Source organism: Brachyistius frenatus, unplaced genomic scaffold (assembly GCF_029030835.1).
Source record: "Brachyistius frenatus isolate BFR_SWC_R1_liver_20210118 unplaced genomic scaffold, ASM2903083v1 Contig_23, whole genome shotgun sequence".
Taxonomy (NCBI): Eukaryota; Metazoa; Chordata; class Actinopteri; family Embiotocidae; genus Brachyistius; species Brachyistius frenatus.
Window position 1 is genome coordinate 32,082 of NW_027210622.1, and position 69,617 is coordinate 101,698.

Below are 69,617 nucleotides of genomic sequence, written 5' to 3' on the forward strand. Positions count from 1 at the left end.
AGAGTTCAGATATGGCAAAGCTCCCATTCTTATTGCTACAGATGTGGCGTCCCGTGGCTTAGGTCAGTATGCCATTGATTAGAATAACTTTATTATCAGTGTTACACTTATTTTAAAGAAAGTGGTTTTGCTTTCTTTAACTTTTCTATGCATTTTCTGAGTTTTTCTCACCTTAAGGTGGAGTCTTTGTGGCAGGCGCTAGGCATGACAGTCCCAGGCCTCGAGAGGGAGAAGGATGACATATTGGAAGTGCTCAACTGGCTTGCCACCCAGTGGGCCTAGAGAGGTGAAAGCTCTTGTGTGCCAGTGATCTTCAAAAGGCTGTGTGGCTAAGCCTTTGTCTCTGATATGTTGGAGAAATACACACACATCTGTTCTCTGTCCATGGATTTCACCTGACAAATGCCATCCAGCTGTTTCCAACTCAAACGTAAAAAAGAAAAAGATATGCTTGATGCTGTGACTTTAGCCTTGCATGCTGTTGTGTTCGAGAGCGCTGTATTGCGAGTCACTTGTTTGAGATTTGGAACAATTGTTACCTTTCGGAGCTTGTATCACATAGCATGGGTGTGAGCTTGTCCAAGCTTTCAGTTGTTTTCTTTTCCCGTCAAAGTGCTGGATTTCTTGAAATGGAGAGAGCAGTTTGAAATCTCTTGTCTCTGAAAATTGATGAGACCTGGCACATGTGTTTTTAGGGGGTAGTGGGAACATCTAGTGAGAGGAGAAAGAGAGTGAGACAGCTCAAACCAAAGTTCCTCCCTCGCCTGCGTTTTATAGTCATGTCGAGACCTGCCAACGAGAGACATTTTCTCAAGTGAACACTGGCTTCTTGGAAGATCTTGCCTTGATGAGACTGATGAAGTGAGTGGGGGGAATTGTTCTGTGCTCGCTTAGGGGTCCCACAGGGTTCAATGCTTGGGCCTTTGTCATTTTTTTTTTTTTTTTGGACGGGGCCCCTGTTCAAATTAGCACTTGGTCTATTTTGTCTTGGCAAGACGTGCAGTGCGGCCTTTAATATCAAGCTTCTTTTGAGGGTGTACTGGGAAAAACATGGACCTGCAAAAATGTACCAGTCAATGGTCCTATATTGGCACGAGGAGGCCCCAGTGCATATCGTGGCCCAACTGCGTAGAAGCTCCTGGATGTCACTTGACAATTTGTGGGGGATTTCGCTGCATTGGGAAAGGACTAGTGAATGCATACTCCTTAATGGTAAGACCTAAATCCTTTTTTTTTTTTTTTTTTTTTTTTTTTTTTTTTGTCTCCCTTGGTAAAAAAAGGGAGAATGATGTCTTTCGGATCTTTTTGATTATGGTAAGCAATTGGAGTGTGCATCGTTTCTCTCTTCCCACAGTAGTATTCCCATGGAGTAGAAGTGTACACATTCTTATGTTTTAACGAGGTTCCTCCACAGCCTAATAACCACTCTTCCTCCCGCAGCAGCAGTCGCTAACTTTTCCCTTTGATCTGGCTGTTGTGGTGTGCAAAATCCTGTGTGGCACCATGTTTTGTTTTGCCACACTGCAACACTTTCACAGATGTGGAGGATGTCAAATTTGTCATCAATTATGACTACCCTAACTCCTCCGAGGATTATATCCACCGCATTGGACGCACTGCCCGAAGTCAAAAAACGGGCACAGCCTACACCTTCTTCACCCCCAACAACATGAAACAAGCCAGTGACCTGATCTCTGTGCTCCGTGAGGCCAACCAGGCCATTAACCCCAAGCTGATCCAGATGGCAGAGGACAGAGGAGGTATGATGCCATATCTCTTTTCATCAAGATTTCAAAATGTGATTTTCAGTGCTGATTAGATGGTATGTTTATTCGTTTCTCACGAGGAACTTATTTCCCATATGTTTGTGGCACACTGAAAGACTTAATCTTTGCCTTATTTAGCTGTGGGGCTTTAAACTGACCAAACACAGACCTCTCAGAAACTCTCGGCTGACTGTTGGCCTTATGTACTATTGACATGCTGTAATTAGAGATGTGATATATTGCTCGAGTCATGACAGAGTTATGAGGGGAAAAAGTAGACTTCAAAATTAGGCATTTGACTTGTTGAAACAGTCTGAACAACTCCACTCCCTCCTCACTGCTGTCTTTGTCTCCTGCAGGTCGTGGACGGGGGGGAAGAGGTGGCTACAAGGATGACCGCCGGGATAGGTATTCTGGGGGTGGGAGGAGTAACTTTGGTGGAAGTAGCTACAGGGACAGGGACAGTGATAGAGGGTTTGGCAGCGGGCCAAAGAGTACCTTTGGTGGCAACAAGGCCCAAAATGGTGGCGGCTATGGAGGTAACAGTGGTAACTCTAGTGGTAGCTATGGCAACAACAACTACAGCAACAGCAACGGACAGGGTAATTTTGGTGGTGCACCAGCGAACCAGGTGGGTGCCTTTGGTAACCAAAGTTTCCAGGGGCCCCCGCAGTTCGGGGCCATGCAGAGGGCCGCTCAGAATGGAATGAACCACCCGCCGTTCCCTTTCAGCTCTCAGCCACCACCACCACAGGTCCAACAGCCACCACCCCCACCACCGATGGTGCCCTACCCCATGCCACCACCCTTCCCACAGTAGATAAGATATACGCACAAAGTATGGAACCAACATGATTTTCATTGAGTCTTGAAATCTTACAGTATAATGATTATTATTATTATTATACCCTTTGTACTGTTTAACTTTGTTTTGCTTACAGCAGGGTTGGAATAATTCAGTAAACCCCCGAGCATTAAAGGGAGTCATAGAAGCGTCTCCTGTTGTGCAACCATGACTGCTGCACTTTTCCTTGATTGTGTTTTTGTTACATTCCTGGGTAATTTATTTTTACTAGGTAATACAGTGTTTTCAGTTTGTGGTATGTTTAAAGTGATGTTATGAAGATCATATTAAAAAAAAAAAGGGTGCTTGTGGCCCTTTGAAATAAAAATACGAAAATGGAAATCATGTCCTGTGCTTTTTGTCTGGGGAGTTTGGGTGTGAAGAAATATTACAACTGTGATTGTTTTGGTGCCTCTGAACCTGAATACAGAGTCAGGAGTAAATCATTGTAATATCAGGGGGCCTCTGTGCTGAACAAATTCTTTTAACATTAATTTAGAAGTTTCAAAGTGAGGCAGTAAGATGCCACAAAGCAACACAGTGGGGCATGCGGGTATTGCGCTAACTTGTAAGACACATTGCTGCAGAGAAATGAAAACAACACTGCACCATGGGTGTCTACACCTGTCATTTCTGAGCCACAACCTTATTCAGTTCAACTGGAAGTGCTTCATTCAGCAGCTAGGTAAAATATATTATCCTCAGGAATTTGTAGTGTTTTAACTATTCTTGCAATTAAAAAACAACCCCTATATGAATGTTTTTAGACTTATTGCAGTGTTTTTAGTCTTTTATTGACATGTAACTACCTTTATGAAAGAAATGACTAAATCCTAGCTGGCATTTTAAACCAGACAGTGGCCATAACACATCAGAAACATGTAGATTATCTTGTACTTCAAAAAAAATTCTAAAAATCATTATATATTAAAAGAAAAAAGAAAATTGCTCAATGGCACTATTTTGGTCAACTTTTTATATCAATGTGATAAGCATATCAAGTTTTTGTTTGTGTTGTTCATTAGCCAGATCCAAAATAATAAAATTGATAAATACAAGGGCACCAACATGAGTCCAAGTGAATTTAAAGACTGTAAAGCTGTCTTTTTAAACCTGGATTATTTAAGACAACGTGATGCTATGTGTAACCCGGATGTAAACGTTTTGTTTCCGGGTCGCGCGCCTCTTTTAATTCCACTACATCCGTGATGTGACCCATGTGAACTGTAAACGTTGTCCAGATGTTGTTATTGGACATAAATTTCTCTCTCTCTCTCTCTCTCTCTCTCTCTCTCTCTCTCTCTCTCTCTCTCTCTCTCTCTCTCTCTCTCTCTCTCTCTCTCTCTCTCTCTCTCTCTCTCTCTCTCTCTCTCTCTCTGTGACACTATGAGAAACTGTGAGGATCTTTAAACGCACCGACAGACACTGTATTTGTGGCGTGTCGCTGTTAGCGATAACGTGCTGCCAATGCCAGTTTTCGTGCACCGTTGAAGGAGTACCCTCAACTTTCTCTTTTTACGGGAGGTTATTTGGCAAATAAAGACTTTGCGTAAGTTTGTAGTTTAAATCTGTTCTTGCTGCAGCATTTAGTTTTTGTTTTTTGTTTTTAAAGGTACGGAAGGTGCAGCCAGATTTTCGGATGAAAATCTCAGGATTTCAATTCGCACTGACTGACATTGGACCTGTCTCTGACTTCTTCTCCTTTGGGGTTTTATGGCAGCTGTCATCCTTTAAGTTGCAGTACTATCTCTGACTTCTGTCAAGATCCTTATTATGTTAACTCACTGTGTCAGACACGTCCTATCAAGGCGTTTATCCTCTTTAAAAACCAAACACTGTTCCAGAAGACGCTGCAGCTCATCACTGACTGATGGTCTGGACCAGGTCAGGACTTTACTGCAGCTCTGCGTGGACAGACACTATATTTCCCCTGGTCAGACTAACGTGGAGCTGTTTCAGCGCGGGATGAGCTGCAGCTATGGACCTCTGGGCATGGAGCTGAGGAGAAACCTGCTGGACCAGTGGTGGCACTCGGTGACCCGGTCCAGATCTCAGGTGTTTGGGATCAACACTCTGAGCAACAGCGAGGACCAAGCAGCTGGTGGACAGGGGACACTGCGGATGGTTACATCTGAACATTTACAACAAGTACTTAATCAACAGGAGCTGAGCAAGGAGCAACTCATCCAGGAGGCAGACAAGCTCCTTCAGAGGTCCCCATCTCTGAGAACTAACTTACTTCAAGGTAAACTGTCAGCCAATGTGTCACAGAAGGTTTCTCTGTTTTCTGTGGGAATGATTTGACAATAAATGAACGGGTAGATATACTGGATAAAGATTATGACAGCATATGCTTTGGTCCAAGAAGCAAGGTGATGCCAAGCTGGCTCACCTATAAAATATGTTTAGGTTTAGGTTCTTAGGGGATAAAGATAGTATTTCAGTGGTCTAGAGGTGCACATTAAGAAGTCCTCACCATCAGATGACTGAAAAAATACAATAGAGTCAGATGACTCAGATGATGTCAGTATATTAACAATAAATTAGCACCAAGCATTGCACCAGGCAAAGACTGCAGAGAGATAAGCACAAGTGATGACTTGTCTCAATCACTAATTTTTTCACGGTTTGAACGATAAAACGTTGTTTTGATGGCCCTCGTGTGTTGTGGTTTGTTCTCAGGTGCTCTGGAGCAGTTTGTCCCCTCCTTGGAGCTGGTGAACAGGAAGTTACCGTTTGGCCTGGCTGAGACGGGTTTGTGTTTCCAGCCTCCAGGCAGCTCCGGTTGGTGAGGCTTCAAATACTCTCTGGAATCTGTGAATGTCTGTCTGTGTGTGGACAAATGTTTATGAAAGACAATATGTGGATTAAAATTATATTTATAACAGTTTCTTTAGATCAGATTTTGTTATACAAGGATAATCCTTCTTTACACTAGCTCCATAATCCTTATATATTGCTTGAGGAGTTCCTATTAAAGTCTCAACAAAGTCCAACACCACACCTTAGGGCTTTACCACCTGTTGTTCTGAATGAACCATTTCAGTTTTTCATGCAGCCCCTCCAGGATTTTTGCAAAATTGCAAGCTCCAGCAAATAACGCGGATATTGATTGAATATGCATTAATTATTGCAAAAGCAAGATCACATTTTCCAAGGCACTGCTTATAGTTTGTACTCAGAGACATTTTCTGCGGTCGCCAAACAATCCACCACTGATTGTGATTCATGTGATTTAAATGATTGGTTGCATTTATGATGATGTTCATTGCTCACTAACCAATTTAATAAAGCAAGTACTGCTTTGCCACGTGTAACAACATGCAGAAGCAGAATAATTACTATACAAAAACAGAAGCATTACTATATGGTGTGTAAGAAATGTACTATTAAAAAACAATTTATAGCTCATAAATATATGTAGTGCTGCTGTAATTTTGATATGCTGGTTGTAATTTTTCTGTCAGCCCAGCTGAGGCCACCCAGACATCTCTTGTGTGGTTCTGCTCTCCTCGAACCTCTTCACAGTGGCTGGATCACTGGACACGACAGAGGCTGAAGTGGTGGAGGAAGGTGAGTAATTTAAGGCTGAGTCTCCTCAAAATATGACAGTTGGATAAAAACACATTTAAAACAAATAAGACCCACATGAAGTATTTCCGGTGTACAATACAAAACATAGAACTGACATAAAAGTTTTTTTTTTTTTTTTTTTTTTTTTTTTTTATCATTTAAGGCCAAATTGGTTTTAACTTGAAAAGAACAAAAGGTGAAATAAGTATTGTTGTTGCAAGAACGAGGAAAAAGGCAAACTGAATATAATCTAGAGGAACATGCTTGTACATATTGCTGTTTTTTTTTTTTTTTACAAGGATATGTAAAAGATTATCGCACACTGGTACCATTTTCTGGAAGGACATGGCTCTAATATCTCTGCTGTTATGTGCCTCATTTCTTGACAATCGAGGTCAGAGGTCTAAAAATCCCATGCTGTGTTTTTCAGTAATCACTCTTTACCATCATATTTATTTGTGAATAAAGTAAAATAACTTTACCTAAACTTTAAATTCCCTCTCAGAAAACTGTTAATGATCATCAATACTGAGATCACAGAAGTTTTGAGGATGACATTGGTTCAAAAGTTGATGAGAACATTATTATTACTAATTCATATCAACTCACATCTTCCCTTTGTTTGCCTCTTGTCTTTCAATCTGTCCTTGTCCAGTTTGCCCTGTCCCCATCCAACTTCAGCAGCAGTGAGGTCCCACAGGAAGAACTCGAAGAGGTGGCATCTCGTGGCGTGAGGATCATCTACAATTTCCCTTGGGGACAGGAGTTGCTGGAGACACTGTGGAGCCGTGGAAACACAGAGCTGCTACACACACACAAGGGAGTTCGATCTAAACTGCAGGTCAGCCTGCTTCATTTTTGTACTGTTTTAGTGTGTGTGCTTTCTGTTATATGCCTGCATTCAGCCGCTACATTGAACATATTTAGTGTCGCAGTTGCAGGACTTCGGTAATGTCGATGATGTTTCTCTGGTATGGGATAATACTCGGTTAACTGAGTCAGCTTTACTATTTGTTTCAAATGTATTGCAACACCAAGTCAAAATGTCTGCAGTGAAAAAGGGCTGTATTCCTCATATAATCCCACTTGACTAAAATGTGTTTTATTTTGAGACATTTTGACTCAGTTGTTGTTACTTAAACATGATAATCAACTCTATGATCAGAGACACAAGCTGCTGTTCACCACTGTTGTTGCTTCTCTTCAGTGTATTCACATGCAGTGTTATGTAAATTTGCTTCAGTGTCGAGACGGACGAAAGTCGGTTCCTCATGTTGTCTCTGTGACCGGGAACGTGGACCGCGGGGTTATGGCTTTCCTGTCCAACTCCCTCAGGCAGCTAAAGAGAGAAGATGGGAAGCAGAAGCTGCAGCAGAGGAAGGTGAACAGCTCACTGCGCATGAAGAAAACAATGTCAGCAGGATACACATGGCTTGATTTATCTCTATTTCTTCTATTTTATTATGATTCTGAAGGTTCTGAAGTTGCATCCAGTTTTGGCTCCAGTCAAAGTGGCTCTAGACATCGGCAGGGGAGCCACTATGGAGCTGAGGCAGGCAAGAAAAACATGTAGACTTCAGTGATTCTTAGATTTTTTTTTTTCTTGTCTTTCAAGTTACTTTGATCTGTGTGCAGTGAGCTCGTATATTGTGTGGGTGTGTGTCAAAATTTATTGACGAGTATTTGAATATATTTTTAGATTTGTGAAGGCCTTCTGCTGGAGTTCCTGGAAGCTAAGATCTCTGCATGGCCTGGATATCTTGAAACGGTGCCAACATCAATGGAGCAGCTGAATGCCAAGTAAATATGTTGTGTTGATGCCACACTGTTACTCAGCTCTTAAACCCACCGTGCACACCATATTGCTCATTAGTAGCAATATAGACATCGTTCACTTGCTACGCACTCATGTATGTGTGTTTCTGTGTTGATGCATTGCAGGTATGATGAGATGGGAGTTCTTTTCACTGTGGTGATCGGTGAGAGCACGTTGGAGAGCGGCCTCCTTCAGGTCCGCAGAAGAGACACAACCATCAAGGAGACCATGCACATCTCAGAGATCAAGAACTTTCTATCCAGATACATTTCTGCTGCCGACAACATCTGAGGGTACTTTTTGTTTAGCAAACTAAAAAGACACTGAATATTGTGCTGCCTCAGATTTGAATCCCTTATGGTACATCGAAGAGTCTGGGGCTCGTTGCGTGGATTTCTTCCTCCGAACAGTGTTTATTTAAAATACTTAATGTGAGCCAGCTAAGGATTGTCGATGTTTTTTGTGATTCGGTTTATGTGGCTCATTGATAGCTGTTCTTTACCTTATCTGGAAGATAAAGAGACTATTTGGGAAGTCGATGTGCACACACCCAGTGTGTACGTACAGCCCACTTTTTATTTAACATAACTTTTATTAGACATCCTACAGCATCCTCTGAGTACAGTCAGGACAAAGAGGAGGATATGTCTTGATCAGGTCTGTCTGCACAGTTATGTTCACACTGAAGGTCATTTTTGGACTAATGTCTGGAGTTTATTTCTGTTTCACTTTCTATTAAAATATACAGACGTCTCTTTATTATGGATATTATTGTTGTGTGTATGTCATCGTGCTCTGGTGGTTGTAGATTAGTTCATTATCAGTGGTACTCTTGAGGTTAAAAGATCGTTGTTGATACTGGAAACCACAGTTAAGACCACATTACTAGATTTGTTTTAATGTTTATAATTTTCCTGGAGGCCAAACAATACATTCTTCCAAAGTAAGGTTCATCTTTCGTCAGTATTTTCAGTAATGAAAGTACTTACATCGGAAGAGATGACTTTCCTCTGAGAAACCTGCAGAGTGGACGTACCGCCAAATCTCGCGAGGATTGCCCTTTCGCCCCGCCCTTCGCCCCTCCCCCTCCTTCGCCCCGCCCCTCGCCGTCATTGGTCCCAGACTTCTCTTCCCACTGAGCATGTGTGTGTGTGTGCGCGCCGCTTAGCCGTTAGCATTTAGACATGGCCGCCGAAAAGCAAAACGAAGCTAAAGTTTTCCGCTTGGACGAAAACAAAGAAAATTTACAGGATGGAGGACTTGGACTGGAGAGTATCCTTCACCACAGGAGTTGCTAAGTGGTTGTTTTCAGCTTTCACTCAGCGAGTCTGTTTCAGATCAGAAGCTAATGTTAGCGTGCTAGCTAGCTCGGTCAGAGGATAACGTTAGCTGGCGTTATTAGGCTACGTGTCATAGTGAAGCAGGCTGTCAGCAGAAGGCAGGAAACACTGATTTATATGCATTTACACAGGTTTTTGTCCGAGGACATGATGTAAACCAAGCATGCTAGTTTCTGTATGGTACTAAAGACATGTTACTTTGTTCACTTAGCAGCTATATATCCGTTTATTAAACATATCACACAGTCTGGGTTCATACATTTACTGACACAGTCAACCATGAGTATGAATGCCAAATAGTTCTCCCGAGTCCCATGATGTGGTGGATAAGGTTGTCCCTTAACACCGAACCTCAGTCCTGCAGATCATCAAGGAGTCCCAGCAGCAGCATGGCCTCAGGCACGGAGACTACCAGAGATACAGGTGAGCTACTTCACATGATCCATACACCTGCACTGACTGGCCCAGAGCCGAGAGACAGAGATGAGTTCAAACTGTGTTTCCTCCATTTAAAGAAATACATACTGATATTCAGCTTCTGGCGGTGACTACTTTTTTTTTTCTCTCTCTAAATATCTGAAGATATTACAGAAGTTATTGTGGAGACCAAATGTACTTGGACTGTGACAAAAGACTGCATGGAAAGCCCTGCTGCCATGTGGTCCAGATTACACAGTGGTAGTGATCAAATAACGCTTTGATTATGCAGTTAGGCATTTAAGGGGAGGATACGTTTATGGCCTAAATGCAGTCTAAATATAACAGCTGTGTGTGTTCACCACATTTTCATATATGAGGGAGGTAGTACAACACCATCTCTTACTGCAGCCGCATATGTAAACTTATCATTGACTGAACTAGCACCTCTTGGGCAGTGTCATCAAAATCTGCATATGCATTGGGATGGTAGAATTTATGCTGAGTAGTTATATATACTTGGGTTTGATTGTACGGGTATACCTTCAAGAGTTTTGTCACTACTTTAGCTGTCTTAAAGTGGCTCAGATATTGGCAGGTGTTTATGAGACTATTTAGGATCACAGTCTTTCAAAGAAAATACCAGAATTATATTGGTAAAACTAATTTTTCTGGCTGGTTTTCCTGATATGAAAACATCAATGTCAGCATATTAATGTGCTGTAGTGTAACCATCTGTGTGTAAATATTTCCAGGGGCTACTGCTCTCGTCGCCTGCGACGCCTGCGCAAGACTCTTGGCTTCAAGATGGGCAACCGACACAAGTTCGTTGGGAAGAAAGTTACCGTTGAAATGCTTTCTGACAACAGGTGAGGAATGGACTGTCTGAATCAGACATTCATGTGCAGTTAAAGGGTTGATGTTATGGAAGAGCTCGCGTGTAGTGGATACCGATTACGTACACACACATATGTCAGACAGGCAATAATGCCGCAAGGTGTTGTGGCTTGTTGCTTTTACATAAAACACGAGTCTGGTTCGGCTTTGGTAGATATTGCTGATTAACCACAGAATTCAGTTTTTGAATGTGTTTACTAAAACATGCCACCAAACGACTGAAGCGTCTACCTCCCTTCTTCAGGTATCTTCTGCTGGTTTTGATGGAAGCAGAGCGTGCGTGGAGCTACGCCATGCAGCTGAAGCAGGAGGCCAACACAGAGCCGCGTAAGCGATTCCACCTGATGGCTCGACTACGCAAGGCTGCGAAGCACAGCGAGAAGCTGGAGAAGCTCTGTGAAAGCTCCCGTGTCGATGCTAAGACCAAACTGGAGGCACAGGTACACCTACAGAGATCAGCCCACGTTTAGAGACATGCAGATGTATAGCATAAAGGGTGGACTTGTGCAAAAGGATTCCAGCCTCAAAGGTCCAAAAGTTTTCTAAACTTTTTTCATATTGTCCTTCAGCCGTATTGTATGAAACGATATGTAACATATTGTTACACTTGATAAGCTGTGTCAGATTTGTCTTGTTCTCACAACAGCCTCTAATTATGTCTAATGTTTTTGTTGCAGGCCTACACAGCGTACCTGACTGGCATGGTGGAGTTTGAGCTGCAGGAGTGGAAGCTCGCCATGGAGGCCTTCAACAAGTGCAAGTGAGTTTTAACATCTCTTCAGTGTTCCAAGTACTGTGGCAGAATAGGTGAATGTATGTTCAGTCACCACTTTGTCCTGCTCAGAAAACCCTCCATTTTTGACTTGCCCTGTCTTCTTAGGACCATCTACGAGAAACTGGCCAGTGCGTTCACTGAGGAGCTGGCAGTTCTATATCGTCAGCGTGTTGACGAGATATCTCCCAACATCCGCTACTGTGCTTACAACATCGGTGAGCACCACCTTAGTGGCTCTTCTCAATATCATTTAGAGCCATCCTGAGATTTTGTTGACACACCGCACATGTCCCAGAGCCCCACTCATCCTCCACACTCACACTAACTGTCTGATTGCAGGTGACCAGAATGCCATCAATGATTTGATGCAGATGAGGCTGACTGGAGGAGTAGGAGGCATGATGGCTGAGAAACTTGAGGTGAACATAAAGCAGTCATTAGTCTGCTTGTATTAGTTGATGATACCTAATATTACCAAAGCGCACACACACACACACACTCCACAAAGAACACTACTTACTGCTAATACAAAAACAGGCAAAATTGTGTAATCATGGGTGAACTCCTAAGATGTCGTTTTATACTTAACAAAATGTAATTAAAAAAAATAAATGTATATTTTTTATTTCTCAGACCTTGATCACTCAGGCAAGAACCAAGAAGGCGGCCACCATGAGTGAGGTGGAGTGGCGAGGACGGACGGTGCCCGTGAAGATCGACAAGGCCCGCATCTTCCTGTTGGGTCTGGCAGACAATGAGGCCGCCATCGCTCAGGTCAGTTTCTCATCTATTTCTGCTTTTTAGAGCACATACAACTAATGTTGCGTTCGATATGAAGCCTTGTTGTTAGACGCTCTTTATATCCTATATTACGTGCCAGCACCTGATAAAAAAAAAAAAAAAAAAAAAAACGTTCCCCTAACCGTTGTCAAGTAGAGCATACCGAATAAACAAACGTGTGAACAAGTCAGCTTATGCAGACATCCACTGTCGTATAAACAGAACCACATACACTGCTCTAAGTATAGACACACACGTGTAATCACACTGTTGTTGCATGTGAATCCCCCTCAGTCTCTCCGTTTCATTCTGTCTCTTCCCTCAAAAATATCATAAAAAGGTAACAGTTAACAGAGTTAAACAGTTTATATTCTTTTACTAAGTTAGTCATCAAAGTCATTAGTTCATGCTGCATCAAAGGGCAGACCAGTGTTAATGGTCCCACCACTCATTACTTAACACTGTAGATCTTTGTGCTCAAATGCCCCTTTTGGACTAAATGTTCATTACTGCTTTGTTTGTCCGTGATAGTAAAGAGAATTGAACCCTTGTTCCCCACAGTCGCATGTCTTCAACTACGCTCAGTGAGCATTAACACATCAACTCCTCTGCAAGTGTGACAAAGCTTCAAATAACAAAAATATACCTCAGCTGAACACCCTTTTTTATTTTTTTTTAATTTATTTTTTACAACAGTCATTGTAATTCCTACATTTTTCAGTAGGTGGCACACTCCTCTATACACTGTCACACGTCCCCTCCCTGCCACCACCATTCATTCCTCCCGTTTTCTTGTGTCTGAAGGCAGCCTCCCGCAGACACACCTAATCACACCCACTGCCACTCAGGTCTCTGGCATGCAGCCTCTCTCATTACACATGCATTCTGTGCATTTCAGCCCACACATCAATTCAGGACAACACCCAGCAGGTTTCTGTGGACAGCTTAGTATTATCATCTCTAAACACCGTTCATTTTCAAATGGACCCTTTTGGGACCCGACTGTAGCGTCACAAGTCTTTGTTAAGCTAATGAAGGCTGTGATTGAATGTTTAGCACTTTGAAGCTGCCCATTGTTATTACCGTTTCCTTTTATTTTCTTGGTGTTGAACACGACAATGTGATGTCCTAGATGATTAAACAGAGTCAGAGTATGTCACACCAGCACCTTAAATGTCCCTGCCTGCTACATCTGATCTTCAGCTGTTGGCCTCTGGGGACAGAAAAGAGTATGTTGGGCCAAACTTCAATCCTCGTTGAAGCGCCTCCTTCTTGTAATCTGTTTATCCATCTCAGCCTTCACAGCAAAGGATGCTCAACGGGTTGAGCTGGTTATACCAGACCTTACCAGGGTGGCACAAGTGTATAGCCCTTAGTAAAGTCATCCCTGTGGGTTGGTTAGAACAGCTTTAAGAGCCATCGATTATCACTACAAGGAATTTTCTTGTAACGTCGATCGATATTTCTTCCGTTGTTAATTTTCTCTTTTACGGTAACCCCACAAAGCTTCTTTTCAACATGACCATACAGTGATACATCCTGCAGATTTCTGAAAATATCTCAGGGTAACACAGGCTTGTTGTGTCAGTGTGTCGATGAAAGAAAGGTTTGGTGAAGAAGAATCCTGTCATTTACAAAGATCTGAACCCTGAAACTCCACAGTGTCTAATTGGTGATGAGTTATGATGCAGGAATGTATCCGCAGCCTGCCGGGCCACATACCTGCGTCTCTCCCCCCGTTTGCCAAACTCGTATTCCTGGTGTAACTGTTGCACTTTGTATCACTTTGTATGAATACCTGAAACATTTTTTTTATTAGCCTTATAATCTGGAAATGGAAGCATGGGGGAACAGATTCGATTAGGGCAGCTGCACTGTCGTTTTCATTTAACCAAGTTTTAGTTAACAACATAAATCCAAGGGTTTTCTTAATAATATAATCATTAGCTATTGATTACCTGCCAGCCAGAGACCTGATATTTAATATAGCTTCTAAATACATTTTCAGATACAATCTGTAGAGTGAAATTAGATAAAGGAGTTGTGCTCTTTAAGTACACTCTGTTCATCCTGCTACGATGTGTTTGACCACCAGCTTCTTAAGATCACCGGTATGTTTAAGAAAGCAGCACGGGGACCGTGCCCTCTCTTGTAGACGCCTCAATGAGGATGTCGTTGGTTGTTGCTGTTTAATAGCTCATCAGTTTGACTGAGCTGCAGTGTGGCAGCTTTAATTAACTCCTTGTTGGTGACTGTAGGGCTGGGTGCCAAAAATATTCGATACCAATACCTTGGACTTTGATACCGGTTCCTGAACAACACTTTTTGCTGTACCAATTTTATATAATTTATTTTAACAAAACAAAAACATTACATTACACATTATGGAACAAATCTTCAGTTTTCATGCATTTTAGAGGGGAAGAGTGAAACAAATGTTATTTTCTGTAGCTACAATTTACAGATCACATGCTCCCAATAGTTTTCTGACCTTTGAACTTATCCAAACATTTTTGTTTGCATATGGCATCCCAAGTAGTCTGTATCCATTGACGTTTGAATGAAACCCATTAGCGATTTTTACAGTTCCAAAAGATAATGAATTTCTCAACAATGTCTAATCTGTGGGTAGGGCACTTTGATGTCAGACATGTATTCAGGCCAAAGGAGTCTGCTAAAATATACAGGTTTTCCAGGTCTGTGATGAGATGCTCTACATTTGAAATAGTCCAGTGTATAGAAATCTGTATAAAAGTCATGTAAAGCTGTGTCTAATACGTAAATCTACTTGCAATATTAATACAGTAGTTGAGGTTGAAATGATCTGTCATTATGAGGGTGATGCATTTTTAACAACACAATTCCATAAACCTCAGACAGTATAATACAAATTTTACCAGCCTACAAAGGATTGTGCTTGAACAACTAGCCTGGCTGCGCCGACTATGACTCACGCTGTGAAGCAGCCACTCTGAAGGGCAGACCAGTCAGCAAACAGTGTCTGTGGTTAACCGAGTCTGTCCCACCCCTCCTTCACTGTGATTGGATGGCTGGTGACAGTGACAAGCACAGTGCTAATATTTTTCCAACTGTCATTGACTGGAAAAAGATCGCCACACATTAAACATTCAGTGCAGAATAAATGCCCAGCACTTCGTCAAGTTGCTGGTGTTTATTTAAACAATTAGAACAAATATGCGGTACTCTGGTTCGCACCAGGCTATCCACTTCCAGCCAGCACAGTGAAAGCTGCATGTCAACAGAGCAGCACAAGCAGCAGCCTTCTGACTGTGTCTACACAGGATGCGTTCAGGCACAGTATTGAGTGTACGTTTTGGTGGCGCTCAGAACCCAAGACTGTCTTGAAGGCTGCGTTTTGAAAACCAAAGAAAATGAACTTGAAGTGTAATAATGTGGTGCTGCAACACCAGCATGGACAGCTGAACTGATTTAAATAGAAGTTTAGCTGTTGTCCGATACATTTGAGATGGAAACACACAGATGAAACGCCTCTCATGCACACCAGACTTTTGGTGTAATGTTACCTTACACTCAGAAGATCTTTTTAATGTTGCAGTTAAAAATATGAACTAAAAGTCCTTTGTAGATCTGAATTAGTGTTTGTGTTGTGCAGGCAGCTAATGAGGAGACCAAAGAGCATCTGTATGAGACCCTGCTGGCCGAGTGCAGAGACACCATCCAAGCTGTGAGAGAGGAGCTCAAGAGTGAGGCGGTAAGATACACCAGGGTAGAAAGTTTGACAGCTGATATATTTACGTGGATGTTGTGATGACTTGAGTTTAAAATTTTTTTTTTTTTTAAATGACCTAGATGTCTGTTAACGATTCAGCCATCAGTTTGACGTACAGCCTGTGAGCGGTAAAGACGGCTAACATTAAAACAGGAATGTGAAACGGTTTGACCTATCTCTGTAGAAGCAGCGAGAGAGGGTCTCTGATAATGACAGTGGAAAGGTGTCCAACCTCCAGTTCCTGCACAGGTAAAAGAAATGAAATGCAACTTCATCTTAATGTCATATTTCAGTGTATTTGTGCTGGTAAACACCAGGATCAGACACATTTAGCTCCTTTGAGACGGTCTGTGTCTTAAATTAGACAACCATAATCCATGGCTGTGGCAAACGGCTCAAATAATTATTTTTCCAATTAAAGTTGAGTAATTTTTTTTTACATAATTTCCCTCCTTCCTGCTTCAGAGCCCAACTCCCAAAGATTTTCGTTTTACTCTCGTATAACTAATCCTGACTTTTGAGGGGCTGAAATCAGAATGTTTAAAACATTACTGAAAGGATTAGATATCTGCTGATCGACAAGCCTGTTATAATCTGTTGGGTTGGGTCATTATTGGGCTGAATGTTTTGTCTAATCCTGGCATAAAAAAACCTTAAAGAGAATGTGTCAGGCCTATAATTTGTTTGAATGTAGAGAAAAAAAACATGGACTGCATTATAATTTGATGACTCGGACCAAACTGTTTAATGACAGATTACAGAGAATGCAGACTGTGATAATGAAACATCCATTTCTGACTGAGACTTCTCTCTTCAATACGTGAATAACCGATGTGCTGCTGCTCTCCTCCCACAGTTACCTGACCTACATCAAGCTGTGTACGTTGGTGAAGAGGAATGAGAGCATGGCTCATACTCTGCAGGCTAAACTGAAGGAGCCCGAGGCTGACGAGAACAAGAGGGGGCCCCGTCCTCAGGATCTCATCCGCCTGTATGACATCATCCTGCAGGTAAATACCTGGAGGATGTCATGGATATCATGATCTTTTTTTTCATGATAATGTCCTGTCTGTTTGTAGAGTGGTTGCTCTGCCTTGTTTTCTCGCCATTGAACATAATTCCCTACTGTCAAGTTACCAGTTTGTCAGTCACACACAGTTTCTTTCAGCCGGATGATTTAATGTGTGATCTGTTCCCAACAGTGCATGAATGTGTACTTCGCTTTGTTTGCTCTTTTAATTGTCACCTTCTTTTTCTCCTCTTCATTTCTTCACACGTCTTTCTTTCCCACCACCTCCTCTGTTTGTCCGACTCTGCAGAGCCTGGCTGAGCTCTCCACCCTGCAGGGTCTGGAGGACGACCACACCTTCCAGAAGGAGGTGTCCCTCAAGACGCTCGTCTACAAGGCCTACAGGTCAGACACTGTCGTTTTTGAAGTGCTTTGTCTGCATCTTCTAATTAAAGACTATCATTAAAATTGAAAGTCTGTACTCTTATCTGAAAAACAGACATGCTTCTCACCTTCATTCATGTCTAATTTCAGATAATGAAACCCTCTGTAGTTTGTTTGATACGTACGTTTTCAATTAATTTCTCCCTTGCAGGTGTTTCTTTATAGCCCAGTCTTATGTGCTGGTGAAGAAGTGGAGTGAGGCACTGGTGCTGTACGAGAGGGTGTTGAAATATGCCAAGGAGGTCCAGTCCAAGGCCAAGAGCCTCAACAACATCCTCAAGGTTGGTACTAACACACGAGCACACAGTAGCACTATTACCTCTACTATTTATAAAAATGACCCAATGATCCTTATTGTCCATCATGAATTTCTGTAGGATCTCCCTGATGTCCAGGAGCTCATTGCTGAGGTCAATGCTGAAAAATACTCACTTCAAGCTGCTGCCATTCTGGGTGAGAGCACCTTCTCCACCAACAGTTTGCTCAGAGGCCTCTTTTTTATTTTTTTATTTTCTATTTTTAGATATTTCACCATACAAGAAACCATTAGCCTCATTCTTCTCTGTTGTGATTGGTCCTCTGTATAATATATAAATATGTTTGTGTTTCAGACACTGACGAGACTGCTGAAGTTCCTTCTCAACAGCAGGTGAAGGACAATACGGTAAGAGGACAAAACCAAAAGACACTTCGCACGGATAGGATAAATATTGTAACGACTAACTCCCAATAAAACCACCGGTCATTTTTTACAATCTATTTGTGTGTCAATGAAAGGAACTCTGTTCCAGTCAGCTTTGTATGAGATGACAAACCCAGATATCACGCCAGCCTGTAATACACTCTCAGTCCACTAGAGGATATAGTACTAGTGTCTCTTTTGCCTTGCTTGGGCTGGAAAAAACAAAGTTACATTTAGAAAACCAAAACTGCCCAGTAAAGGTTATTAAAACATGTCACTTTGTGTCCTGGGTGTTCTATCCATCCAAACACCCCCAACATACCTACGTAAATGGGCTTAAGCACTTTTTACTTCGTCGCACAACCTCCATCACAAAGACCTGTGACATGCAAGGCAAGGCCAACCATCACTCTGATGCAGTATCCTGTAGTTGGTGGATGTGTTGCATGCTTTAGTGTGATACTAGATGGGATATAACACTGATGTGAAAGTGGTTTTGATGTTCTCATTTAACTCTTTACAACAAAATAAATATACATAGTTCACAAAATGTTGAACGATTTCTTGAGAATTCAACACCAAATTACAGACCGAAGAACTTTGATAAAACAAGCTAACAACATCACTGTGCTTGCAAGTTAACGGGTAGCTCGCAAGCGACTGGTTGGGTGCGTGTTTTTATCATACATTTTTTTTATCGTTCACATAAAAAAGCTTCTTCAGCTGGTTTAGTGAAGCTCAGCTATGTGAATAAATGTTACAGAGCTACACGAGTAGCTCTCGGACACTTTCATTTTGTCAAAGTAGCTCTCTGAGGAAAAAAGTTTGGAGACCCCTTGTTTACATTAACTTTCAGTTCTTTCTGACTGGAATATGCTAACTTTCTCTCCACTCATTCATGCAGCCCCTCTGTGACCGCCTGGAAGTCTTCCGCCTTGACCCGGCTCTTGTGGGGAAGCAGCCCAATCTGGTCCAGTTCCCCCCTGATTTCCAGCCAATCCCGTGCAAGCCCCTATTCTTTGACCTTGCTCTCAACCACGTGGCCTTCCCACCGCTGGACGACAAGGTGGAGCAGAAGGGCAAAGGCGGCCTCACTGGCTACATCAAGGGCATCTTTGGCTTCGGCAGCTAAACCAAACCCCCAGCTTTAACCTCCACCTGAGAGTTTACCACAACCAACCAAACTTGGGTCAGTTGTTAATTAGCACCATTTCAGTTCCTTTTAATGTTTGAATTATTTTTTTTGTGCCTATGTGCAAAATGGGTGGAGTTTGCAGTCCTTTCGAAGGCAGAGTAATCTTCAATAAGATTATAGTAAAGTAATCACATCAATTTCAAGTAGCAATATGACCCAAGTCCACCTGCCACCTTTGATAATACGACCAGGCTGCATGGGTTCCTAAGCATAGAGACTCCCTCCTTAATTAGAGCAATGGAGGTGTCTGCAATTTTTCAATTTCGACCGGTTCCCAGTGCTTGTTATGGACAGTTACAGCCAAGTTGTCAATCTCAAAATATAGTCTGAGTAAACTATAAGCCATTTTGCTGTTGTTAGCTGTTTTTTTTTTTCCTCCAGTGTTATTGAAGCGCCTTTACGTAGTTTTCTCATTTTTCTCATTGTTTTTTTAAACCCCAAATTTACAAAGTGCAGTTTTACCTCAGCATCTACATGAAATATCAGACATCATCCTGTGACCTGCAGCTTGACAAACTCCAGCGGATGAATTGTATCAATCGTCAGACTTTCAAGACTTGAGCTGCGTCCTGTTTCTTCCCTTCATCTTTGCTCTCTCCTACTTTAGACTTGAATTCGATGCCAACATGTGATTCAAAACTTCTGTCAAATCACCATCTTCTCTTTCTCCACATTGATGTTCAACAAATGCTCCCATAACACCCTGTGGACAGCTGGTGGCTTCTGGTGTGCACGTCAGTCATTTTGCCGTCGCCTCTCTGGGCAGAAATGGTTGTTTGAAGAAATGTGACAAACGGGCATGAACAGAACAATGAATGACAAAGACATGAATCACTGGGTGAAATTTTTGTTCTACTTCAAAAAACTAAATCTGGATAGTCCCGTGTTTTTGATTTGGCTTCACTCAGTCGTCAGTCTTAATAGGTACACAGCTAAAATGAATGCAGTCCAATCCTAAAATACAGGGTTTAATGTTCATTAATATGTCATTTATAATGTTTATAAGTTTTATGTTTGAGAGAGTTGCTGATTTAACTGATAATTTTGGAGGATGTAGTTTGTCGTGCTGTTAAATTGAGGAGGTGTTTGTACATCATTGATCCTGGGGGTGGGGGGGTGTACAAAAAAAACCCACCTTTTACTTTTACAGAGTACAATTTCACTAGCGTTAAGTTAGGATATAGTTTCTGTCTGGACCATGTATGAAACATTAAAGGGCCTTTATTTTGAAACGCAAGGCGTTCATTTTATCAGGTTTGATTTTCCTCGCCTGTCATGGTAGAGCCACACGAACTCGCACAGTTCATTGATCCACCGCAGCGCAGAGACCAACCCTGTTAACCTCGCTGGAATAATTCATTAGACACAGCGTGAACCGATGTGATGGAGTCGAGCCCGACGGTCAAAATTAGGCTCGAGGGAGCAAAGATGAGTCATTTTGTTGAACACCTGTTGGATATAGAGCAGGGTACCGAGATCAGTTCTTAAATGGTCACTCGAGACGCTTGTGGAGGCGCTTTCTGTCGCTAGGTGTGAACAGACTTGCGTCCACCGGTCCACTTATGGTCAGATCACCTGTGTTAATGCCAGGTGTGACACAGCGGCAGACACTCGCATCTGAAGGTCTCGGTGAAGGTGAAGGTTGCAGTGCGACCAATTCATGAAAGTTGGATTTACTGCGGGACTGTTGTATCATACTACATTAGTTTTAACTAGGTGTCCGTAATAGACTGGTAGATGGTTGTTATGATGCGTGACAATTGCAATCAAACCTACGATCATGTCAAACAAGGGGCCAACTGCTTCGACTCATCGAGCACATCTGTGAACATCTGTCAACATCTTTATATTTTTAAGCCAGATGTTTTCTACAGAATACCTGTTGCTGCTGGATGATGTCAAGTGTCGCTCATCAGACTGTAATTAATATCTTCTTTTTTTTTTCCCATGGTTTTATGTAGATGTATTTTTTTATTTACAAAGGAGGGCAGTAGACATAAAGACCATTTTTAGCAGCCTCTCATTCATCACACCACCACGCCTGTCTGTCTGTCTTGGGTAGGACTGAAATCTTTTCATCACGGATGACGTGTCTGTGGATGTAGAATGTAATGCTAGAAAAATCTTTTGTTTTCTATTGTTTGCCAGTTATAATGCTGACTCATGTCTTCGTTCCACACCAAAGCCGCCTGTTTCCTCTGATCCTTAAGGGATCTGGTTTTCCTGTGATACCTGGTGACACACTAGGACTGTAGGAGTGTCACTCACACATTTAAAAGCCACTTTTATTTATATAGCACATTTTAAAACGACAGCAGTTGACTGCTTTGCTTTGCAGTGATGGCAGGTGGATTATCAATATTCACATACATGAGTAAAAGGAATAAGTTTGAGTTACAAGCAGGACTCATCATACACATCATACCCAAGGTGAAACCGAATAAATACACAAAAGACAAGACTACAGTGGAAAATTGGATGAAATGATAAAATCAGCTGTTCTGATTACTAATTTTTATTCTATGTTTTGAAGTTCTTCATTTTCTTTTCCTTCTTTTTTCTCAGTGTTTTATGTTAAAAGATTAAAAATGGATGTGCCGGAGCAGTTCCAGCACTTTACCTCGATTAGCCTGGAAAACAATTAGTCTCGATCAATGATTTTTGAAAAGAAACAGTAAAAGAAGAGAGAACTTTCACGATGGGAATGTATGATTTCATTCATTTTCCAGGCCTATAATTAAAATATATTTGCACCAAACACTGTTTTCTTGACATTCTTCATTGATTTCTTCTCTGGAAAATAATCTTCCCTTCATTTCTGCGAGGTCAAAGACTCAACATGATCGCGATGTGGCTTCTTCTCAGATTTCTTTTAGAGTTACTTTTAAAATTTCACGTATTATAAAGTACATTTCTGAAGAAAGACATGGAGGATGTGTGTGGCTGTTCAGTAGCACCTCTGTCAAGATGTAGGTGTGTAAGTGGGAGTGCGTAGGATGCCTGAGCAGGGTGTGAATGTGTTCAGGTTTACTTTTTGTGTGTGCATTTTTTATTAATATGAATAATTACATAGGTGTGTGTATTTGAGTCACTCTCAACATGCCATACAATTGCCACTTTGCATTTTGACGTCAACATCAAAGAAATGAGTAAGTAAATCACACACACACATACACACCATCCTCTATCTGATGTGTTATCTGCTGCCTGTTATCACTGTCCTACACACACACACACACACACACACACACACACACACACACACACACACACACACACACACACACACACAATGTGGATGGGAGACACAGTGCGGTCTTTATTTTGCTGCTATGGTGACGAGATGAAAGAGGTCAATTTCTTCACAGTTCCAACAAATTTAAAAGCAGGGTTGAGATGTGACACGTCTGACCTTTAACACCCATTAACATCTAAATGTACAGCTTTGGTGTCAACAACTAAAGGACGTGTTGCCATGACATTCTGTACAGACATTCACTACGCAGATGATGAACCCTGCTGACTGAAATAAGGTTTATATTTTTGGTGCAGACGTTCATGTCCCTACTCAGGACGGGTTGTAATAACTTGGGTGATCTCCTTTTTCCATCATCAGTTCACTTTTTGAACTTTTTTTTTTAATGCTTGAGACTCTTTGACTTTTGGTTTTCCCACCATTGTCCTTCAGGCTCTCAAACAGTGTCTTCAGAGACAGCTGGGGATTCAGTGCTTTGCTCAACAGCTTATTCTAACAATCATAAATGTAGGTGTTTGAAAGTACCCTCATTCCCTCTCCCTTCCACCATTACTACAGATTCAAATCTCCATTTTTCTGGGAAAGGGTTTCTCGCATATTTTATCATGAACAGGAAAATTAGCCTTCCTTCTATTCATCATTTTCAGCAGTGTTTTTTTTTTCTTTTCAATTTTGATATTTAAGGTTAAAATATTTCATCACTTGGGAGTACTCATATATATGTTAACACCAGATAGAGTATCTGTTTTTCCAGACAGGTGGCCGCACCCAGAGAAAGCGATTGGACCAATCAAAAATGTGTGCTTTCGCAACTCTGCTGCAAAGAAAGCTGTCCGGCTGCATTCCTCGCAATGACTTCCCATTGTTGACATGCTTCAGAGAGACGCCCTGATCCTAAATAAATTGCACGTCTGCAGATGCTGCACAGGAGACTTTTGCGACAGATGGAGACGTCTTTAATCACCAACACTGATATATGAAGGTATTATGTAACTCGTCGTTGACTAGACACTGTCTGTGTTTGGAGTTTATCTTAGCCCTGACTGAAGGTTAATACAGAGTTGAGTCAGGGTGACAATGAGCATGAATCAATTCCTAGTGTTACATTCAATGTTAAATACTAAAATTGGATGAAATCAGAGGGAAAATAGACAAAAGTTGAAAGAAAATAAAGTAAATATGGTTTTGTTCGATGTAATTTGTGAACTAAAGAGAGGCTACTATCACCTATGTAGTTAGTAATTTAGTGTTCACTCTCCACATGAATAATCAGCTGTATACCAACATTATAATGCACTTTTAAAGTGTTTCTTATTATTTTGGGGAAATTTTATGCCTTTATTCGATAGTGACATACAGATATGACATGAAACAAGGTGAGAACAACGCAACCTCATTTAGTGACATGTTTTCTTCACTTATTTGTCAGATTTGGATTCCCTCATTGCTTGATTTGATTATTCCCAGCTGCATCCTATTTATTGACCCAAATAAAGTGTTTTTTTAATTTTATTCCATTACTCCCGGCAGGAATCCAGTGTCCATCCATCCTTGATAATTGAAGGGCCCCTGCAGCCTGTGCAAGATCTGGGAGTGTGTCAGGATGAAAAGGAAGGGCCGGGCCGAAGGTGGGAGGAGAGCTGAGTGCGGAGAACAGGTCGGTCCGGTCCTCCGCCGGTTAACCTGTCTGGGAGGAGCCGCTACAGTGTTAAACCCAGTGGTGACATGAGAGTGTGAGTGTTTGTGTGTGGTCGTGTGTGCACGTTTGAGAGAAACCAAAGAGAGAGGAGACACAACTTGGGAGTCAAAGGGTGAGGAAGACAGAGACGAAGAAGGAGTAAGAGAGAGAGAGAGAGAGTGAGAGAGATTTCTGTGGGATCTCTGCGTGACCCCCCGCCAGGTCCTCCAAGATGTTTAAGAAAAAGGAGCCTAAGGATGGTACGCTCAAGGTCTCGGGCAAGATCAACAAGTGAGTTTCTCCCTTTATGAGTGCTTCAATGAATGAGTGGTGACACTGTATCTCGGTCATGTTCCCCCTCTTCCTGTTCTTCCACAGCCGTGAACTGTGTCATGTTTCCTGTACGTGCTGCTGTCCTCGATCTCTCTCTGCCTGTTGTGGTTCACCTCCTCTTACATTGTGGCCGGTTTAGAAAAGATTTTAATATTTGCTGAGAGACTGTCTTCACCAATTTCAAGTGCTGAGTTGTGTCAAAGTTAATCCTCACAGCTGGTGAAAGCTAATTGTTACCAGAGTCTGAGGTCAGGTTTACTTTGTAAACATGAGGTGGGACAGCGTCCTTCGACACATCAGGTGGAACAAGTGAAAATGTGTTTACAGCAGGATGTCAAAAAAAGACAGAAATCTTATCGTCTGTTTTCAACCTGCTTCTCAAGAAGAAAATGGAGACAGCTAATAAAATATTTGCATTGGAGATTGTATTTCAGTGAGAAAAAGAAACTGTTTGTCCCCAAAGATGATCAGACAGCTGTTATTCCTCCAAACATCACGTGTCCCATCAGGCTTGGCAGTTTAAAATGAAGATATGTGTGACAAACAGCACGTTTTTAAATAATCCTCAGGTTTGGCAGGTGATTGTGAAATGTTGAAGACATGATGCCAAATTTTTTAAATAAACAAAGTTTAAGTCATTTTTAATGTGTTAAACTTCAGACGCTAAAATAGCTTAACGTTCATTCGCTGTGTCCACGTTAAATTTGCTACAGATGAACACAATAACTGAGTTGCAAACGTTCCTGGACGCAAAGGATCAGATGATTTCACTCTGTTATGTCTGAGTAATGGAGAAGGATCAGTGCAGGTTGTGCTGACTTGACTTTGATGATTTCATGAACATAAAGTCTCTATATTCACCTTTGTATGTAACATACTTTGTATGTATTCAGGTGACAGTTGCCCTTTTTGTTCCTGTCGGACGTCACCATACTGGCGTGATTTGACAGTTAGGTAGTGACCAGGCGGTGGTTCCACCTTTCTCCTGCCCCGAACATGTTGTCTGTCCTGAGGTGTGATGAGGGTGTGGCTGTCCGGACTGCTCAGCTGGTTTCTTTCTCTTATGTAGGCGTTGGTTCCCTACCTTACATTATGGTGTGGCACGAGAAACACTATTTGTTTCATTCAACCATTTTCATCATTGAATAATTGGTTAATTGTTTAGTCTGTGAAATATCAGTAAATCCACTTAAAAATGTCTCGAAAGTGACATTTTGAAGTCTTTGTTTTGTCCGTCCAACAGTCCAAAATGCACATCCCCAGACACTGAAACCAGCAACTAACCATTATTTTCATTATCTATTAATCTATCAATTATTTTCACAATTAATCAATTAGCTGTTTGGTCTTTAAATATTACAAAATGGGGAAAATGGACACAAGTGTTTCCCAAAGCCCAGCCTGATATGTCTTGTGTTGTCCTGACAAAAAGTCTATGCCTAAAAGATTTTCAGTTTATTATCATGGAAGACTAAAAGAACCAGAAAATATTCACATTAAAGAAGTTGGAATCAAAGAATTTTTACATTTTTGCATTTACAAATCAGAATTGACTATATGATTCAGTTGTTTCATCTTTAGTGTAAAATAACAGATGAATCAAACATTTCACTGGATTCACACCTGCAGTGTTTAACCACTTAACACAGTTTAACACAGCGTGCGTATTATTCATGTTGTGGGGACATAAATCTGTTTAAACTGTCACATTGTGGCGACTCGACTTCTTTTTGAGGACAGAAAGGGAGGGGAAGAGCAGGTCTCTGGGAAATGAATGCAAGTCAATGTAATGCCCTCAGAAAGGATGGAAATATGGCAGAGTGTTTGTGTGTGACATCTGAGGATGTCAGTTGGCAGAAAAACCGACAGTGTCGCCACATCAGGGAGTGTTTGCGCTACGAGCTTTGTGATCTTACAACTAGCTAAAAAATGCAGACAAGCCCTTGAAAATTATGCGGGTTGTCCAGTCGTACTACTTTCACGTCAAATCGGCCACAACTGTTAGCGGTTCAGCTTTACTATCATCGGCATTCATAAATGAAACAAAATGAGCTATTTTCAATACTATATTTATGTTTATAGTTGTATTTTGACCAAAGTACCTTCTTTGCCACTGAAAGTTGTTATTTGGCTTCTTTTTTTTTTTTTTTTTTACTTATACAACACACACCAACAAGTGCGACCTTTCTTTCAGGTCTTTGTCCACTACTGATTAGGGAACAAGTTGTACTTGACAGCTCAAATAAAGAAAAAAAAACGTCTACCAACCCTCTAACCACTCACACACAACCACACTGCCACCAGCTCACAGTGGCTCTAATATGATTAAATACAACCAAAGTAAGTCAGCAAAAGAAACTTTCAGCACATTTCAGTTTTTATGTTTGTTTGATTGACAACATTAGAATAGAGTTATATCATATACCACAATCAGACTTTATTCATTTCCATCATCACACAGTCCACCAAACTTCAAGACACACTCAGGCCTTCAATGTCTGACTTTATATCAAACATGTCAGGTGGAAAAACATGCAGATCGGTGTCAGATCATTCTGCTTATGGGTCCTGATCATCACTGACTTTTTTTTTTTTTCTAGTTTTTTTTAAGCAGTGAGAAAAATATAAAACACCTCGCTCACTTCCAGATGAAGCTGAGTCCGAACAAAAAATAATTACTGCTTTTACAGTTTTACTCATAACCAGAGGAGGTCATTTAAACAATGGCACTTGTATTTCTTAAGAAATAATGCTGGCATGCTCACCACCCACCTACCCCCACACACACAAACCTGCCTCTCCTGCTGAGTGAGTGGGAACAGGGAGATCATTGTGAAAGTGGCTGCAGAACCAGATCAGCTCGCAGCTCAGTGACTCAGAGCAGGAGAGAGACATGACTCCTCATTCCTCTGTCACTCCATCATCACAGAACTCTGTGAAATTACATCGAGGCAGCCCTAAATCTGTCTTACTTGTTTTCTCCTCAGGGGGATGTGTCTTTATGCTCTGAGATAGCTGTGGTATGTGTGCAGGTCAAGTTACCCAGAGAGGTGTTCGATGGATTGACGGCATTCTTTGGTTCAGGGTTTTACATTGGCATCATGTCAGAATGAATGCAGTCTTTTCAGGTTGGAGATGCTTTAAGGCTCTTATACCTAACTGTATCATCTTCTTCCAACTCTTCATTAAATGTACACAAGGTTTACGCTGAGAGCAAACAAGCTCTCATCAACTGCCACCTTTTTCATATTTTTTTCATCATTTTTAGATTCAAACCCAAGATTTTGTGTTTTTTAACAGAATATTCTAGCTGTGTTGTGCATCATGTTGTATAGACATTTGTGGAACAATCTCTCAGGTGAAAAAGAAAGAGTTTAACATGCAAAATGTCATCACATTTTGATTGATCTGTGAAGAGGAGCAGTTTATGTGGACTTGTGTTGTTTTGTTCACACAAAAGAACAAAGTTTCTCGCTTCACACAGCTGTGATTTCCAAGTGATGTGCTGCATATTATGAGGATGTATCGCTGAGTTAAAGGGTCATACAAAAGAAAATATCAAGTAATTTTGCAGCCCTGGCATTAAATAGCACTTTGCCGGTGAATCAATGTGGGGTCAAATAAAAATATATTTCTATGTACAGATATGTTTGTGAGGAGGCTTTACTGACCACGCCAAAATGGACACATTAAGTCTATTGGGTAAAATATTTGTTAAGTTGCTCTTCGATGAAATGTTGTTCTGCACCTGATTAGGTAGGTAGGTAGGTAGGTATTTACTTTATTAATCCCCGAGGGGAAATTTTTTCGCTACAGCAGCATACATACAGAAGCAATAAGACAATAACAGAAACAATAGAATAAAATAATAGAATAGAATAGAATAATATAATAATAGAAAAGCAATCAAATAAAATAGCAGTAAATAGCAGTAAAAAATATAAATATAAAATATAAAATGCACAGTATATACAGTACATTATATATCTATATATATTATATACAAGAAACACAGTCAACATATATATATATATATATATATATATATATATGTATATATATATATACACACAGTACAGTATATATCTATATATATAATATACAAACAAACCAAGAAACACAGTCAACAGTGTTATTGTACTGTGATGGATTTTGCCAGAGGTGAGTTATTGTACAGTATTAAGAAAGCCAACTAGTTTTAATTAAGTGCAAAGGCAGCACTCCGTGCCTGCATATTTGCCTGTTTGCCACAAATGTGTCTGCAAAGTTCCCTTATTGTCCTCCCTTGTATAAATACACACCTTCACACATGTTTGCACACACTTTGATTTAAAGCACCTCCACCTTAATCAATCACCCCCTCGTCATTTACTCAAACCCACCACATTTAGTTACCGAAATAATTGTTTGCATTAGATTACAACATCATCCTGTGTTGTCTTCATTCAAACCATAAACTGACCTATTATTCAGTTTTATAGCTGTAGTAGGCGCCGCTTTACGTTTCTCAGCCAAACGAGTGTCATTGAGTGCAGTACAAACAGTGACAGAGGGGAGTGGCACCCACTCAGTCAGCCGCTGAGGAATGGTGGAAATTTAAGGAACGCCTCGGGTGTGGCGCGCTGACCCCACGGCAGCCAGATAGGCCGAGAAGCAGGGCTTGATTCTTCAGGTGATGTGTTTGATCTTGATAAACAGGCATCAGTCAGATGATGCACGAGTGAAAAGAATAAACGTAAAACTGCCTCAGGGCTGATTTTTGATGGTGGACATGATCGATATGTTGACTTTATTGTCTTTGTCCATAAAGTTTTATTGTCTTGTGTTAAAAAAAAATTACATTTTATGGTTTGAGAGAGTAGTTAAAATGTCCCCATTTTCTCTTCTGCTGATATGCCATTTAATTTGTTGAATATAATTGATGAACCCAGATTGTGACTTCACGTGTTTCCTGAAGTTCACTCAAATTTAGGACGTTTTTTTTCATAAACCAATATTTAAGTCCTGATCAAAGTCATCGTCTGTCAGTAAGAGCTGCTGTCTTTTATGAATGTTTGAAAGTAAAACTGAAGGCTGTTAGGAATTCCCAGCCTGCTGATGAGTGTCAGCAGTCACATACAGAGGATTGATTCTGGATGATGCCTGGACTGATCTGTGGTTCTGGTTCAACCTCTGACCTTTTTGTGTCCCCTACCCCTCGCCCTGCAGGTCCCAGGCCAGTAGCTTGGCCTTGCTGATCGCCCAGATGCAAAAAAATGCCGATCAGGTGGAGAAAGACATCTTGCGGTCGGAGGAGCTGCTAGCTGTGGTGAGAACAAACAAACACACTGAAACACACACTGATGCTCTGATGTCCTTTTATGTCCGATCACCTGCTCACCTCTGTTCTTTTACTTCCTCCAGGATGCTGAAAATGACAAGAAAGAACAGCAGCTTCAGCATCAGACTGTGATCTCAGAAAAGCTGGGTGAAGCTGAAGGTCTGATCCAGGACCTCTTCCTGAATGTTGACAAAGCCAAGAAGCTCAAACACCCTCAAGCCAGAGAGATAGAGAGCGAGTGAGTTGATACAGAACAGAGGAATCAGGGAAGCTGCTCAGTGGTGTGAAGTGGGGCCCCTCAGCTATCTCTGAAGGTTTAAGGCAGCATACAGCAGGCTTTAGCTTTAAAACAACAAAATGTTTATAATATAATTTGCACCATTCAATTTTTTATTTCAGGTATCTTATTCATTAATTTATTTGTTCATTTGATATTGAATACATTTGGCTGTCACAGATATTAACCAGAGTTCTTTGTTTCTCCGGTGACTCCAGCGTCATCCAACTCCATGAGCGCTGGCTGAAGGACTGTGCCTTCTACCGAGACATCTACGAGCAGATTGACGACGTGTCGCTGATGCCCAGAATCGACTGGGCCCCCGTTTTGAATGACAAGCAAGTAAGTACAGTAACATTGCCTGAACATCTATAAGGATCAAATCAGCAGAGTTTTATATTTGTGCTGTAAAAAGACCAAACCAGTGATGAATTGTTCACAATGACATGTATTATCTCTGCAGCCAGAGCCTGACACTGTATTTTCTATTCCTCTGTGCCACAGAGCTCCGCTGTTGTCTAAAAACTATTAAAACTCGTATTTTGATTTGATCTCACACACATCATCCTGCTGCTCTAAGTACTTACTTGTGAACTTAGGGCCTGATTCACTAAACATTTGCGTGTGTAAAATTACGTGCAAATTCCACACCGGCTGCAAAAAGATGTCCAAGCAGATCGACTAACAACGTGCAGTGAGGATTGCATCTTTTGAAATGTGCAATTTAATACACGGTGTCCATTTTGCGTGTTTGCCTGAATGCACTTGCAATATTGGGCGTTTCTGCTTGAAGGTGCAAAATACTGCAAATAGAAAAATGTTGCACCTGCAACAATATTTACTAAACCTGAAAGTAGAAATAGGAGAAGTGATTGTGTGTGTATTTTAGTACGACTGAAAGGAACGTATTAATCAGGTGCGCAAATCTGGAGAGACGACTGCTCTTATTGTGGTGAGAAGGAGATGCAGGGAAACCAAAGAATACGTTGAGAATGTGGTTTTACACCTGTGGAAACATTTCTGAGATGACAGAGGGAAAAATTATTCAGACATAGTGTTTGTCCAGCGATGACATTTCTGAGTTATTGAATAAACTGAAGGATGATTGACAGCCAACAACACGGAGGAGCCACGAAATACCATCAATTAATAAACTTCTTGCGACTCAGCATTGTCCGGCTTCTGGGTCGTTCCAGCGTGTAGCTGCTTGGATGTCCCACCCAGTCCTGTTATTCAGGTGTGCTGTCACATGTCCTGAATGTGTCCCTCAGAATTCACAGGTAGCTTCGTAAGGTTCACGAGCACTCGCGAGGCACTAAGTGAAAAGTCACCTGTCATCACAGAAAGATCTGGACCTGCTGATCAGTGTTTGTTAGAGGATCTCATCTACCGTCCCTCCTCTTTTATTTGCCGACGTTATATTATTTAGCCTTTTATTCGCCTTTTGTTTTTTTCCCAAAGTATTGACTTTCTTGTTAATAATCTCCTATATAGAATTTTGTTCTTGTTATATTTATATTTCTTCATTTCAATGGGATCAGATTTCCTTTTCCTTTTGCGGTCGCTCTGTTTTCCATTGCAGGAATCACTTTAACACGCGCAAACCCCTTTGCGGTTTGCACCTGATTTCAATGACGTAATTACTTTTAGTAAATTACCCGCAAAACGGGTGCAAAAAAAATTTGCAAACCTTTGGAAGGAACACGCAATTTGTACCCTTTATTTGAGATTTGAGTAAATCAGGCCCTTAATGTTTTGTTAATTTGAAAATAATCCCCAACGAGGCTTTAGAGGTTTATTGAAACTTCATATCCGTGACTTTATTTGAAGACTGAAATCTGCAGTAGGGAAGTGAAAGGGCCACAGACAGGGGCATAGTTTGATTTTGGGCTTTTCATTCGACTGCATGACAATAAAAAAAAAAACCCACCAAAAACTCCAACCTCATCCTTTAAACTCATTATAACAGAAGAGAACTTCATTCCTGCTCTACAGGTAGTACATACTAGACATTATGCTTTACAAGTTGTCCTTTCCCTGTAATACACCCATCAAACAGCACAACTGTTGTGTGCCTTGGCCTGACAGGTTATTTTGTCTCTACATACCACTGACTGTGTTCCTGTGGTGTCTGTGCTCTCAGAAACTGGCGAACTCGGAGGAATACGGCCCCACCATGACCGACCTGGAGAAACAGGTCGCCGCTCACAACATCCTGCACAAAGAGATCGAATCTTACAACTCACAGCTGTGTGTCAGCTCTGCTGGCAGCAAGGTGAGCACGCATGTTTACATGAAAACATGCTCACATGATAGTCTGAGTGTGCATTTATCTTCTGCAGCTTTCTTCTAAAACAATGTTTGAACCTATGATACATGTTGCTGTCTTGTCTTGTAGGAGAAATATACAGCACTGAAGAAACAGTACAATAATCTACTGGTGAGTTTGTTTGTTCACAAATTTATAGTTTATTTTTTTTATTTTTATGATGAAAATCCTTGAATATAATGACAATGAATAATTACTTAATTGGTGGATCAAAACAAAATATATGTTTACCCATTCACCTAATTATTTAGAACAAAAGTTTGATCTTTTGTCAAGTGTCTCAGATTTAATTAATTTAGTTCATTAGTGAATTAAATTCCATAATAATGAAGCAAATTTTTAGCTATTCCCTTGCTTTTGGTTTCTCGATGAGAAATACAAAGAATAAAGTTCAATATCAACTTCAAATGTCTCCTAGTTTGCACTTTCAGAACTTTTTCTGGTTGTCACTGCCTTTTATTCAATCAAATAATTACTCAGTTCTTACACTGCACTGTAACCTTTACTCTTTTAACTCTTTTTAATTTCATCCTTTGTCTAATGTTGCTTTCACATTTATTCTTTTATGTTTTAATTAAAGCAATTTTAATTTCCTTGTTGTTAAAATGTGACTTACAAATACTTACCTGGAATTTATTTACTGTTATTCCTGCTCTCCTCAGGACAACTCCAAGTGGCGTCGGCACTACCTGAACAGCCTGTACGAGTACATGCAGAGCGGCAACAAGGAACTGGCCTTCCTGGAAGAAGAACAGGACAAGATCAAGAAGCAGGAATGGAGTGACTGCATGGTGGACCCGCCTGACATTCGCAGGCAGTATGAGGTCAGGACTGATGTGTTGTTAAACCTGAGCAGTGAAAAATATCATCCCTGGCAACGTCCATGTCTCAGTAATGATATGTTGTGGCTTGTTTGAAATGATGGACGATGTTTGTTCTTTGCTTCGATGATCAGACACATAAATGATGCTACTTTAATTCAATCCCAATCAGAACTTCAAGAACAACAGCCTGCTGTTACACGAGAGCGAGGTGAACAAACTCCAGGATGAAGGAGACAGAATCATTGAACTGAAGCACCCTGCCAGTGCCACAATAAAGGTAGGCAAAACTTAAAAAGCCCAAATCTCTATTTGTAAACATCATCATTTTCGCTCTCTAAAAGCCATATTGAATTCCATTTAAATCCAAGTTAACTCTCTGCGTTACATTTTCAGGCTCAGAGAGATGATGTACGAAATGAGTGGCAGAAATTCCTCAATCTGTGCATTTGTCAAGAGACACATCTGGACAACGTGGAGGAATTCAAAAAGGTGGGACAGACTGCTTCACAAATTTTTCAGTATATGTGAGGACATGAGATGATTTTGTGACTTTTTTGATGCTCCAAATGTATTTTCATGTCAGGCACTTTCTTCAGGTTTATTAGACTAATACAAAATATTTTGTGCTTTCTCCAGTATCAAATGGACACTGAGCAGCTCTCAGAGACACTGACCAAACTCAACAACAGCCTGGACCCCAAGTCTATCAGCAAAAAGAACAACTCGGAGACACTGCTGCAGCTGGAGGTGCTTTTACAGTCACGATTACAGAATCAAGTACTGGAAGAAGAAAATTAAGCATGTTTACTGCTACAAACTATCGTTTAAGAATTATAGAAGAGTGACAGGGAAAGTTGAACAGCGAGCTGATAAAAAAAACTTTAAGAAGAAAATAAGAAATAGGAAAAAAGAGAGCTAGAAGGTGGGATAAGAAGACAGAGGTATCAAATACTGAAATGCTAAAAGGAGAACAAAAAAAAAAAATTCAACAGCACATTCCTTTGTGATATCTGATTGAAAAACCTAAAAGAGCTAAAAAAGTACAAAACTTGCATTCGGGAAAAAAAAAAAAAAAAAAAATCAACAAACAACTAATCCACAAATAAATAAGGCCATATTCCAACAGCTTTACAAAGTTTAAATAGAGGAGAAACAGAAATACATTTGACAGAATATTTCACTATTTTATGGGTGTTGAGGATTTTTCAAGTTCAACAACTGTATTAAAACAGTATTTAAGGATAAAAGCTTGAATAAAGACTATTGGATCATGTCTAAAGTGTGGATTTATTTCTATGACATAACTATATTTTCCGCTGTGTTTTTATTCCCACCAGGGGGAGGAGAAGGCTGTGCAGAACTGTGAGCAGCTACTGGCCGACCTGAGGAGACGCAGCACCACCATCGCTCCTCTGAAACTCAGACGCAATACCTCAAACAGACCTGTCACAGTGGAGGCCCTGTGTGACTGGGAGACAGACAAGGTGGAGCTTGAATCTTTATCAAATATAAGATACAGAAATCTAGACTGTGGAACATCTGCAGCTGAGGTGTTTCGGCTCAGTTGGTCTTTACACATTTCTCTTAAGTCTTTGGCCTCCAGACAGTGATTTTATTTTCTTATCTATCCTTCATCATTATCTAGGCTTCTCTGTCGAGAGGGGAGAAGTTCACCCTGAAATCAAACTCAGATGAGAACTGGGATATTGTCTCCACTAATGGGGTGACAAGTACCTTCCCAGGAGTTTGCTTCCAGATTCCACCACCTAACCCTGAGGCCATTGACAAAGTGGACCTGTAAGTAGCACAAACCTGTTTTACTATACAATGAAAACCAACAATGCAAGAGCTTGTCAGTAATGCTGTTCCTTTTTTCTGTCCCTCTTTTTCCATGATTTTAATTCAATAGTTTGGGCAGTGAACTGACAGACATCAAGAAGAGAAGAGTTGCTCTGGCAGCATCCCTTAAGAACCACAAATCAGATGTCTCCAGGCTACAACAATCAGGTGGTTGTCTATGAATTAAATGTAAAAGTATCTTAATTCATTCATTGGTTCTATAAACAATGATACATGTTTTCTACATGCACAAATAGTTTTAAGGTCATGATCAGATCAGTGAAAGAACTAACATCTCTGTTTCCTCCTTCAGCCCCAGTGTCTTCTGCCCCACTGGACCCGAAAGTAACGGCCCTGACTCAGCAGCTGGACCAGCTGGACGGTGACCTGGCCTACGTAGAGGAGAGCATGCTGAACCGCCTGCGAGCTCCACTGAGTCGCACTGATCCGGCTGGAGATCTGTCCGACAGGCTGAAGAAGCAGGAGGTGAGACAAATAAGCTTAAATCAACACTGACAATTAATTTAATCTGTTATAGATCTTGTTAGTTTGTTTTCTGCAGACATTTTTTTTCAGTCTGCTCTTTTTGAAATGTGTGAAGAGCTGCAAATCTAATTCTTGATAAATCCATGTATTAATTAAAGTATTTAAATATTTGCCCTTTACAGGAAGCTGCCAAGGCACTGAAAGCTCTGCAGCAGCAGAAGCAGGAAGCACAGGCCAACCTGCAGCCACTCCTGTCTAAAGACCCCAGTGGTACCTCATCTGCACTGCCACTCAAACTCACTGCTGCCAACAACAAGTATGACAGCATCGCTGCACTGGCTGACCTCTACAATAAGAAGTAAGTGGGTTGTGTTTTTTTGTTTGTGGAGAGGGGGGAATTGCACAAATGCAAAGGGTTTAATTTCCAATGAAAATATAGTGCAGGTTTTAAAATGGAAAATGTTATTTCTTTTCTGTTATATGACACCTGTCATATTTTAGAGCTTTTCATCTGTCTGTCTTTGTCGAGCTCTGCTACTTAATTTGATAATCTCAGAACACTTACCACTTCATTCATCTTTCTTTCAGAGCAAACTCGTCTCTCAACCTGCAGAGTCAGATTAAGAAGGCGGACGGTCTTGTCTCTGGGTTTGAGAAAAAGCTGAGTGAAGCTGGTCCAATCCCTGATGGCCCAAATGGAATTCAAGCCTGCGTAGAGGACATTCAGGTATAGAAGTTTGCTTCTCTGCAGTCCTTTAAAACCGCATCTCTAAAAAGCTGAAGGCCCTTCCTCTACACAACTTAGATTTGGACATTTATAACCTCAATGTCTCCTTCGTTGTATTCAGTCCCAACAAAAGTCCGTGGCAGCAGCTCAGGAGGACATAAAGACGCTGAGTCAGGATCTGGAGACAACAGAGCAGCTGTGCAGCTCCCTTCAGCAGGGCTACCAGGAGTACTGCCCCGACATCCAGCGCCAGAGAACAGAGGTCAAGCAGCTGCAGAACCGTTACATGAACGTCGCCAACCAGCTGAAGGAAAGGTGAGTTAATAGGGTCAACTGAAAGCCAAACAGCAGCAGGTTTCACTTAGACAAATATTTATTGATCTAATCAATTAGTTTGATGGGTCATTTCATCTCCTACAACTGTGATTAGTCGCAAGGACCAAGGGGTCACAAGATAAATCAGAGGGATTGGGATGAGAACAAGCATATTGCATACATATTTTTGCTATGTATATCAAATGTTCCTTTTTTAATATTGTGAAATCCAGATAGTTTTTCCTCCTCAGCTCATTTAAAACATTTAACATGGAAATGGAGAATCATTTTTGGTTTGACTGCTGACAGATAGAAAATACAGTATGCAACCCGTGCAACAGTGTGCAAAACTTTGCTACTTTACTGAGAAACAGGCAGACTACATTTAAGTTCATACCTGTCATATTCCTTGCAGAGACAACATTTTACAAGAGGCTGCAACCAAGAACCAGGAGTTCCAGACCACAAGCAAATCCCTGAACTCATTCCTGAACAACCTGCCAACAAACCAGATAAACAGCAATGACGATTTGTCCCAGGTCACTGCTAAGCAGGGCTCTCAAGAGGTGAGATTGTCTCCCTAACTATACAAAAGTACCATGTGGAACATCCACTCCTTCTCTTTTTCTTTCATTTATCATGTTTTCAACATTCATGAGACAATATCAATAACTTAAAGCGATTAATGTCTGTTAAACCTTTCTCTGTAGAGGTTGATGGATGACCTGCAGCGGAAGGAAAATGACATTGACAGAGTGGCTGTCCTCTCTCAAGACCTGCAGTATCTACTTAATGTAAGATTAAAATAGTATATAGAATAATATACATATGACATTCATTATATAAATTATCGAATACATTTGTGATTTTAAGGATTAAAACTGTAAAGAAATCATCTCTAATTTTACCACTACAAACAAAATAATGTTCTTTTTAACCCATTCAAAAATTAAGTTATAAATGGAGCACAAATAGCAGTTAAATAATAAATGAAAGAACCTGAAGGCCTCTTCATATCTCTACAGGAGTACGAGGCCAACGTTGACAAATACAACAGTACACTTGAGGATGCCGGCACCACAGTTGCAAAGAAGCCTCGTATGCTCACACTTTCCGATTCTGTTCATAAAGAGGTAATTTTGATATGGTTTTAACATAATGTGATTTTGTTACATTTATTAAAAAGTCAATGTGACTGATGGCTCGTTTATTACAGGAAAAAGATCTGATGAACCGTTTTGCTGAAGCAACAGCTGAAAACACCCAACGCCAAAAACAGATGAGCTTGGCTAAGAATCTAATTTCACAAGTAAGAAAAAAAACATGAATGAAAATCATTTATTTTTCTTTATATGAGTTTTTCACTATAATTTATGTTCTTCATAAAGCTAAAGCTACATCACAAATCACGTCACAACTTATTGGCCAATAAATTTGCTTTTCCTGCTGCAGAATGAAGAGAAAGTTCAGCTGGTGGCAACGCAACAGGTGCAGCTTGAAAGCCAGCAGAGGAGTTCCTTTGAGTTGGACAGTCTGCAAAAAGAGCTGAACGAAGAGAAGGACAGGACAACTCATTCTGAGGTGGACCTGAGAAACTTCAAAGAGAGGATGATGTCTCTGAAGAGTCGCAGAGGAGTGGAGCGTGTTGAGGAGAAAGAAGTCCTGCATTACTACCGCGACCCAAAGCTGGAAAGTGATTTGGCTGACCTACAAAACATACTTCACGGGGAGGTCCTGAAGCATAGCACCACCCAGACAGAAATTGAGGTGTTGAACAAGAAAATCACCATCCTGGAGGACACCCTCAAAAACACCAAACCAAAACTTGTGACCAGAGAGGTGACAGAGTTTGAGAAAGATCCCCAGCTGGATGTAGAGGCTGCCAAGTTTAGAGACGAAATAGCAAGGATGAGAGATGATATTCGAGTGAGAGATGGGGAGCAGATTCAGATGAAGACAGAAGTCACTATTCTCCAGCAGAAGAAACCTCCCATCAAAGAGAAGGTTGTTAAGAAGGAAGTGATTAAAGTGGAAAAGAACCCAGAGATGATGAGAGCAGTGCGCACATTTGAGACGGAAATTTCAGATGAGTCCAACAAGACCAAGCTCATCAATGATGAAATCTTCCAGACCAGGAGTCAGATTAATTCACTTGAGAGGATGATTCCTAACATCCAGCCTAAGATCATCACTAAAGAGGTGAAACAGATCGAACAAGACCCAGACCTTATCAACGAGTCGAAAAATATTCAAACAAGTCTGGAGAAAGAGAGGATTGATAACAACTCCTTGTCCAGAGAAGTGGTGGAACTCCACAGCCGCTACAGAGATGTTCAAGACTGGAAGCCAAAAATCGAGATGAAGGAAATTGTTAATGAGATCTACCGGATAGACCCAAGCACAGAGGTGGAGATTATGCGGCTCCGGAAAGACATACAAGACTCCGGCAAGCAGAGTTCTGACCTTGAGAGGGAGATCACCCATCTCTCGACTGAACTGAATGTTCTCCGTTCAGAGAAGCCCAAGATGGAGCTGAAGGAAGTTCTCCAAGAGGTGGTCAAAGAGGAGAGAAGCCCTGAAAATGAGAGAGAGATTCAGAGGCTCAATGATCAGGTGAACCATTTACACACGAATTACAACTCCCTCGAGGACCAGGTGAGACTGCTCAGGAAAGAGAGAGATGAGTGGAAGGCTGAAAAGTCCAAGGTAGAGACCAAACTTGTCACCAGAGAACTCATTAAGTATCAGCCTGATCCTCTACTGGAGAAAGAAGCTGATCGCTTGAGAAGGGACGTGCGTGAAGAAGCACAGCTGCGGCGCTCCATTGAAGAGATGGTGTTTGACCTGCAAAACAAATACATCCTGTTGGAGAGACAGAAGCCGGAGGAGAAAGTGGTTGTGCAAGAGGTTCTGCGTTTACAGAGGGATCCAAGGCAAACAGTCGAGCACGACAGGCTCAGCAGGAGCCTGGATGACGAAGTAAAGAACCGGCGTCGTATGAATCTGGAGCTACAGCAGTATAAAACAACGGTGGAAGACAAAGAGAGGCTCCTCAGAGACAGCGACGAGCGCCAAAAAAGGATTCAAGCCGAGTCTGAACTCAGAGAAATTCGACTGCGCATCACGCAGCTGGAGAATGCGCCACCTCCTGTCGAGGAAAGCATAGTTGTCGAGGAGGTACTGAAGGTTGAGAGAGACCCAAAACTGGAAAGGATGACAAACGGCCTGCGGTCAGACATGGACAAGGAAACCAGCGATAGTCTGCGTGCTCAGAGAGAGATCCACAACATCACTCTAAAGCTAAAAATCCTGCAGAAAGAGAAGTCTGGTGAAAAGACGATATACAAAGAGGTTGTCCGTGTTGAGAAAGACCAGGCTGTTGAGGCCGAGAGGGATCACCTGAGGGAACAGGTGTCACAGAATAGATTTGCCAGACAGGACTTGGAGGATGAAATTAGACGTCTCAACGAGAAAATCAACCTTTTGATGAGCTCCAAATCCAGCACTTCAAGAGAGGAGACAGACCTCACTGTGAACAGAGATGCCTTACAGAGGGAGAAGGACAACCTCACTCGGGAATTAAGAACACTGGAGGCCGAGAGACACAACATCGGCCTGTCTTTCCAGCAGCAGAGCCGACTGATGAGTGAAAGAACGCAGATGGGCAGGCAGAAAAGCCTGAAGATGACATCTGACGTCCAACGCCTGGAGAGGGAGATTCTTGATGAGAAAGACAAGATCCATCTGCGAGACACTGCCATCCGCGAACTCCTGCTGAACATGCAGAAAGAGGAGCACGCAGAGACAAGGACCAAAGAGACCAATGTCTCCACCAAAATCACAATTTTGGATCCAGAAACAGGCAAAGACATGTCTCCTTATGATGCCTACCTGCAGGGTCTGATTGATCGTCAGCAATACATCCATCTGCAGGAGCTGGAGTGTGACTGGGAGGAGATCACCTCCATGGGACCTGATGGGGAGACATCTGTACTGCAGGATCGCAAGAGTGGAAAGCAGTACTCCATCAGAGATGCCCTGAAAGAAGGAAGTCTGACAGAGTATGATCTACAACAGTACAAACAAGGCAAGATCCCTATCTCTGAGTTTGCCCTGCTCGTTGCGGGAGACAATAAGAAGCAACCCAAGTTCAACTCAATCGTCCCAAAGTCCACCACGTCAGTGAAATCAGCCGCCCCAGACCTCTCCACTACTAAAGAAATCCAGCCAGTTGCCGGAGTAATGGATACAAACACTGACACCTGCTTTACAATACGCGGTGCCACCCTGCGTAAACTGATCGACCCAAGTACCGCCCAAAGGCTTCTGGAGGCTCAGGCAGCGACAGGCGGCATCATCGATATCAGCAACAAAGAGAGATGCACAGTTCACAAGGCAGCAAACAGAGGCCTCATTGAGGACAGTCAAGTCCAGAGGCTGCTCAATGCACAAAAAGCGTTCGCTGGAGTCGAAGACCCCATGACCAAAGAGTGTTTGTCCGTGGGAGAGGCTGTTCAGAAAGGATGGATGCCAAAGGAAACCGCCACTCGCTACATGGAGGCCCAGCACCTGACCGGAGGGCTGGTCAATCCCAACACTGGCCGCAGAGTCAGCATCATGGACGCCATTGCGTCCAAAATGATCGATAGCACCATGATGAGGGAGATGCAGGCAGAGACAACCTACATTAAAGATATTGTGGACCCAATCACAAAGGAGAGGATCAACTACAAACAAGCTCTGGGGCGCTGCAAGAAAGACCCGGTGTCAGGCTTACCAATGCTGCCTGCCTCCTCCAAAGAGTCTGGCTACACTTCAGGTTCCAACTCTACCAGATATTCAAGATTCTAGATATGTTTACTATGTGAAGTTGTCTGGTCTGTAAAGTGTTGTGGTAAAAAATGTATATTAGATAGGGGAAGCCCATATGAAATCTACACATTATTCAGAATGTACATTTTGACTCAGGAAAAGTCTTCGAATGCAAAAGCTTTCTGTCTCACCATAATGATTGCTGCTGAGTTGTATTTGTTTACCAAACATGTCTGATGTGGGAAGATTTTTTGGGGGATTTAATTTAAAAACATAGAGTATAAATGCAGTTTATCTTCGATATTATTGCGTTATTAGGGATTACTGGGACATGGTGCAATGCTGTTTGCCAAGATTGATTCTGTATTACTCGTGGGTTATTCTTGACACTGTTCACTTTAAACTCAATCCTGTTTGATACTTTATGAAAAAACAAATATCAATAAATGTAAATTATAAGAAAGAGAATCGAGTCATCAAAATAATACACACAACCAGGTTCACCAGACATTTTTTTCAACCTTTTGAGAAAAGTAATATAAGGTTAGATACTAAGAATATAGTTAAGACACACTCTTTTCTTTTCTTTTACCCCAGCTTGCTATTTTATTCACCACAAGTGTGTCAGGAAGAAGAGGGTGTGTTCCAACACTGATATCAAATGACAAACAAAGATTACCACTCCACTCAGTTTACAAGAACATTCTGTTTGCCACTATAGGCCATTAACCACTGGATGTTATTTCAACGATGCATCGTCCTGTAATATAACAGTTCCCAACCGGTGGATCGGGGCCACCAAAGAAGGTGCTAGGATAAATCTGAGGGGTCACATGATGAATACACAGATGACAAACTAATAAATATTACACTAGTATGCTATTTAGCCTTTTTTCTTTTCAGTTAGTTGATATTCTCACCTCTCAGTTTCAGAAAGTAATTGAAATGAATATGCAAGGAGTGCTCTCACTGTTTAGGATTTTCAAACACATTGGGGCTGCAGTTACCGACTGATCTGAAATATCAGGAAAACACTGGAAAATGATTGTTACATTATCCTAAAATACCCCCAAAAAATCTTGTTATTTTTTCAACAGTCCAAAACCTGCAGCTATACAGTTTGCTGCCTTTTCATTTTAAAGATAGTATAAAATATCCACAGTTAATTTTCATCCATATTACATTATATTATGCTTGACCCATATAATACACGTATTGTCTGGCAAAACACATTTTTGAATGATATCAAACCCGAAGTTACATCAAGATGATGGTTAAGACTAGTAACGTCCACGTAATAAAAAGGCAGCACAGAAAACATCTAATATCAGATGTCTCAGCACTGACAGACGGGGCTGAAGATGCACCATATTCATAAGTCATGAACCCAATACATCTGCTATTAATTCTTCAACGACCGAATCTGACAGCCAGATGTCAGTGCACTAATCGGGGGCTTTAATGATTAAAAAGTAATCCCTGGTAAAGTCTAGAAAACAGTTAAGGTCAGAGGTAGGCAAGACAGAAAGGTAAACATGTGTCTTTTACACTGAACCAAACAGTTGTCAAGTTCAATGGAGTTCACACATCAGCGTAACAGCTGAAGAGGCAATGCTGTAGCCCTGACAACCAAAGAGCGCCCTGAGTAACCAGAACAACAAAGACCCTGATCAGGTTGTATCTGCAGGTTTTACAGGACGACCCTGTTTGCTCTCTTTCTCCTCGAGGAAGCTCCTCTGTTCACTGATGGCTTTCTGCAGAAGGGCAATGTTTACACCATCAACACAGTTCAGCACACGGGCGCGGATCATCACACCAACCCCTGTAAGACGAGGACAAACGGATACAGGATGAGCCCAGTGATCAGGAGTTAAATACAATAATTAAGGGAGTTAAGTTTAAATAGAGGCAAACAAACACAGATGTTTAAACATTAGTGGCCTTGAGGCAAGAGGTAAAAAGAAAAACAGCATTCAATGATTAATACCAGATATGAACAAGCTGACAGTAGATTCATGGTTCATATCTTTCCACCAAATCCTGTGATGGTGAATTATCATCTGTGAATTTACTGTCCTATAACATTTTTTGGACATGATAATCTTCAAAACCATTTTACTTACTTATCTACTGCTGCCACTGTGACAGCTTCCTGACACACTATATATATTGGTATAATATATTGTGGTCTTTGCACATCTGGTAATAACCAGCCTTCAGATTGTCAGTCTGTTTCTTTTGACTGATATGAAAGACAAGAAACATCTGCAGTTTGAAAATCCAAACAAATACATGAGGAAAGAAAGTCTTCTCTTACCCTGATCATGTTCTGTCTCACCCAGAACGATGTACTGGGCTCCAATTATGGGGTTAAAAGGCTCCACAAACAAGGTGCGGACAATTACGTGGTGCTCTTTGGAGGCATGCTGAGCTGACAGTGTAGCCCGGGACTCCTCAGGCAGGTAGCAGACAAGTCTGGAAAATTGATCAAATAATTTCAAGGTAGTGGTGAGAAAGTTTAAATATGTAAGCCTGGATGATAAAATCTGATCTTTTATATTTTCTTTTTGGAGGTGTATTCTTAACATTTGTACATGGAGTATTTATACATGTTCTCATGTAATTTATGCTCATATTTATATTACTTTAGTCAATGATTAGTGGTTTGTTTATGTAATAATACTTTTGTTCTGTTTGCAGAGCTTAAACCCCACATGCACACAATATATACATATATATTGCTTAAGTTCTGCTATATTGTTGAAATATGAACTAGACTAATAAGTAGACACTAGACAGTTAGAACTGAGCTTTAGATTTGTGAGACCTTTATTCTATTTGTGAAAATAGACAAAAACTGATTGTATCTTCATTTGGAGGCAAAATTTTAATGAAACACCCAAGTATTATTTCAAATTTGTAGTAGGCTACTTCTGTTCTCTTTCTTGAAAAATAATAATTATTGTTTTTCATTCCCACATCAGATCAAGTCTAAAATAAATATTGGACTTTGACATGCCGCACCCGACTTTTTATGATGATATAAATGTAAGACTGTCTTGTATGAAACAAACAGGTGGTTTTCCAGTCAGAGCATCACAACTGATACGCTGTGAAACAAAACCCACCTGCCAAATGTCCTCACTGATTCTCCTTCCTGCATTGCCTCCGAATTCACTTCCCATGGGAAATGATAAACTGCAGGTGAGGGAAGCATCGTGGTAAACAGTCTCGTGAATGAAGTGAAACGTTGAGGACTTCAGGGAAGGCTGGATACTTCCGTGGTATGTGTCACATGACCTGTCAGCCTCCACCCCTCTGCGGCTGCGCGTTAGAAAGAGGCCGTTTCAGGAGTCCCGTCAGGTTACAGGAGGATAAGAAGTGATAGGACATATTCGGTTTCCACATTTTCACTGTAACTCTTGCTTCCAGCCCGATACAGAGCCATGAATCCTGATATTCTGAAAGAGCGCAAAAGCGCCACGTTTGACGTCGATAAAATGACTAATATTCTGGACGGGGGCCCAGAAATGACCAAAAGAAGACGAGAAATTGGTGAGTTTGAAATGTCTTCCTCGTCTTATTGTGCTCTTTACTCTCGACACTTTTAACCAAATGTAACGATATTTGCTTAGAAAGGGCTTGTGAAGAAAAAAAGGAGTGAACATTAAACCCGACAAAGCTCTCACCAGCTCTTAGCTAAGGGGGCGTTAGCACCAGGTAACATCCAGTGTCCGGTACTGTACCACATTTTTTTTATGTTATTTAGAAAACCTTTTGCACGTATCGTACCTTTTTACATGGTATTTCTAAAGTTAGATATGTTTTGGGGATTTGGCATATTCCAGAGGTAAATTCGGCTTCAGTGGCGTTTACCAAACATCGTCACAGTTGTTGGTCGTCGTAATTTAGGCACCTGTACACACGAGGTATCTTTAGTAAGGTGCCGTCAAGTCAAATGGTGATATGTAAATTACAGACCATGTTTATTTGCATATCTGCACAAAGGAAGATTTTTTTCCCCCAGTGCAAATGCATATATATATGTGTGTGTGTGTGTGTGTGTGTGTCTATATAGAATTTATGGTCTTAGTATAAGCTTTTTCACGCGTACATATATTCTGAAATCAGCTTTCACGTATTTGTAATTTTTACATTCTGTTGGCCATTCTTCAGATAAATGAAATAACGTCTCATCTTAAGGTCAGAAACCACTGATTGATATTAACAATAAAAGGTACATCCATCAGAAATCCTAAAGATCTGCTGAGCTTGAGACTTCTTCCCAGAAGAGACAATCCTGGTTCAAAGAGCAAATGAAGGCTTTAATTTTTAGACTGGCAGTGAATGCATACTGTATATTATGTATTCAGTTCAGAAACTTCATAGGATCCTCCCCCTCTATTGAAGCTATTGAAGTGGTGTTGCTTAGGTAATGAATGGATGTATGGTTTCTGATTCAATTTCCACTCTCCACTGTAGAGTCACTGGTTTTCAGCGACCCCGACTTTAGGGAGATGGACCCAAACTTCCTGTCCCGCAGTGAACGCTATGACCAGGCTGTTAGAAAAAGTGCTCAAATGATCCTGAAGCTCAGAGAGTATGGCATCGCTGACCCAGAGGAGATCTACTACTACAAGAAGTATGTGGTAAAATAACCTCACAGTTAACTCTTGCATACAGAAAACAGACAAGTCTGAGGGAGAACAACCCACACCCACAATCAAATGCACTGTTAGTCTTATAAAGTGTCTTTCTCTCACATTTGCAGACTGAGGAGTATCAAAAGAATAACAAATTAAAATGGATAATGTGAGTCATTCACACATTAAAGGGACATTTCTTTCCATTGTAATATTACATTTGATCAATCTTTTTCCACAAATTGGTCCCATTTGGTGGATCAACCATTACCATGTTACGGTCATGTGACTGTGACAGCTAAGCAATAGGATGGTCTATACATTTCAGGTGACTATACAACATACAAAATGTCAGTTGAATTTGACTTTGGATAAATAGTTAATATACACTGTAACCAGATCAACAATCTGTGCCTGTCTGTACGGCTGTGCAGCAAACAAATACTGTGGAGCAAAGTTCATCCACGATAATAACATGTCACAGTGTACGCAAGCTTGTGGCTTTTTTCTTGTTGCACAGTGCACTGTAATGTAATTATGTCTCAATCCAAGAAGGGCCACCTTCATGAACCATGTATTTGTTTTGTTGACAGTATCAAACAAATGTTAGTTTACAGTCTACAGATGTTCTTAAAATGGTTTTAGTCATTAGACATGTACTGTGTAAACTTGCACTTTGACACAAAAGCAACTTTTTTTTTTAATTGAGATTTCATTCAAACTTTCAGTGTGCTTTGTTCTTGCAGACTTAGTTAGTTGTTCAAACGGCTGAATGAATATTCAGACAACAGTAAATGATAAGTATCAATCTCCAAACAGCTCACATAATTGTATGCAGGAGATTACCTTGGACTTCAGCCATTATGTCACAGTCTCTCAGGGCATCCATAACAGTGAATTAGCACATAAAGCAGTTGTCTAATGTCTAACAGTGAATCTGAACTTCAGTTGTGTATCCTGCACCTTTCCTTCACCTAGTATAGCCAGGGGCAACCAGCTTGAGGCCATGGGGCTGCACTTTGTCATGTTCCTCCCGACCCTGTACAGCCAGTGTGACGAGCAGCAGGCCAGGAAATGGTTGCCTCTGGCAGAGTCCTACCAGGCCGTGGGCACGTATGCCCAAACTGAGATGGGTCACGGTCAGTTAGCCATAAACTTATTTTCTTGATTGTTGCCTCAAGCCCTTGAACAGGATTGCATTGTGCTGTGCTAAAATAGCACAAATTCACATTTGAGTTTTTAAATGTTTAACCAAAATGATATTTGGAACAAAAAAAGGACAAATCTGCAATAAAAAGTATAAAGAGTAGCGATGTAGATTTCTTGTACGTGTTTGACAAATCCAAATCATGTAGAAAATACAAAGTAGATGCATGTGTGTCCTGACAACTGTGATTACGTTACATGTTGTTCTAACAGGAGACGGTAATTTCTGCCTTGTTGTGGGTTTATCCATGTTATTTTTTAACGTGGTTTTACTAGTGGCTGCCCCTTACACCTCATAAGATTAGTATTATCTTAAAATAAAACTAGTTTTGTTTCGTCCAACCAACACCCGGTAGTTCTAATGTTTTCCTACTCACTACTCTGTCTTTCCTCCTTTTATATGCAATTTAAGTGATGTCTTCATTGCTTTCAATCTTTATCCAAATGATGAGCTCAGTTTACATTAATTCTAATCAATAATTTAGTCTTAATTGTCTTGTCTGTCTTTGGTTTGGCTCTTGACATCTTGAGTGACCAGAAATGGTGAAGAACTTAAGTTGCTGTATAAATTAGAGGCAACTGAAACCTCAGACTGGTCAGAATATTTTTTTTTTGTCCTTTTTCATCTAGTCTTTCATCAAAGGCAAAAGAAGTGGTCTCGTGCTGTAGAAATATGTGGTCCTTGAGACTATAATGGGGTCTCTTAATGTCTCTTTGTAATATGAGAGGCTGGCAAATCTGTGTTGAGACAATGTAGGCCAAGCCAGCTTTGTTTGCTGCCTTTTTGTAACAAAGCCAAGTAGATGTTCGTGTGAGTTTGTAATTTGTCTGTGCAAAGCTACACTGAAAGTTTGGGACTGACTGCCCTCCATTTAATGCATGTTTTGCTTTTGTTTTGGCCACCACTGGGCCAGAATCCTCGACAACACCTTGAATTGAAGTTATGTGCCCTTGACCACTTGTACAAGGCTGCAGCTGACTTTCACTATCTATCACTCTCAGTTCATTGTTTAGAAAACAATGAAAAATACCAACAAGAACTTTACATGTGACCACTTTGTTTAAATAATTATAGGAGAAACCAGGTGTTTCATACAGAATTATTAAGCTGTGATTTGGTCAGCTTATGTCTTAAGTCTTGTAAATACCTGATAAGTGTTAGGGTGTTATGTATTGTTGGCTACCAAAGACAAATTTAAATGGAAGTGAAATGAGTTTTAAATCAGTTCTGACCTTTGTGATCAAATCAGCAATCCCAGTATGCATGTCATGCTCATGAGGTGTTTAATTTGTCTTTGTCATTTCTGTCCTTACTGCCTGCTTGCATATCCTGTCTTTATCTCCTCCCACACTTCCTGAATTGAACCATATCAATTCTCACCCACAATCCTTCCTGTGGATAAATCATTGCATCATTCTCTTACTCATCTGCACTTTGGGTTGAACTTTTCATAAAATGGGTTCCCTTTTGATCTCTCATCTTGCCTTTTCACATCACCACCTGCTTTGCCTTTCCGTTTGCCCCTATCTTGCGTGGCCAAGGTGTGTGCACCCCGACAGGCCAGAGCCCTTGGATCTCCATCTGGGGATGTTCCTGCCTACACTGCTCAACCAGGCCACCTCAGAGCAAATGGACCGTTTCTTCATGCCTTCCTGGAACCTGCAGATCATCGGCACCTACGCTCAGACTGAGATGGGCCACGGTAAAATGGCAGTGTTTACAGACTGAACTGTCAACAAACGGGAATTATTCGGTTGCATTCTCGGTACACCTAAAAATTGTGCAGCATTGATCACATTTTCAGTTTTCTGATTTGTTCTCATGCACTAATGTTATGTTGTATTCAGCACTGGTTGAGCTGTCATTTATGTATGTATACTAAACTTTTGTTAATAATTGTTTGAGAAGGTTAATTGTTAATAATCATATATGATTAACACCCTTCTTATTGTTTGTATTGGATATGAGTAAAGCTGCACGAGATGTCACAAAGGTCATAAACGAATTCACAGTTAAGCAGATTTTCTCTCCATGATGAGAATGCAACCAACATAACTATTGTAATCATCCATACAGTTAAATATGCTGTGTGAGCACAACTTTGTTCACAATATGTTAAAATTGACTTCTCTGAACACTAATTGTTGCCTCACTGAACAAGTTTAAAGTTTTACTTTTCAAAACCAGAAGAAATGGTGACCACAGCTGTGAAGGTAGGTCTGTTTGTACAAAAATGTTTTTTCTGTGTCATGTTCACGCTGTTACAATTGTCGGTCATTAGCTGTTGACAGCCCTCTCCGGCACACTCTTTCTCCTGCTATGTTAGCAACCTTTTTAGTGTTTACTAATCCTCTTTTATTGTTTGTTTTTTAAACATGGATTGGGGCCCGTCTTTGGCTGCAGACCGGTGCAACTAGATGCAACGTCGTTTAAATGACATGCTATAGATGGGGCACAAATTTATTTTCCTCAAAATAAATTATGATTATTATCATTATCTATTAAGATCTGTCAAACACCTACAAGCTACACTGTTTAAGTCCTTTATGTTGAGACTCTTTGAAGTGGCTTCATCCATTTTATTTTTTAATTGAAATGAGATCAGATACCAATTTATGGTTAGTTCAAACTGTCCAGGGCTAAAATAGATTTAGTTCTGTTTTTGTTTTTGTTTTTACTTTTATGATTGATGTGTAAGTATTATTTTATTCTGATTGATTAATCTTCAGTTTGATCATGTCAGTTAATGTTAGTGGTCAGCTCTGTGTGTTTGGGTGGCTTTGACACTGAATGTTGTCTCACTGTAGGCACTCACCTCAGAGGGCTGGAGACCACAGCCACATATGACCCAGCCACACAGGAGTTTGTCCTCAACAGTCCCACTGTCACCTCCATCAAATGGTGGCCCGGAGGACGTAAGTATATATATTTTTTTGCACAGCATCAACATTTCTGTGAACATTTACTGAGGAATGTAATAATGAGACTAGTTAATAGAATTTCTGTAAATATGTTGTAGTGCTGTCAGGCAGAGAGAACCTGATAGACATTCAGAAAAAACTAGTTTAACCCCCTCACTCTCTCTCTCTTTTTTTTTTAACAGTTGGAAAGACCTCAAATCATGCCATAGTTTTAGCCCAGCTTTATAGTCTTGGAAACTGCCATGGTCTGCATGCCTTCATTGTACCCATCCGTGATATGGACACTCATGAACCCCTCCCAGGTAACCACAGTCTGTCATGTCTCCCTGGATACAGTATGCATGTCTTATTTTATCACACTCCAGTTTACCGTCTCTTTTTCTCCGCCTCTCTTAGGTATTGTAGTTGGAGACATCGGCCCTAAGTTTGGCTTCAGCGAAGTTGACAATGGCTTCCTGAAATTAGAGAATGTGCGAATCCCCCGGGAGAACATGCTGATGAAATATGCCAAGGTGATGTGACAATATGAGTAGCTACTTTAAAACAGAATTGGTTTACTGCGGTCAGATGAATTTAAGAAAGTTTTAAATTTGGTTACGTAGTTGTTTTCTGAAATTTGACTTATTTTGTGAAAGGATTGCTGCCAGTGTAGTTACACCCAGTAAATTGCTTTTACAGTGAAGCTTGAGCTCCTGAAGCACCTCCATCCTCAGTGTCTGACTCTGTCTCTCCACTAGGTGGCGCCAGATGGAACCTATGCGAAGCCACCAAGTGCCAAGCTGACCTATGGCACTATGGTGTTCATCCGCTCCATGATCGTAGGCGAGTCAGCCAGGGCCCTCGCCAAGGCCTGCATCATCGCCATCCGCTACAGTTCTGTTCGTCACCAGTCTGAAATCCGGGCGGGGTCAGTCAGTACTGTTGAGTCCATAAAATCACTTCAACTGTTGCACAAATGTCACATAATCCAGAAGTACCATGTAAAAACAAACATGTGCTTATGGTTGTGCTTCTACAACCACGCGGTAGGACTCAAAACTAGATTTTAGTTTGTACTACTGGGGACAGTATATTATTTCCCAAGAACATAATGTTTAGTACAAAAAATAGGAACCATTATGGACCATACAGACCAGATCATTTATATGTAGTATGTGAGGTAAATTACAGAAAAGTGAATATATGTCAACTAGGATCTTAATATTCACAACATCTGGACAGGTAAACTCTTAACGGAGTACTCGGCACATTAAATTTACGATAGTCTCCCTGGTCAGTGTCATAAATTGCAGAAATATCAACATAATGTCAACAGAAAATTTAAATAATGCTGGTTTTCGAATGATTTGATCTCTTACCAGATGCTTATTTATCAATGGATAGCAGCATTTTTATAAGACAACAAAAACTAAAACCTGTGTGTTTGTGTTTCACAGAGAGCCAGAGCCTCAGATCCTCGATTACCAGACGCAGCAGTACAAGCTGTTCCCTCTGCTGGCCATGGCCTATGGCTTCACTTTTGTTGGCCAGTATATGAAGCAGACCTACCACCGCATCACAGGAGACATCAACGAGGGCAACTTCAGTGAGCTGCCTGAGGTACTGACCACGCATCCAAATGTAGGATGTGATGTATTCTTAATGATGATTGCCTGACTGAAGATGACGCATGTTTATTGACTAAGATGTAGACAAGTGTCAATCTTCTAAACCATTTTTTTGGGGAGACACAAGACAACAAAGTTTATGGTACTAGCAAACACTGATTTAATAATTTAGATTGTTCAATGATATCCATATTGGTCTGTCGGTGTGAAAGCAGACACAGCTTGGCAGGTTACTGTGCTTCTATATACTGCCTACACAGGCTTCAGTCTCTTGGTCTGTGTGGTCTGTGTGGTCTGTGCTACGCGGTCTTTACTACTTCCAATTGATAGTGCCATTTTGTTGTGGCAGGTAGGTAGGTAGGTAGTTACTTTATTATAACTACCTACCGGCAGTTATAATTCTCAATCTGTTTGAATGTATAATTAACTTTTTCAATTTCTTGAGATTTGTTTTTATGGTAGTTGTAGTAGAATTCGACAGGAAATGAGTGTAACCAGTGGATTGACATGAAGCAAAGGTGCAGCTAGCCATGAGCTGAACTGAGAGTTCGGCCTTGCTATGGACCCAAACCACTTAGGCGTTCGGGTCGCCCTGTAAAAAACTCTGTCACAAACACAAAGCCCATGCTCAACTAGAAAACAAAAGGATGAATAAAAAGGAAAATTCACAGCGCTATGAGTTATGTATATGCAGTCAGTGTACGGTGATCTCATTAAAACTAAAATTACACATTTTGTGATTAGAATGCTGTTTTTTTTTTTTTTTAAATAGGATGAATTTATGGGTTTAAAGTCGAGCTGAAATCTAATCTATAAAAAATAGTATTGAGTTTTTGCACAGTCAAACTAAATAAACATCACATTTTGCCCAGTGTTTATGCTTGTAGGAAGCTATTTTCAGCCTCTTTTCCCTCCAATCTACAGCTCCATGCCCTGTCTGCGGGTCTGAAGGCCTTCACCACATGGGAAACTAACTCCGCCATCGAAGTGTGCCGCATGTCATGTGGTGGCCACGGTTACTCTCGAAGCAGTGCCTTGCCCGACATTTACGTCGACTTCACCCCGACCTGCACTTACGAGGGAGAAAACACAGTCATGATGCTGCAGACTGCCAGGTATACCACTCATCGCACTGACATGTACGACCACAAATTAGGACCAAGCCTAACGAGCTAAATCCTGAGCTGTGCAGTTGTTAGCACAGGTACTCAAATGGCAGAGACAAAAACAGACATAAATGCACAGCAGCTCTACAAATGCAGGAGACACACCCTCACTCCTCCCATTGCAAAACCAAACATGGGGCACATTTTATATCCCTGTGATAGTGTTTATGGTTTTGTATCACTGGTACTATAAAGGTAAGCCACTGAGTTTCTAAGACTTGGCATGTGATTTTTGTCTTTTTTTTTTCCTTTTTTTTTTTTTTTTTTTTTTTTATATAAAGTGGCTTTGTTTCCCAGCTGAGGGTCAGTGAACAGCTCTTGAAACATTCACTAACACAGTGAGCTCATACTAGAACAGGGGTGTCAAACTCATTTTAGTTAAGGGGCCACACACTGCCCACTTTGATCTCAAGTGGTCCAGACCAGTAAAATCATGGCATAATAACAACAATACTTCTATATGTTTAAATCATTGGTGAAGGTTTTTGGATGATAAACCCTATTTTAAGGTCTTTCTACAATAAACTAGAAACATAAAAACCAAAAACTCAGACATCAGCCCACTGTTTATCTGCCTGAGCTCTCCTCTGCAGATTCCCTAGCAGCGAGCGCTGCTTCCTCCGGAGCAGACGTCGCATTTACGCTGTTTTTGAAGCAATTACTGGATCGATTAAAGAAAAAATTACAAAACGTTTGTACTCATAAACCTCCATATTCTCATAGAAATGCAATTTATGTCTTTCCGTAATTTTCACACTTAGCAAAGTCATCCGGCGGGCCGAGCTGGACCCCCTGGCAGGCCGTATGTTTGACACCCCTGTACTAGAACATGAAGTACACACAAAGGACGAAGGTGCTGTGAATTGGAGGAATAGTTTTCAATATGAATCCCAACCTATTCATTGTTAGTGAATGAGATAACAACAGGCTTGAATGGCACATGATTACTTTCTTCTAATTGGCTGTGTGTGCTGTTTGTGTTTTTACCAAACATGCCTTCTCTTTGTGTCATTTAATTCCTCTTTATGAACCTTATGAAAATTCTACAACACTTAAACAACATCACTATCAAAACTGAATTCGGTGTTGAACATCAGCTTTGGGCGTGTAACATAAAAGCGACCTTTCTGAACTTGTCATTTTACACTGATGATCATCGATCTTACAGAAGGAATTGACTCTTTTTGCAACAATAGCCACAAGGAATAATGCGTTTCAGTCCCGCTTTGCATCAATGTAAACTCAAGTGGTTCACTAGCTGGCTCATGCACCTGTTTAACTGTCCTCAACATTTGTCTATGCAGATACCTGGTGAAGAGCTACCGGCAGGTTAAAGCAGGCCAGCAGCTGAGCGGCATCGTGTCGTACCTGAATGAAGCAGAGGGACGAAGGGTGCAGCCGCAGCCCGTCGCTGCCAGACCAACCGTGGTTGACATTAACGACCTGACCAGCCTGGTGGAGGTCTACAAACTCCGAGCTGCAATGTAAGAGAAAACAAAAGCAGTTGAGAAGAAAATGACCTAATCATTGAACCATGGTCTGTGTTTACATTTCTGGTTTAAATATTTGTATACTTAGTCAAATTCTGTATAAATATTGGGTATTGGTTTCTACTTGGTGGTGCCCAGAAAGAGGACGGGTAAAAGCAGACACGTTGTTATGCAATATGTTTTCGGGTCTGAGGTGTCGTCCTCATAGTCTAATCAGTTCGTTAGACTGCCTGCTTAAGTCGCCCCAAATTTCTGCCTTTGTCCTTTTCTGTGTGACACGATACGCTGTGTGGATCACGTCACGGCGTACTGTCGGTCAGCCTTACTCTCATCTAAATCCATTTGCTGGTGTCGGCTGTGATGAGCACAAAAAGTTATTAAGCCAGTCTGGGGAAAGGTGACAAAATGTGGTCTGCCAGTTCAGACATCAAAAGGATAAAAGGCATTAACCATTTCTTCTGTCCACTTATACACATCATACTCTTTATGGTCCCTTCAACATTTTCACATCTCTTATTCTTTCATTTAAAAAATATAAACTGGATTGATGATAGCCAAGTAGTGAGAAGATGGTTATCTTCCATAAGAGCCATTCCAGATTTGAGTGCTATTGTGACAAACATGAATATGTTGGCATGTTGGTCAAGCTACGGATGTGTAAAGCGTCTTTGTGTTTTCCATTCACGTATATCATCTTTGGTAATGTGTTTGTGTGTGTGTGTGTGTGTGTGTGTGTGTGTGTGTGTGTGTGTGTGTGTGTGTGTGTGTGTGTGTGTGTGTGTGTGTGTGTGTGTGTGTGTGTGTGTGTGTGTGTGTGTGTGTGTGTGTGTGTGTGTGTGTGTAGTCTAGTAGACCTGGCAGCAAAGAGCATCCAGCAGGAGTTACAGAGAAGAAAGAGCCAGGAGGACGCCTGGAACAACAGTTCAATCGACCTGGTCAGAGCCTCAGATGTAAGTTCAGGTTTTGGAATTTGAAAGTGTACTATAAAAAGATTGGCTAAAGCATCTCTGCCAACTTTTGAATCTTGCCCTAAGGCCAGAAGTAGTTTTGTTGTTTAGAAAAATGCTTATAGAGCCTGCTATGCATTACTTGTGTTCAATTATCTTTTTTTTTAATTTTTTTTATCAAATTAAATTGTGTCGCCCTGGTTGTGGCATCAAGACATTTTATGGTCATTAGATAATTTAACACATGCCAGGACTTGTGATTGACAGATTTGTCCTGGATTTATGATACAATAAGTGCAGAGACTGACGCAGAGCTACTTATAAGTCAATCTTTACCCACACTCATCTCCTTAATTTTTATTTTCTGTCTAATTTGATCAATTTACCTTCATTCATTTCCTGTTGTTTGGCTCCAGGCCCACTGTCACTATGTTGTAGTGAAGCTGTTTACTGAGAAGCTGGGGGAGGTTGGAGACACGGCGATACACTCAGTGCTGTCAACCCTCGCTCTGCTCTACGCAATGAATGGCATCAAAAAGAACTCTGGAGACTTCCTACAGGTAAGAAAAATCATAATATGTTGAGACAATATAGTCCATTGTTAGTCATGTTGTAGGTGGTGCAGACATATTGTTTAAAGCTTCTCCACTTCCACCATCTGCTTGATGGTGAAAGTGGAGCAATGTTCATTCAACCAATGTTCAACCATAGGGCAGCAGACATTAGTGGTCTGGAATAGTTTTACGTTGTGGGGCTGACGGAAGGGTCAGAGGTCAGCTGGTTCACAGTATGAGACAGAATCAAATCCCAGCCAAAAGGGAAGTTTATGTTTGTTTATGTTTGTGAGTTTTATGACATGAAAGCTTTTTGGAGTTTATCTGTAGATCAGTGGTGTCCTGCGTCGTAAGTTCTTGTGACTTCAGGGTGACCTGATGCTCTATGTGCTGAAAAGGATGTCTTGGTCTTGCTACAGGAACAACCTAATGTCACTGCTGTGTGTTTTCTGTCTGTTGGTGCAGTTGAGTGAGGTCTACATCTCTATTTTTTTTTTCCTCAGGCTGGACTGCTGAGTGTACCTCAGGTGCTGCAGATCTCCATTCGTATCAAGGAGCTGTTATCTCAGCTGAGGCACAACGCCGTGGCGCTGGTAGATGCCTTTGATGTCCACGACATGAAGCTGAACTCGGTCCTGGGACGATACGATGGGAATGTCTATGAGAACATGTTCGAGTGGGCTCGCCGCTCACCTCTCAACGTTGCAGAGGTCGGTCAGGGTCACCAAAGTAGAATAATAGTTGTGTCCTCATTCGTTGTTGATTTCGTTGTCTATATCATGCAAATCTTCTTAAGGCTTCCGAAAGGATCGTATTAGGTAACGCCAACTCTTTTGAAGCTTGGTGTGACAGTAGTGATATTAGCAGTCTGTAACGGTGGTGATGTGAGAAGCAGATTAACCTGTAAGTGTCAACTGTGGTAATTTTGCTGGTTGGAATAATCATATATCCGCAGCTATAGCTGTGCTCGCAACCAGCAGCTGGAGGCTGTCGGCATCATGTAAAGTGTCACATCGTCCTTGCTGTAGTATCTGCAAAGGGTTTCTTGTAGCTGGAAGTGTTTCATAACTGGACGGATCCACACACCAACAGATATTATGGATCAGAAGAAATGCAAAAACACAAAATATTTTGTTCATTATTTCAGCTTAGAACTTGTTTCATACATTGTCTTTTGTTCTTCAGGTCCATGAGTCTTTCCACAAGTACCTGAAGCCTCTGCGGTCCAAACTGTAAGCCGACCCATGGACCTTACCACCCGGATGTGACCCTTCAACTCAACATACACATAGGGACCAGCGTAACAGCATTAACATGTCAGGATGGTTTTCACTGGCCATTTGTTAGCAATTTATTTCTTGCCACTCGTCTTTCTCTTTGTGGTACAGCTGAACACATTCGGCCTCTCTGAAGGACTTGGTAGACAGGAAACCCACCCTCGAGGTTAATAGAAATAATGGGGACAAATTATAGTGGATAACAAAAAAAAGAGTGTGGAGAGAAAACTTTATTATTTAAGGAAATGGAAACAAATTGAACTGATGAAATAATTACATTATTTGGAGATCACGAAAACATTTGCCGGTACTAAAAAAAAAACAAAAAAACTAATGTGTTTATAGTTTTAGATTTTTCATGTTTTCTGAAAAGGATTTCCATTGTGAAGTTTCACAGGATCTTGTGTTTCATCATTTTGTCTTCACTTCCTGCTGTGTGCCTGAAGCCTCCTCTTTCTGTGAGCCAGTCAGGAGGAAATGGACATCTCTTTTTCTAACAAGAACAGAATGTCATTATGAATATTACATAATGTTTGACTGAATAAACTAACAGTTTTGGCTGTTTCCCCTGACTACAAGGACCAACATGTTGTTTAATAACACAGTGCCAATTGTCACAATTGGTATTAAAGAGGCATTCATTTGTCTGTGACATTTATCGATCGCTGTGAGCATCAAGAAAGAATTTCACATGGTTGATGAAACCTTTCTACCTCACCAGTCTGGCAACTCTGTGCCCATGAATTAGTGTGTAATATGACTCTGCACAGCAGCTCTCCTGTAGTTACCACTCGACAGATTCTCCTGTAGCATACTGTGATAAAACTGTTTCGCATTTTGTTCGATAAAACATCTGCAAATGCATTTAATTCAATGAGGAATTCTGATTACTGCACCTTAAAGATAATCTTGTTGATTCACTCAAAATGTATGCTTTTAGCATCAACCATTCAACCTGTGGAGGCCAGACTGTCTGTTTTATGTTCCTCCTAGGCAGAGAACATTGGCTGTAGTCAGTTTAAATCCATGTTGGTCATTATCGTCCCCCACAAGAAAAGAAAACAACTAAATCTTCCAGTGGCTGTTTTAGTTTCAAAAGTGAGACAATCTGTCTTTATTGTCATACTCACCAGCTTTCACATCTGTTGCTGTATAATATTGTCATACTTGACTAATCCAACTCACTAGTGTGTAGGTTGCATCTAATTGTACTCTATGAATAGAAGCTGAGCTCACTGGACAGCTGAGAGGCTTAAAAAGCAAATAAAGTGCACACGTGAGACTGTGGAATGAGTTTGGGTTTTCAAAGACTGATTAAATTCAGCACATTGGAGTTTTAAATTCCTCACTTTCTGAGAAAAGTGGCCCAATCATTGATTTTACTTCATGTCTGTGTTGGACCATTACAATGAACAATGACTCTGTTGTGCGCATTCGCATGCTTTTGAATGTGTTTGTGGGGCCGAAACCTTTCTGGTGATAATTTTGAAAGATAAAGTATGTCGAGTGTGTAAAAAAGCACCTGTGAGGACAGGCAGAATTATTTTCTGGCAATTATTGAGCCACATATGCACTGTGTTTGTGCATTAGCATTCTCCCTCCCTGCTGTGTGGGGTTGATATTTTACAAAGAAGGGTCAGCCAGCCTCTGGATGGATTCGTTTTTTTATTTTTGTTTTTAATCAATTACATTTCAGACTTTAAATAAACCCACTGTTGTGATTACTACTGGTTGAATTATTCATAATTAAATATGATTATAATATCTGATATGAATAATGTACAAACTGCACACCTTTTTTTTTATTAATGCTTCTCTGTTTTTGTTATTAGTTTCAGAAAAAAAAAATCTTTCTAGAAAAATCTATGATAAATTGACTTTGCAAGCTAAAGTATAGCATTTCATAAAAATTATTAGATGTGTGCTCTGTTGTTAAACTAAAGTCGCTTGTTTTTCTTTGTGAACAATCAAGTCTAAGTAATGGTACTAAGTTTTTCTGCAATTTTGTGACTGTAATGACACTATGATGAAAAGGGAGATCTTTAATCTGAAGCCTCACTGCAAACTAGAAAGATGAATTGTGTCGTAATTATGTGCCTGAGGAAGTTTTCTTTCCTTAATCAAGCTAAGGAGAATGTTCTCTCACGAAGCTCCAATCATTTTTATTTCTGTATTTACACAAACTTTCAATCATTTCATTTCTGCTGTAAGGGCAGAGTTATCACTAAGCTGTTTCCTAAGCATACTTATGGGATAATTTGTCAATGTGTTTTATTGAATTTTGATTTTAAACATGATTTTAGCGGTTGATAAGTATTAATATTATATTAATAAAAAAATTTAAGAATATGTGATGTGTTTATCTTGATCATGTTGGTAACCAGCTTGAATTGATTTTTCAACCCACTAAAAAGAATCCCTTTTTGAGTTCAATAGATGAAGACATTCAACAGGGAGATAAATTGCAAAGAAAAATTACAGTGGTGTGAAAAAGTGTTTGCCACCTTCCTGATTTCTCTTTTTTTTTTGCATGTTTGTCACAATTAAATGTTTCAGATCATCAAACAAATTTAAATATTAGTCAAAGATAACACAAGTAAACACAAAATGCAGTTTTTAAATGAAGGTTTTTATTTTTAAGGGAGAAAAAAAAATCCAAACCCACATGGCCCTGTGTGAAAAAGTGTTTGCCCCCTAAACCTAATAACCGGTTGGGCCACCCTTAGCAGCAACAACTGCAATCAAGCGTTTACGATAACTTGCAATGAGTCTTTTACAGCGCTGTGGAGGAATTTTGGCCGACTCATCTTTGCAGAGTTATTGTAATTCAGCCACATTGGAGGGTTTTCCAGGACGAACCTCCTTTTTAAGGTCATGCCACAGCATCTCAATAGGATTCAGGTCAGGACTTTGACAAGGCCACTCCAAAGTCTTCATTTTGTTTTTCTTCAGCCATTCAGAGGTGGACTTGCTGGTGTGTTTTGGATCATTGTCCTGCTGCAGAACCCAAGTTGGCTTCAGCTTGAAGTCACGAACAGATGGCCGGACATTCTCCTTCAGGATGTTTTGGTAGACGGTAGAATTCATGGTTCCATTTATCACAGCAAGTCTTCCAGGTCCTGAAGCAGCAAAACAGCCCCAGACCATCACACTACCACCACCATATTTTACTGTTGGTATGATGTTCTTTTTCTGAAATGCGGTGTTACTTTTACGCCAGATGTAATGGGACACACACCTTCCAAAAAGTTCAACTTCTGTCTCGTCAGTCCACAGAGTATTTTCCCAAAAGTCTTGGGGATCATCAAGATGTTTTCTGGCAAAAATGAGACGGAACTCAAAACCTGATTCAACGGTGGACAGTAACTAAAACTTAAACCAGCGGTTTCCAATCTATTTGGCCTCTGGCGTCTTACAAACAGTAAAGTGTTGTTGGAGTCACGTTTTTAGATGTCTCTGAGTTTTTAATATCTCGACCAAGCAGTGATTTTGTTCCATCTAAACTTCTCACATGGTTTAATTTCAGTAAACGTTAAAATTATCCAATATCTCATCAAAAATCAAAGATGAGGGAAAAAGTCCAAAAACTGAAAACAGATTTGTGGATCTGAACTTTGTTTTTTCTTCTTTCCTCTCTCAGTAATCATCTGACGACGCCTTACATGTATCTGCTGTCCCTGGATATAAAACTGGATATACAGTAGTTCAAACTAGCACCATCTGCAGCAGCTACAACAGTAACATGCTGATTACACACTGATGCTTCAGTATTAATAATCTAATGATGTCATAAATAATGATATATAAGTCAGAGAGACCAAACCAGTTTTACTTTTAACACTTTAACTATATTTTTCTGCCAATACTTATTTTGCTACATTTACTTTTACTAGGATTTTTCATGTAGGACTTTGACTTCTAGTGGAGTATTTACAGTACATTACTGTATTTGTACTTTTACTTGAATGGAGAATCTGAATAGCTCTTCCACCACTGCCTAGATTGAAGATGAAAAATTCAAACCTGAACATGTGACTGCTAAGGAGTGATGAAAAGTAAAAATATTGCTAATGATTTTTTTTTAAGTATTGTGTCATCTCTTTACTTCCAAACATTATGAGATCATGAGTAAACCTGTAGCTTAAAGCTCTTTTCTGCCCAAATAATTGTTTTAAAGGGATACAAATAAATGTGCGGACTTTAACTATTAAAATCATACAATTGTGTGGTCACTGTCGTTGTGTAGATCGACTAATGTAGTTTTGTTTCTTCGGCACAGTAATGTACAATGAAGCATGCCACATATTTGTGTAGGAGTGAATGAGTGCTAGGACTGTGGGCTTCTGGAAGCTGTTGGCTCTTGGTGGGTTATACTGAGAGGTGTCCCTTAGATTTTGTCCCTCCAATTTAAATGATTTGTATTAATAAGATATTAGAAATTTCTCAGTTTAACCCAATACAGTTCAACAGCGCCACAAATTAGTCTCCAAAATGACCCTTAAAATAAACACTTCTCTCAGTCAGATTGAACAATAACCAAGTGACAACCGACAGTGACTTTACCCATTGGTATGTTAACTGCCTTCTCCAGTTCAGATTTTGGCAGTCACCATCTTGCATTTTTAAGCCAGAAGTGACCATATCTGGACAAGTTAGGGGCAGCGAGCTGGGATTGGACTCATTCTGATTGGAAACCCAGGGAAGCTAAGCTCGCCCTGGTGGATCTCTGACAGCACCACAGGCCTATCAATCAAACAGACACGCCCAGATGTACCACTTTTTGAGGCCAAGTATCTAACAATTAATAGTTGCCCACTATTTTCAGATGACAGAAAACTAATAAGAAGTGAACAACGCCAAACTGACTTGTGGTAATGTTTTTATTCACTTTGTATTTCATGAAAAAAGTGAAACGGGAGTCTATGGAGCCAGACACCTTTTGGAGCCCATGCCTAGTAAAATGGAGCACTTCTGCATCGGCCTCATTTTTTTCAGACTTGGAAGCTATGTCCACTTTTATACAGTCTATTATATTAACTGTACATAATAATCCATATAAAAGGGAGGATTTATTTCTGGGCTGTAGGAATATACTCAACGCGCGAGGTGGTCCGGGCAAGCCTCCTTCAGTTCGGCCGTAATCTCCACAGGCGGGCCGGCCGTTGAAGGAGGAGCGGCCCAGCTCGGCTCCTCTGTGGATCCCGTAACTCCGCCCCCTGCTCCCCTGTGGATACCGTAACTCCGCCCCTGCTCCTCTGTGGATCCCGTAACTCCGCCCCCTGCTCCTCTGTGGATACCGTAACTCCGCCCCCTGCTCCTCTGTGGATACCGTAACTCCGCCCCCTGCTCCTCTGTAGTGCCGCAGTCAGAGGAGCAGGAAAAACAGAAAGAGGGAAGTAGTGACAGTGTTGACGGTGGACAGAAACTCCAGTGTCGTGGCATTTCGGACATAAACCGTCTGCTAATGAATTATAACTCCGTTATTTCTTCTCGGAGGTGAGTGGAATAAGACTCTTCATTTGTTTTTGAAATGTTTAAGCCGTTAAAAGTTTAGTCACAGCGTTTGGGGGGCCGTTGTCGAGTTTTATACATTAAAAACAAATATTAGTTATCGCAAAACGACCGTTTATAAGCAGTCTTTTTAAACGTGAGTTTGTCGCGTGTGTGTGATCCTAGTTAAGTTTGAAATCGCACAACTAACACAGTTACTGACATTTCCAATGTAATCGTTAGCTTCCAACGGCCGTTGTCATCTAACGCTGTACGAGCCTCTGCAAGCCCTTTGTTGGCCTGTCCGCCCGGGAAACAAGCATATGAAGACAATTATTCATCTCCGATTTCCTTCTGTTGTCCCTCTGAAGTTGATTATAGTCGCCATGTGCCCGCAAATTCATTTACTGGAAACGGTAAACCCCACCCATCTGTTTGTCAATGAATGCAGGAGGTGGTGTTTGGATTTAATGAGGGATAATAGTCCAACTGAATTATGACAGAAATGACAGAATATCTGCGTTACAGCCGAAGTGGCTGATCTTGAAACATCTTCAGGTGTACGTAGACTAGTTGAGACTGAAATAGAGACGGTCCTGTCGGTAGTCAAATTGCAGATTAAAAGTTAAAGCAAAATGTAGCCTAATAGTTGTTTGTTCCTACTGTACGTTCAATGCTCCTGGAGAGTTACATAACTCAGTGTTGGTCCATTAGCGGTTCTCAAAAAGGCTGTAGAGGATATCATCTCAGATGTTTCCCTTTGGTCTGAGGAAAACATGTGAGGAGGAGCTGGCAAACACATCAGACCAGCTTGTCAGTTTATTTATACAGCAAATTTATATCTAACATACTTTGACCGAAGTGCTGATAAAATGAGATTGGATCAGCCATAAAATAACAAATGAAGCTATAACTTTTTTTTTTTTTTTTTTTAAATAGTGTGAAAACCAAAACAAGATTTGAAGATACATACAGGAGTAGTCAATATACTATGAAAATAGATCAAAAATTTAAACTAATCTGGAAATGCCTGTGTGAATATATATGTTTAAATCAAGATGTGACCACTGGTAGTGAAATTGATGAGCTAATCTCCAGGGGGAGGCTTGTATAACGTTTTGGAGCTGCCACTGAGAAAGCTCGGTCAGCCCCCATTACAACATACAAATAATTGTAATAGCCCAGCGTCTAATTAATAAAAGCATGACTGATCCTTCAGAGGAAGGAAAGACTTGACCTTAGCTAAAACTCCTGACTGAAGAAGCTGACTTGAACAGATTTGATTTGCGGAAGAGGAATCGGGATTCTGAACTTGAGGTTTGCAGCAGAGTACCAGGAAAAAATATCATCAAGTGATACTGCTGGTTGGCGGGAAGGACTGAGCACCAAAAATTCATTTCATTTAAAGTGAGATTGAGAAAATGTTGCGAGAGCCAAGTCCAAGCAACTTATCAAGGTTTATTAAAAACCAGGTATCGAAGTGATAATAAGTCATAGTGATAAGCAATAATATGTATTTTATAGACCCAAGAAGCAGCATATGCTGTACCATGAAAAGAAAACATTCATACAATTTTCAGTTAATTTCTAATCTGGGTAAAAATGTAGATCTGCCGCTGTTGTTATCTGTTAATTTAGTTGTGTTGAATGATGGTTTGCATGTGGTTATTAACAATATAGTGAGTTCAGGTGCCAATGCAAACTACTTTTGTATATTAAAACTTAGTGTCGCTACTACTTGTACTACTGATGTGTTTTGCTCCATCAACATGTGGGTGGGAGGTTGGTTGTATGGTTGAAATGACAAGAATCAAACTGCATTACTGCAGTGTTTTTCTTCATGCTGACTAGCACTCAAAATCATAAAAACCGAAGAAGAAATACTAATATCTTAGCATTTAATAGGCCTTCAAGCCTATTTAATTGACACAATAGATTAAAATTGAAACTCGTTATTACTTTATCCTCCATGTAGTGCCCAGCTCAAATGAACCTACTTTATAGTCGAGTGCATTTTCACACGCATGTATTTGAAGAGGAAGCTGTGAAAAGCAGAGAATTGTTGCAGGGTGTTTCTGATTGCTGTCTATGTGAAAACCTTATGGGGACATTCTTAAGGTGTGAAGTCCGTCCAGAAAAGGGGAAATTCATTGTGTACGCACAGAAGGCAAGACATTCGTGCAGCAGACCGCCAAGCAACAGCTGCGTCTGCATGGCTGAACTGGCATGTTGTCTGCACCAGTTCCACACCTGTCACCGAGTTAATAGGCTGCACTGAGGAAACATGTGACCCAGTTCCAATCAGAGAGTTTACACTGCGTATAAAGAAACATTAGTTCAACCGAAAGGTCACGCGCTTTATCAGAAACAGCAGATGTTCTGCCATGAGTCCAAACCCGGCACATATTTCAGTGCCTCATTCTTTAAGTTCACGTTTCCAGAACTGAGATCTTCCGTGTTGTTCAACAGGTATAGATGTTTCTCTTATTCTTTCCAAAAGGTGTCTGTCGGTCCCTGTGAAACCGGGATTTTTTTTTTAATAGATTGATTGTTGACTCTTTTGGTGAACTTAGTGTAGCGTATATCAGCTCACGGTTACCTCCCCATCAACAGCATACCACAGTCCGTTTGATCTCGCAACGACAACAAAAAAAGAATTCCAGTCCCGAATAAAGTATAACAAAATTCCCCGCTCGTATATTTAGATGTTTGGGAACCCCTCGGCTTGCCCACTAGAATTGCTGGTATTTCAGTCTGTCACGTAACTTCCCTCTTGGGGCTTTCCTTTCAGAATCTTATCTGATTTCAGCTGCCTTGCCGTGCCACACCCAGAAAACAGGTTTTTTTTTGTTTTTTTTATTAATAATTACAACCCACCCCGGTGAAACGAGTATCAAGCTGCTGGATCGCCTTGGAAGTATTTTCTGCACTGACATGCCAACCCTTGTACCACCACGCATGACACATTATCTGAAAATATTGGGAGACTCTGGAAATACTTTGAAACCCAAAGGCTCATTCACCTTAAAATAATTTCTGTGGATACTTTTGACTACTTTGGAAAAAGCTAATTTCCCCTCCCCTTAAGATATGACAAAATGTTTGATACTGGTATTCTGTCTGGCACTGCAGTTCATTTGTGACAATGGGTGAGAGTGAACTACTTTGAATATTTCAGTTTAAAATGGAAGATGGCTTAGCTGACAAGAATTTCTCCCAAAATCCTTATATTAGCACATATACAGCCGTTTAGTTGATTTTTTTTTTTGCGTGCACAAACTAAACATCAGTTATGTAGGTCAGATCCAGAAGTGTGTGAGGAACTCTTGGACTCAATCCAAGGCTGTTGCTGAGGAATTGCAGGAATTGTAGTAGCTTGCTGTTAACACGGGTTTGGGCATGTCGGCTCCTGGAAAAGGTGCAGTGTTGTTTTTTTTGGAGTGGTTAGCTTGAAGCCGTTTCAGTAGTGACCCTGAGTTACTGTTTTCTGATGGGTTTGAAATGAAACAGTTGATCAGTTTGAGCTGCCAATGTGCTGATATCAGCCAAAGACAGGTAGTGGCGCACGTAAAGAAGCAGGTTGTTGTTTAGAGTCATTGTCAAGAGATATCGTGGTTGTATGTGAACAATGTGGGGGCGGTTTCAGTTGTTTTTTTACGACTGTTTAGAAAACACGCAGACAGCACTGAAAGTCACACTCTCCTACGCCTTCAGTAGCACTTATCTGACGAAGCGCCTGCTGGTGCGTGCTCTGTCATGATGATCGTTTTTAACCCTACTCACCTCGCAACAGAGCAAACCAGACTTACTTGTGAAGTATAAAGACTTCTGTGCTGCTGTTATGTTTTTGATTATCCTTAAAAGGTCTTGTTAAAGCCGAGCATTCCTTTCTGTTCTGAAGGTATTGTCCCAGCTGGCTGCTGGCCCGTGTACTCTCAGGCTTTTTTCCACTCTGACCTCGCTAGCGGTCCATTTACAGCATGGGAGAACTGAGTTCTTCAAACATGGAGACAGGGAGAACAATACATTAAATAAGCAGCATCTGTGTTTGTATGAATGTTACTGTACAGACACCTTGGATTGCTGACTGCTTGGATGAATATTTAAAAGCAGAAAAAGTTGAACAACTCTCCCGACTTATTGGACGGCAAACCCTCGTAACCCATGTAGATGGCCAGTGTTTTGTCTAGACGAGCATATCAAAAACACATTGGATAAATAGAGCAGCAGACCGTTTGTGCGTCTTACAATATGAATACCGAACTAAAAATGGGGAATAGTTTTTGAATGCACAACCCAGAAACATGTGCGCTAATTCCAGTTTTGTCTGGACACTTCCCACATATGAACTTGCAGTTGACATATAGAGTCTGTGTGAGGATGTTAACATTTTCTATGCATCCTCACTTGTAGTCAGTTTAACCCTCAATGCTGTCCAGTCTTTAGAATGAAATTATTACAATTCCCACTATTATTCATTCCTCTCTCCTCTCATTCCTCACTGATGCTTCATCATTTTATTCACACTTGTTTTAAGCCTCTGAGCACCTTAAAGTGTCAGATTTCTCTATCCATGTATAGCTATGGTCTTCTGATATTTTTGCCAGATTGCAGAGGTTAAGGACCATTTATTTGGAAAACTTAGCAGTACTCATCTCATTTAAAAAGCTCTGTATTCAGTAATGCAGTTTAAAGTTTATGACGCTCATGTTTAAATAGTTAACACACATGGTTCACAAACAGCATGCTTTTGTAAACATTCTTGTCCGGCTTTACAAGGAATGATGCATGTAGGGTGTAAAGGAAGAAGTGATGAGTCAGTTCCTCATTTAGAGTTTCAGAATAAGTCCACAAACAGCACTGCCCTCAACAACAGCGATACTTCTGCTGCACATTAAAATTCTGGATTTGTTAAAAAAATGCTAGCCTCGAAATTGAATTCAGATTTTTAGGTTATCGGTGTATAGACAGTTATCTCGAGATAACTTTTGGTGACGGCTATAGTTGAAGAAAATGTGAATAAACAAACTCTCAGGTCTGCATACTAAAAAGAAAGAAGTTGTGCAATATTGTCTGTAACCTAGATGTTGGTGATCACATATTCAAACAAGTGTCAGAAGCAGCGCCATGTGACATGATAATGATCACCGACTCATGCTGCCTTAAGCTTTTGATAATGAAACTAAACAAGATTTATAATAAGTAGCGGCCTGGTTTAGTGTTCAAGTAAGGGGTGTGCTTTAATAGGGTTTTCAATCACAAACCACTACAAGTTTCTTTTATTATTTTCCAGACTTTTGTCATTGAACTCCATGAAAAACTTTCCTGTAAATATTTGTCCATAAGTCCATTACAGAGCAGACTGCACATAGCTGCTGAATGCATTCAGAAGATTTTACAACCAGTAAATCACAAGGCTGAGGGCTTGAGTGGAATAAAGCTTGGAGAAGAGATAGATGAAACCTTTGCTCAGTGGGCCTGATATTTGATCAAAAATATTCATCACAGTCAGCCTACTGTCCAGATACCGTTATCCAGAACTCTGCATTCAGTCAGAAGGTAGCAGCAGTATTGAATATTCAGATTCTCCTTTATTGGGGGAGAACAATCACATCTTTGTCCTGAACAGAAACATTAGCTGGTCACAGCGGCAGGCTGCTGTGACCAACTGTACAGTTGTGAACACTGTACTTTCAACCATGAAAGAAATGTGAAGCTTGCTTGACTACTACGAGTTGCTCTGGAAAGACGATGCTTAAAATGAAGTAGAAAAAAGAAGTCGAAAAAAGGCTGATCTTAGCACTCAAAATGCTTTAGTACAGAAAGACTTGCTTTTTTTTTCCCTCCAGCGAGCACCAAGAACATCGTTTTTACTACTGTGGAGGCGCATAGTGTCAATTCTCAACCATTCCCCTGGTTCGAATGCCAAAAATACACTGAGGGAAAGAGTGTTGTAGGCATTGTTGAAGTCTCAACTTGTATCTCGTAGTTGTGTTTTTATACTACACGTAGAGTGTAATTCTTCCTATTAACCCCCATGATGATAGTTTAACTGTATTGAAGTTGGGTATAAAATGACTGATCATAGTGTTTCACAGTCAGATACACACACTTTCACCTTTCACCTCTTTAAACTGGATAAGCACTCTTGTTTTGCATGCTTGTCTAGCGCTGTGTAAACATAACCTAAGTCACAGTACACTTGTCTTGTCCCAAATGGAGTTGGTCAACTGCTTATGTAGCGTTGACTGTGTCAGAAAGTGAAACATGATCTTCTCCTCTCCCCTACATGTGGTGTTATGGGTGTGGATTTATAAGATAAGGGCTGTACGCATTTGCAGCCTGTTACATGCATACAGATAAAACTTCACAGCTCTGATTAAATGAGCACTCTCAACCTGTCTCCATGTTTACAGTATGTATATATCTATCAGTGCTGCCTTGAGCATCAGGCAGATGGGAATAAACACAAACACTCTCCCTGTGAGAAGAGACTCTACCGTGGTGACACGCTCACAGAGGAGCATGTGACATCCCTAAACGAATGGGGATGGAGGTGACCAACATACAAAGCCTGCTGTTAGTGGTCAAGTAGAGAGCAGTTTAGATGAACCAGTGAATTATTATACCCCAGAGAGGCTAAGACATGCCGGGATGGTATTTTGCATGTCATGTGACAGCATTACATATGGATGATGTCATTGCAGTCATGGCTTACACTCTGGGATCCGTTAACGTAATTATCCCCCTTCCCCCTCAACTCAGAGGTTTGGGAACCTGTTGGTGTTTTGTCTCTCCTGCAGTGTCCCCTTTTTTTTTTTTTTTCTTTG

At 40.8% G+C, this 69,617-nt stretch overlaps 7 protein-coding genes across 10 annotated transcripts in view; 6 read left to right on the plus strand and 1 right to left on the minus strand.

Annotated features, from left to right (window-relative positions):
• Window positions 1-2,952, plus strand: part of LOC138620183 (probable ATP-dependent RNA helicase DDX5) — an 8,234-nt gene extending 5,282 nt beyond the window's left edge. Inside the window, exons 11-13 of one of the 2 annotated variants that reach the window (XM_069697158.1) lie at window positions 3-62; window positions 1,539-1,760; window positions 2,126-2,952. In XM_069697158.1, the coding sequence (XP_069553259.1) occupies window positions 3-62; window positions 1,539-1,760; window positions 2,126-2,586 (743 nt within the window). In that variant the 3' untranslated portion in view covers window positions 2,587-2,952. The remainder of the gene's footprint in view (window positions 1-2; window positions 63-1,538; window positions 1,761-2,125) is intronic. The other variant, XM_069697159.1, reaches the window with a different exon arrangement.
• Window positions 2,953-3,993: 1,041 nt separating this feature from the next.
• polg2 (polymerase (DNA directed), gamma 2, accessory subunit) lies at window positions 3,994-8,765 on the plus strand. Of its 2 annotated transcripts, none has more exons than XM_069697160.1 (8): window positions 3,994-4,855; window positions 5,293-5,398; window positions 6,078-6,183; window positions 6,839-7,024; window positions 7,427-7,564; window positions 7,659-7,739; window positions 7,883-7,983; window positions 8,125-8,765. In XM_069697160.1, exons 1-8 carry the CDS (start codon window positions 4,384-4,386, stop codon window positions 8,288-8,290), a joined length of 1,356 nt encoding a protein of 451 aa, XP_069553261.1. In that variant the 5' UTR covers window positions 3,994-4,383; the 3' UTR covers window positions 8,291-8,765. The 2 variants fall into 2 exon arrangements, with proteins under 2 accessions (XP_069553261.1, XP_069553262.1); XM_069697161.1 differs by having other exon boundaries at window positions 5,293-5,394; window positions 6,083-6,183.
• Window positions 8,766-9,147: 382 nt separating this feature from the next.
• Window positions 9,148-22,047, plus strand: srp68 (signal recognition particle 68). The gene is made up of 16 exons (XM_069697162.1): window positions 9,148-9,271; window positions 9,696-9,762; window positions 10,512-10,625; window positions 10,898-11,093; window positions 11,331-11,413; window positions 11,534-11,643; window positions 11,768-11,847; window positions 12,062-12,202; window positions 15,843-15,941; window positions 16,144-16,208; window positions 16,816-16,969; window positions 17,279-17,373; window positions 17,564-17,693; window positions 17,790-17,865; window positions 18,024-18,076; window positions 18,999-22,047. Exons 1-16 carry the CDS (start codon window positions 9,184-9,186, stop codon window positions 19,224-19,226), a joined length of 1,779 nt encoding a protein of 592 aa, XP_069553263.1. The 5' UTR covers window positions 9,148-9,183; the 3' UTR covers window positions 19,227-22,047.
• A 1,052-nt stretch (window positions 22,048-23,099) lies between these two features.
• Window positions 23,100-41,979, plus strand: evpla (envoplakin a). Its single transcript, XM_069697163.1, has 23 exons — window positions 23,100-23,527; window positions 24,076-24,514; window positions 29,765-29,864; window positions 29,960-30,114; window positions 30,372-30,495; window positions 32,297-32,428; window positions 32,552-32,593; window positions 33,145-33,306; window positions 33,476-33,583; window positions 33,700-33,795; window positions 33,943-34,053; window positions 34,644-34,790; window positions 34,952-35,103; window positions 35,216-35,313; window positions 35,459-35,631; window positions 35,814-35,989; window positions 36,220-36,358; window positions 36,480-36,673; window positions 37,089-37,239; window positions 37,384-37,467; window positions 37,699-37,806; window positions 37,890-37,982; window positions 38,126-41,979. Exons 2-23 carry the CDS (start codon window positions 24,456-24,458, stop codon window positions 41,522-41,524), a joined length of 6,003 nt encoding a protein of 2,000 aa, XP_069553264.1. The 5' UTR covers window positions 23,100-23,527; window positions 24,076-24,455; the 3' UTR covers window positions 41,525-41,979.
• A 352-nt stretch (window positions 41,980-42,331) lies between these two features.
• ten1 (TEN1 subunit of CST complex) lies at window positions 42,332-44,753 on the minus strand. Its single transcript, XM_069697167.1, has 3 exons — window positions 44,614-44,753; window positions 43,803-43,960; window positions 42,332-43,307 (listed from the first exon to the last, which is right to left on the minus strand). Exons 1-3 carry the CDS (start codon window positions 44,700-44,702, stop codon window positions 43,156-43,158), a joined length of 399 nt encoding a protein of 132 aa, XP_069553268.1. The 5' UTR covers window positions 44,703-44,753; the 3' UTR covers window positions 42,332-43,155.
• Window positions 44,754-44,821: 68 nt separating this feature from the next.
• acox1 (acyl-CoA oxidase 1, palmitoyl) lies at window positions 44,822-59,639 on the plus strand. 2 transcript variants are annotated; one of them, XM_069697166.1, is made up of 14 exons: window positions 44,822-45,040; window positions 45,968-46,127; window positions 47,107-47,267; window positions 50,143-50,250; window positions 50,439-50,558; window positions 50,653-50,768; window positions 50,994-51,163; window positions 51,693-51,855; window positions 52,788-52,978; window positions 54,334-54,513; window positions 55,364-55,469; window positions 55,883-56,026; window positions 56,524-56,730; window positions 57,206-59,639. In XM_069697166.1, exons 1-14 carry the CDS (start codon window positions 44,932-44,934, stop codon window positions 57,254-57,256), a joined length of 1,986 nt encoding a protein of 661 aa, XP_069553267.1. In that variant the 5' UTR covers window positions 44,822-44,931; the 3' UTR covers window positions 57,257-59,639. The 2 variants fall into 2 exon arrangements, with proteins under 2 accessions (XP_069553267.1, XP_069553265.1); XM_069697164.1 differs by lacking the exon at window positions 47,107-47,267 and adding an exon at window positions 48,877-49,037.
• A 3,060-nt stretch (window positions 59,640-62,699) lies between these two features.
• The window catches only part of LOC138620190 (inactive rhomboid protein 2-like), a 29,529-nt gene continuing 22,611 nt past the window's right edge, over window positions 62,700-69,617 (plus strand). Inside the window, exon 1 of the mRNA XM_069697168.1 lies at window positions 62,700-62,793. The gene's annotated coding sequence lies outside the window, so the exon portion shown is untranslated. The remainder of the gene's footprint in view (window positions 62,794-69,617) is intronic.

Bases quoted from the DNA above. Each gene is read 5' to 3' on its own strand.
- polg2 (XM_069697160.1), top strand. From the start codon at position 4,384: ATGTTAACTCACTGTGTCAGACACGTCCTATCAAGGCGTTTATCCTCT. The intron at 7,025-7,426 runs GTCAGCCTGCTT...AATTTGCTTCAG, and splicing joins GAGTTCGATCTAAACTGCAG to TGTCGAGACGGACGAAAGTC. The intron at 7,740-7,882 runs GCAAGAAAAACA...ATATATTTTTAG, and splicing joins CCACTATGGAGCTGAGGCAG to ATTTGTGAAGGCCTTCTGCT.
- srp68 (XM_069697162.1), top strand. From the start codon at position 9,184: ATGGCCGCCGAAAAGCAAAACGAAGCTAAAGTTTTCCGCTTGGACGAA. The intron at 11,644-11,767 runs GTGAGCACCACC...GTCTGATTGCAG, and splicing joins CTACTGTGCTTACAACATCG to GTGACCAGAATGCCATCAAT. The intron at 16,970-17,278 runs GTAAATACCTGG...CCGACTCTGCAG, and splicing joins TGTATGACATCATCCTGCAG to AGCCTGGCTGAGCTCTCCAC.
- evpla (XM_069697163.1), top strand. From the start codon at position 24,456: ATGTTTAAGAAAAAGGAGCCTAAGGATGGTACGCTCAAGGTCTCGGGC. The intron at 33,307-33,475 runs GTCAGGACTGAT...AATCCCAATCAG, and splicing joins ACATTCGCAGGCAGTATGAG to AACTTCAAGAACAACAGCCT. The intron at 33,584-33,699 runs GTAGGCAAAACT...TTACATTTTCAG, and splicing joins CTGCCAGTGCCACAATAAAG to GCTCAGAGAGATGATGTACG.
- ten1 (XM_069697167.1), bottom strand. From the start codon at position 44,702: ATGCTTCCCTCACCTGCAGTTTATCATTTCCCATGGGAAGTGAATTCG. The intron at 43,961-44,613 runs GTGGGTTTTGTT...TCAATTTTCCAG, and splicing joins TCAGTGAGGACATTTGGCAG to ACTTGTCTGCTACCTGCCTG. The intron at 43,308-43,802 runs GTAAGAGAAGAC...CTCGTCTTACAG, and splicing joins TGAGACAGAACATGATCAGG to GGGTTGGTGTGATGATCCGC.
- acox1 (XM_069697166.1), top strand. From the start codon at position 44,932: ATGAATCCTGATATTCTGAAAGAGCGCAAAAGCGCCACGTTTGACGTC. The intron at 50,559-50,652 runs GTAACCACAGTC...CGCCTCTCTTAG, and splicing joins CACTCATGAACCCCTCCCAG to GTATTGTAGTTGGAGACATC. The intron at 51,856-52,787 runs GTACTGACCACG...TCCAATCTACAG, and splicing joins ACTTCAGTGAGCTGCCTGAG to CTCCATGCCCTGTCTGCGGG.